The sequence below is a fragment of the Trematomus bernacchii genome, unplaced genomic scaffold (genome assembly GCF_902827165.1).
Source record: "Trematomus bernacchii unplaced genomic scaffold, fTreBer1.1, whole genome shotgun sequence".
NCBI classification, from domain to species: domain Eukaryota; kingdom Metazoa; phylum Chordata; class Actinopteri; order Perciformes; family Nototheniidae; genus Trematomus; species Trematomus bernacchii.
Window position 1 is genome coordinate 90209 of NW_022987592.1, and position 72089 is coordinate 162297.

General features: G+C 42.8%; 3 protein-coding genes across 3 annotated transcripts in view; 2 read left to right on the forward strand and 1 right to left on the reverse strand.

The window, feature by feature from the left end:
- Window positions 1–5500: 5500 nt before the first annotated feature.
- On the reverse strand, window positions 5501–7004 carry LOC117481479. Its single transcript, XM_034129178.1, is given in 2 exon segments — window positions 5501–5801; window positions 5803–7004. Coding segments are annotated over 2 exon segments (1383 nt in total). The 5' UTR covers window positions 6885–7004.
- Window positions 7005–16711: 9707 nt separating this feature from the next.
- Window positions 16712–54020, forward strand: LOC117481485 (solute carrier family 2, facilitated glucose transporter member 1-like). The gene is made up of 10 exons (XM_034129184.1): window positions 16712–16871; window positions 18022–18114; window positions 24903–25063; window positions 25151–25391; window positions 40569–40731; window positions 43992–44179; window positions 52226–52330; window positions 52406–52507; window positions 52583–52786; window positions 53814–54020. Exons 1-10 carry the CDS (start codon window positions 16854–16856, stop codon window positions 54018–54020), a joined length of 1482 nt encoding a protein of 493 aa, XP_033985075.1. The 5' UTR covers window positions 16712–16853.
- Window positions 54021–71187: 17167 nt separating this feature from the next.
- LOC117481490 overlaps window positions 71188–72089 on the forward strand; it is a 1407-nt gene continuing 505 nt past the window's right edge. Inside the window, exons 1-2 of the mRNA XM_034129189.1 lie at window positions 71188–71485; window positions 71770–71922. Coding sequence (XP_033985080.1) covers window positions 71203–71485; window positions 71770–71922 — 436 coding nt within the window. The 5' untranslated portion in view covers window positions 71188–71202. The remainder of the gene's footprint in view (window positions 71486–71769; window positions 71923–72089) is intronic.

Genomic DNA, 72089 nt, shown 5'->3' on the forward strand with positions numbered 1-72089 from the left:
GGATTGGTCAATTTGGACCAATCAGCGGGGGCTTAACGGCTCCGCGGACGTAACGTAACGGCTCCACGGATTGGTCCATTTCGTTCCGGGTACGGCTTGACATCATGCCGTCCCGGAAGAATCAAATGGACAATGACGTATCTCCAACGAGGTGTTTTGGGGAGGTATTTTCTGTGTTAGAGTTTTACTCCCTACAGGGTGTACTTTGAGGGTTTTGACTCTGCACACCGTTTACATGCATAAAAACCTTCATAACACACAAGGGGACGGGTAATAACCGGAAAAGCATGACACCTCTCCTTTAATGTACTTATTGCAGCAGTCTGCATAGATTTGGTACCCCCTTTGGCGTTTTAATATGTACAAAAGTAGTGGGGCACAAAAAACGTAGATGTCTATAAGCTTCTGCAGTGACGTGCAGTGAGGTTCATGGCTGGTGAGGCACTGGCACTGACTCTTCAGGTTTACAAATTTATATTTTGACCTAAATCAAAATATAATATTATTTTCAAAAGCTTTTTTAGTCTGATGCTTCGATTAATTTTAAACAGACAGTTCAACAAAAGGATACCCAAAAAATGTAATTTTATCATTTAAATATTGAATTGTTCTCTCTTAGTAAGATCCCATTTTCAATAAAATTGCGGTCTTACCTTAAGATGAAGTCCATTATCCTATCCTTCTGGACAAAAATCTCTATTACTTTTTTGTAAAAGTCCTCCTTATCTTCTTGTAGTTTCAAATGTCTATCATAAATCTAATCGATAGATTTATGATTCGAAAATTATAAAAGTAGGGTAGACATGTGGATGTTATCCGGCTGAACAAAACGTGCATTTATCTAACAGGTACGTTTCCCACAGATCTTATTTGGAGCTATGTTCAAAAATCCTATGGAGAAATCTCATTGCTTTTTTGTCGAGGGAAGCCATGCGCAGCTTACTTCCGGGTTTTAGGACGTGTCACTGCACCTCTCTCGTCTCCTCTTCACACACCACACTTTTCGCGGCACACGTACTTACAGCCAATCAGCTCTGAATGATGTGAGATGACGTATGGTGGGGATGGCAGCTCAGTGCCCCTATGCTCATTATTTTTTTGCCACACACATTAAATAGGAAAATACTCTGAGCATGCGCAGTGTAGTTTTTACAGTCACCATTCACTTAGACAGTGAGAGGGAGGGGCATGATCGGGTTTTGTCCCACATGGCTCAAAATGGCTCAATAGGCACACACTGTAGACACTAATTAGAAGAACACAGACTAAAACAGCAATATACAGACGAATCCGTTTTTTTTGCAGTTTTTTGTAATCATTATTTGTAATACTTTCTGCTGACACTAGGTGGGGCTGTGCCCCACCTGCCCCTAATGACCAGTCGCCACTGGGTACCCCTGCTGGTCTAAGAGTCAAACTCATTCAGTTATTGTTCAGTTAAAATTCATTCAATTATGTCTGCCACCTTATATATTTATATGTAAGGCTTTACTGATGTGCCACAATAATGTCACCTATGTTATTCAGTTAAAATATCAATATTGTGGCTTTCCAAGTTAACATTGCCATGCCACCCCTGAAATTCTCCTGCCACCCTCTCGCCACCCCATGAATATTTTTCTAGATCCGCCCCTGCTACAATGGGTGATCTGTTTGGTATTTTAAGCAAAAAACATCACAGACATGTTTTGTATAGGTATGGCCCTACAATATATTTTTCCAATATAGCATAATAGGTCCACTTTAAGACTGGTAAATTAACACTGAAAACTCCTGTTTTTTTTGCATTAAGTCATACTGGGATGTTTGCTGAAATTCATTGCATGTGGCACAGCCCTACCTAGAAGAAAATCCACCAGCTGCCACTGGGTTAGATTATTTTTTTTTTGATTGAATTCGCTGTGCGCAGTTCCCTCCCCCTCCTCCCTCCGAGGGAACTCCGCCACACATCATCAAATGCGCGCAGCGGAATCAATCACAGAGTGATCCAAGAGTGACACAGAGTGGAAGGAAAATATATCACCCAGTCATGTCTTCGTCAAAACTTTCAGGGAAAAGAAAAGTCGATGAGTACCACTGACAATTTCAGGAGAAGTGGGAGACTGAATATTTTTTTGTAGAGTACAGGGGAAACGCAACGTACCTTATATGCACAGAGAAAAAAGCCATATACAAGGAGTATAACGTCAAATGTCACTACTCAATGTAGTAGTGCAAAATACCTGGGAGGCGAGAGAGCTAAAAAAAATTCTATGGAAGCGACAAAATCTCTTCAAGAAAGGAAGCAATGAGGCTGATTTAGCAGTCGAAGCTAGCTTTGTGGTGAGTTAGATGATTGCTAAGGCGGGAAAGCCGTTTAAGGAAGGCGAGTTTGTCAAAAAGTGCACGTTGCAGGCTGCAAGTATAGTCTGTCCGGAAAAGAAGGGTCAGTTTAGCAACATCAGCCTGTCAGCTAACACAGTGGCAGAGCGCATTTCTGACTTATTGTTACGTCCCAACTAGGGGAAAAGGGAAAGCAACATACACCAGTTGGAATTGGTAATTATTACGAAAATTATATACGTAATTATATTAAGAAGTTTATTTAATAATAATATAACAAAAATGGAAGGCAAGCAGCCTGGAGCAAACAAAGGGCCAAAAGGGCGCAGGTTTAAATAAACAACCAACAAAGGGAGGACTCCCAGGAGATATTCCAGCAACTGTGTGATGCCATTGCGGATATCGGTCTGCCATGAAAGAGGTTTGTTGGAATAACGACCGACGGAGCGCCATCAATGACAGGGAGGAAAAATGGGCTGGTGGCACTTGTTCAAAGAAAACTGGAGGAGGAGGGTGTGGAGGAGGCTATTGCTCTGCACTGCATTATCCATCAGCAGGCCCTTTGCAGCAAATGCTTGAAGTTTGACAATGTGATGTCTGTCGTTGTGAAATGCATCAACCATATCAGATCCAGGGGCTTAAAGCACCGCCAGTTCCGTGCTTTTTAAGAAGGAAATTGAGTCAGGATGTCCTGAAGAGGTTTTTTGAGTTGAGAACAGAACTGAAAGCCTTCATGCTGGAGAAAGGTGGGATGGCTGTTCCCGAGCTGAGTGATCCCAAATGGCTCATGGACTTAGCTTTTCTTGTTGACATCACACAGGAGCTGAATGCACTGAATAAGAAGTTGCAGGGCCAGGGCCAGCTTGTCAGTGCAGCATATGACAATGTCAAAGCATTCTCTGCGAAACTGGTGTTATGGAAAGCCCAGCTCTCTCAGAAAAACCTCTGCCATTTCCCAGCATGCAAGGCTCTCATGGACAGGGGCACAGCATTCAGTGGTGAGAAGTATGTTGATACCATTGTGAAGCTACAGGAGGAATTTGATTCTGCCGTTTGCAGAATTCAAGACACACAGAGCCACTTTCCACATTTTTGCAGACCCCTTCTCCTTAGATGTGGAAAATGCCCCTGGTGTGCTTCAAATGGAGCTCATTGACCTGCAGTGCAATTCTGAGCTCAAAGCCAATTTCAGGGAAGTGAATGGGAAAGCAGACAAGCTTGGACAGTTCATGAGAGAATTGCCCCCCTCCTTCCCTGAGCTTTCCAGGATGTTCAAGCGGACCATGTGCCTTTTTGGGAGCACATATGTGTGAACAGCTCTTCTCCACCATGAACTTCAATAAGTCAAAGTACAGGTCCAGACTTACTGATGAACATCTTCAAGCCATACTGAGGGTTTCAACTGCTTCCTCCCTCAAACCAAATGTGGCTCAGCTGTGTGAGAGGAAGCGCTGCCAGGTCTCTACCAGCAAGGAGTAGGCAAGAGCAACTGTAAATAGTTATGTTGTGAAGAACCGTTCATGTTAAGAAGATGTTAAAGAACTGTTCACTAGCAAGAACCACGCCACAACAGTGTGATGTTTGTACATTTATTGAAGTAACATGTGAGGGATATGAGGGGGGTGAAGAGATGATCTGGGAGGACGAGCTATGGTCCGTGCGGTGGGAGACTCAGAGTGGGGGTTCCGTCTCCGGCAGGATCTGCGTGGGCTGATTGCGGTCCCCCAGACGATACCTTGAATTTAATGTTAGTATAAGCGGTATACAGATATGCACCATTTAGATGTAAATGGTGCTGGCCGAGGATGTAGGAATGAGGGATGAATGTATCGCTCGGTGTGAGTCGGAAGGGAACTATATGGGTAGAAGGGTAAGGGAGGGTGGGTTGAAAGATGAGACAAGCGGTGGCCGGAAGCTTTTGCCGGATATAAATAGGGGTGGCCGTGGTTTGAGGCGGAGTTTTAGGCGTGGCCATGCTCCTGAACCTATGTTAACATTTTAACCTCATTTCACTAGCAAGAACCACGCCACAACAGTGTGATGTTTGTACATTTATTGAAGTAACATGTGAGGGATATGAGGGGGGTGAAGAGATGATCTGGGAGGACGAGCTATGGTCCGTGCGGTGGGAGACTCAGAGTGGGGGTTCCGTCTCCGGCAGGATCTGCGTGGGCTGATTGCGGTCCCCCAAAAGAGTCAGATTAAATGGAACCGAGTTGAGCGTGTGCCTGTCTGAGATCATTGAGATTGTTACGGATGTAAGTGTGGTAAGCTTGGGATGACCAGCGGCCCAGGACCTGGATGGTTTGGTCGGAGATGCCCAGTCTCGCTGCTGTGGACGCTGCGCCAATGCGGAAGGAATGGCTCGAATAGTGTTCTGAGCATATCCCCGAAATGAGCAAGACATTGTGGAAGTGTTTCTGGAACCAGAAACGTGTGGCCATTTTCCCTGTTTCGGTGAGAAAGAGTGGGTGTTGAGGCGTTGCGTGTGCAGCATACCTCGTGCTGAGGTATTTGGTTAGTGGCTCGTATGGGCTGAGATACGAGTTCAGGCGGAAGAAGTGGATGGGAAAAGAGATTCCCAGCTGATCTGTTTTACTCCTGCGGAGTGTGAATATGAGAGAGTCGTTTGTGTGGAGGGATATGTCGGATAGGCTGGGGTGGTGGTGAGGGTTGTAGGCGGATGAAGTGGGTGCGAATTCGGAGCATCGCAGGAAGCCGAAGAATGCTAGCAGGAACATGCATTCTAGGGTAAGGTCGACCGTTGGTGATAAGTATCCCGAGCGTAGGGAACGGATGCAGAGGCTGAGAAGGTCGGATGTGAGTGGCAGTCGTTTGGCTGTGGCAGAGGGTTCCTGCTTACGTAAGCCTTTGATAAGCATGGTGACATGGCTATGGGATGTGGAAGGACATGGTTGGCCGCTGGCTATTTTAATGAAGAAGTTAATTCCGGCCAAGTATGTCTGAATGGTGGATATCCGGCACTTGCGGATGGAATGAGTGTGAGTGATGAAATTGCAGACGGACATGACGTCCAGAGTGGGGAATGGTAGCTGGTATGTGCCGTGGTATGCCTTAAAGCAATTCCAGCCGGTGAGGTAGGCTGACAAGGTGCTTGGGGCAAGGCTGTTGAGGATGGCTTCCCGTGAAGCATGTGTGAGCAGTTCCAGCTGTGGGTTCAGTTGAATGTGGTGGCTGAAAACGGTGGGACTGGTGTGGGATGGAGATCCGCCTCTGGGGCCGAGTTTCTGAATTTCTGAAATTGGAAACGAGACAAAGAGTCAGCGATGCCGTTCTCATGACCTGGGATGTGTGCTGCTTTGAGGATGAACTGGTGTTTGGCGGAGATTAAAGTGAGTCTGCGGAGGAACTGCATGATGACTAGGGAGCGAGATCGGCCTTTGTTAAGGATCTCGACGACTGCGCTGTTGTCGGTGTGGATGAGTATGGCTTTCCTAGACCATTCGTGCCCCCAAAGCAGCTATGATAATGGGATATAGTTCGTGAAGTGCGGATGAAGGAGAAAGCGTCTGTGAATTGAGCGCTGTGAACTCTGGGGGCCAGGTGGATGCGAACCATCTCCCTGCGTAGTAGCCGCCGAAGCCTATGGAGGGGGCTGCGTCGGTGAAGAGTTGGATATCCTCTGGTTTGGTGATGAAGTTGTCGTAAAAGAAAGAGATGCCGTTCCACGAGGACAAGAAATCCTGCCAAAGGTGCATTTCCATTTTGCATGCGTCGTCGAGGACTAGTCGATCGTGGATGGAGGGGACTGAGGCCGCTCTGTTAAGCAGGTTGGATAAGAATGGTTTTGCTTGGGGTATTATGCGGATGGCGTAATTTAGGTGGCCGAGGAGCGCTAACAGCTGCCGTTTCGTGCATCTGTCTGCCTGTAAGTAGTTTGACAGGAGGAGAGTGATGCGCTGTACTTTCTCTGAGGGTAGAGAAGCCTGGAAAGACATTGAGTCCAGGGTGATACCTAGAAACTCGATGGAGGTATTAGGCCCTGAGGTTTTCTCTTCAGACAGAGGGATGCCGAGGTCTGAAAATGTTTGTATGAGTGTGCTCAGCCCGTGGCGGGGGGGTGAGGATGGTGGAGTGACGATGAGGAAGTCGTCAAGGAGATGGAGCACGTAGGGGAGTCTGTGGTTGTTTATCAAGATCCAGCACAGAGCTTCTGAAAGGGAATCGAAGATTTTGGGACTGCTTCTGCAGCCGAATGTGAGGCGTACTGAGAAGTAATAGGCTCCCTTCCAGTATACTCCGAAGAAACGCCAGAAGTCTGGGTGAATAGGCAAGATCTTGAATGCGCTGGTGATGTCTGCCTTAGAGAGCCATGCTCCGCGGCCTGCTGAGCGGATGAGGGTGATGGCGTGGTCGATGTTTGCGTATTGCATTGAAAAGTCTGGGCTTGGGATGACGCTATTAATGCTCGGGATGGCTGAGCCGTGTGGAGAAGACAGGTCTATTATGAGCCTCTTTTTTCCCGAGTATTTCCGAGTAGCTATGCCTATTGGACTGATGCGGAACACTGGAAAGGGGGGACTGTCGAATGGGCCTATCATGAATCCTTCTTTGACTTCTTTAGCCAGTAAAGTGTCAACGGTGTGAGGTTCTGTTAACGCAGACTGAAGGTTGTGGCAGATGTGAGATGTGTCGGGCAGTATTGCTATGCCTGGGTGGAACCCGTGGGAGAAGCCGTGGGTGAGAAAGTAAACGAACTGTCTATCTGGATGATTAACTAAGGCTGTAGCTAAGTTGCTTACCCTGACGGGTGTGCTGAGGTGCCGTGCTAGTCAGTCTGCTGGTGTAGTAGGGTTGTGAGGGCAGGTGCTCCTGGCGTGAGCGCCGCCACAGAAGGAGCAGATGTGCATGAGGCGGCAGCTAGAAAGAGAGCAGCCTAAGTCGTTGAAGTTGTTACACACCATCCTGCCTCCCTGGTAGAGGACTGGCCTTCCGTGTCTGTCGGCGCCCTTTAGAGCGGGGGCGTTGGCTGGTGAGCGTTTGAATGCGGCCCTAGGGATGATGGGAGGTGGAGGTGCGGCGAATGATAGGCGGTCGGGGACTGAGGCGTTGCCTCTTGATGGAAAGGGGCGTGGGCAGGGTGGCTCGGGTTGTTGGTCGCTGACTGAGCAAGCTGTGGCCGGGTGGGAGGGGGCTTCCCATATTTGGCAAGAGAGGGATGCGCGTGCTGCAAAGATGCGGCAGTAAAGCTCGGAGTCCAGAGCGCCCCAGTATGTTCCCTGATTGAACTGGTTGATGCGGCCGGCGGCTTGGCTAGCGAAGTGGATGTGGTAGGTGTAAAACCCTGAGCCTCCGAAGCGTAAGGCCATGTCGAGCTCTATGCGGAGGTACTCGTCTAACTCGGGTCTGCGTGTGGGGTAGACTGAGCAGATGACGTCGCGGTAGAGGGAAAAAGCTAGGGCGAACTCTGCAGGGGTTAAGTCCTTAGACCTCTGAGGTGATGGATTTCGCAGCTGGACTAAACCGAAGTTGGTCTGTATTTCCCTGGGCTGGCTAGTGTCAATGATTGAAGGATGTAGAAGCTGAGCTAAGTCTACATAGTTACCTAGGAGAATCTGCTGGCGCAAGGCGAGGGACACGGGGGAAGGGCGATAGGCTAATGAGGCTGGCTGGATGGGTGGTGTTGCTGTGGCTAGAGTGTAGCTGGTTGCACAGGGAGGAAAAACATTTGGGTGTTGGGGAAGGGATGGGGTAGGGATGGGGGGAGGGGGAGGGGGAAAAGGTAGAGCAGTTGGAAAGGAAGATACTAGGTAAGAATCGGCTGAAAGGTTAGCATGTGGTGTGGCCCCTGCCCCTTGGTTTACTGGGTGGGACGCTGTTGCTACGGGGTTAGCTGCTAAAGAAGGAAGGTAAGCAGAAGCTGGGTAGCTGTGGACTGCTGAAGGTAGAGAAGAAGAAGGGATGGAGGGATGAAGGGATGTATGTGCATGGGGATTTTGTGAAGCCTGTGGGCACAAGGATGAGAGAAAGGTTGAAATGAGCTGTGACATGTCAGACACAGAGAGAGCAGGCACAGAGGGCAATACCACCTGGCCCCCGCCAGGGGGTGCTGGTGAGTCGGGCTGTGTCCGTGGAGGAGGACGGAGGCCTGTGACGTCACGACCCGTGGTGCGCGCGCGCGCGGTGGTTGATTCTGGGGCGGGAAGAGCTGTGTGTGTTGTTGTTCTTGCCGTTGTGCTGCTGTAGGTTTGGTAGAGGTTGAACAGTCTAGCCTTGTTGTCGTTTTGGTGAAAGTGGATGCCGTTGTCTTTCAGGAAACGTTGGAGTCGAATGACTGTCCACCTCCGTAGTTCGGGCTCTGTTGTGGAGCGTCGAGTGCGTTCGGGCTCTGCTGTGGAGCGTCGAGTGCGTTCGGGCTCTGTTGTGTAGCGTCGAGTGCGTTCGGGCCCCGTTGTGGGGCGTCGAGTGCGTTCGGGCTCTGTTGTGGAGCGTTGAGTGCGTTCTGGCTCTGTTGTGGAGCGTCGAGAGCGCCGCTGCGAGTGGCCGGGAGCTGCGAGTGAGGCAGGCTGCCGGTGGTGGGGAGATTGGAGCTGGCTGTACCTCATGCGGCCCTGGCTGTTTGCCCTCGCTGGCGGAGTAGGCGAAGCCTGGGACCTGTCTGGAGTTGGAGGTATCTCGTTGGGGGAGCTTGAGCAGGAGCGGTAGCGGCTGGTGTGTGGGGCACTGAATGCCGAGCACACGCGGCTCCGTTCGGATGCTTGGCTTGGATCCGTCTGCTGACCCGAGGATGGCGGATAGCCGATGTCGAAGAGATCTTCATCTGACTCCGGCGAGTTGATCAGGATTTCGGGATCCATGGTGAGTAGCAATGTTCTTGTGGTAGCGTTTTAGCTTGTATTGAACTGTGACGACGCGCAGCGTGAATCACAGTCTGCCTGTCGATCTTTGAAAGATGAGACAAGCGGTGGCCGGAAGCTTTTGCCGGATATAAATAGGGGTGGCCGTGGTTTGAGGCGGAGTTTTAGGCGTGGCCATGCTCCTGAACCTATGTTAACATTTTAACCTCATTTAATGTTGTATTTTCGAATACATTTTTTGTGGAATAATTGAAGCGGCCCAGACTTGCCCAGACTCTACCTCCAGCGGCCCCCAGGTAAGTGGAGTCTGAGACCACTGCCCCAGAATCTACAGTGTAACGTAGGCCCCACTTTGTTTTCTTTGCTTGTGTTCTAAATGGTGGTTGTTCATTGTTGAAACATTCATTAGCTAGCAATGTCATTATTACTATTTAAAATAGAATATCTTTAATGTTCTATTAATATAAAGTGAGGGCCAGTTACCAGTTACTCTATAAAACAGTTGGTAGTTATGGGTACTTTTTTTACTTAAAGTGGACTTATCATGCTATATTTTAATAATGTAGTGTAGGACCATACCTATATAAGGCATATTTATTATTTAAAAAAAAAAAAATACCAAACAGATCATGCATTTTAGCCATGCCTCATTTCGCTCAATTTGCACTTTTTTAGCCCTGTTTTTGCAAGGGCTGATTCTGTGAGAACAGCACCACTTACAGGCCTGGCATATGTACTACAGCGTCTCCAGCGCTTTCGAACGGCAATGGCCGTGGCTGTCTCCTCCTGATTGGTGGAGTTGGCCCAATAGCGGTAGCGCCACTGTCCTGACGTCAGGACAGTGTTCAAATCTGGATCAGTTTTTATCAGATCCGTTGCAGCCGCTTTTTTAGAGATTTGGGTATGGAGGAAAATAGAGAGGGTCGTGTTTTCTGACACTTGGTGAGTTCCCTGGAACACCGGGGACACATACTCATGTATAAAAGACGTACAAAAGTGCATTTTGCATGATAGGTCCCCTTTAAGTTGTGACAGTTGCAGATTGATCAAAGTGTTTCTTATAAACTGTAGTGGCAGGGAAAAAGGTTAAGGCATGTGGTTTATGTGGAAATGAAATGAAACTGATACATGTGTATTATCCTCGCAACTACAGTTGTTAAATGTCCACTTTTATGTATGGTTTGGGGGTGTGGGTCATTAAGCCTCATTTACATATTCACCTGTCGCAGCACGCACGGAGCCTTTATAGTGGGTGCGTCACCGGGATGTCAAGGGTTGGTTCTCACGGGAGGAGGAAGCGTGTGTGAGGCGAATGCGGGTATGCAGCGGGATATTTAAGTTTTCCTCAGTATGTATACATATCTTAAACTGCTACGGGGAAGTAAAGGAAAGTAACTGCATTGTGGATATTGCATCGCCCGACCTGGAAGCACGTCTCCTTGGAGAGGACGCGCACAGATCGAGAGAGATTCTCTCCAAAACAGGGTGAGATCGCGCCTTTGGGCCACGCCGATCATCCTATTTTTTCTTTCTGTGGATTATAGCCTCAATAGGCCTACAAACATTTCCAGTTTTTTTCTGCCGACGGGCGCAGGAGTAACAGCCAATGAACTATGGCCTGGGTTAGGCAGTAAAGACAATCTCGGTTTATCACCGAGCGGACTGTTTGTTGAGTTTTGATTGTTTTGTTTGACTCAAAAGCGGTGAATACACGTGAATAACGTATAAAACCTGTCTTTGTTTATTTTGTGAATGTGTGCATATACTGTAGTAAATACATTTCCGTGGGGACTATTTTGTGGAAAGAGCAGATTATCCGTTTTAAATGAATGTACAGTTTTATTTTGAAAAGCTTTATTGAAGGACAACCCCGTCGGTTACATGACGTCACTTCCGGCTTCACGTTAACAATGATTACAGCCGTTAAAATGCATTAAATAAAAAGTCATGAATGAGAATACGAGGAGAAAAGGAGTGTGGAGTTATACAATAAACACACAACGTCTAAATCAGGGCTCTCCAACACGTCGATCGCGAGCTACCGGTAGCTCGCGGGCAGCTTTTCAGTAGCTCGCCGCTCGATTATCGATTATTGCGTAGTAAGGTTGCTTATTGATTTTTCGGCCGCGGCTGCCAATAACTTTTTTTATTTTAGAATTGTTTCTGTCACACGAATATCAAATGGTCGGTGACGCAGAGATCTAGGAACAGACGTGACAGCAGCACAGCGACACCACACACGGAGCAGTCTGCTTTCTCCACCAACACCAGTCCAGAACCAACAGCAGAATGACCCGCTCTGAATCAGGCCCTGTCGCTGCGGCTCAGAGACACACAGGGAGGGATTTGTGTTTTTTGAAAAACACTCGTTATCGTCATGTCAGGTTTTTGGTGGATTTAATCAAGTCTTGGATTGCAGAGTATGAATGTCCTCTTGCTATTTTCAGTTGATAAATACTTGTGTAAAGTTTGTGAAGGCAGGAATAAAGCTTCCGCGATCACCGTCTCCTCTCCGTTCCTCCAAACCCCGCCCCCTCCCTGAAAATAATGAGTGACAGGCTGATAGTGACCCGATAGAAACTTTATTATTCACTTAATCACTGAACGAGATATGATGAAGTTAACCTAATCTCATACATTCATGGGATTTATGTAACAGTAAGACAGAGAATGTAAGTGTGCACCCACATGCACTATTTTTGTTTTTATAATGCTGTTGTAAATACTCCTGTTGTCTGCTGTGTTCAGACTTAAGTCATGTGTGTGATGCCACATTCAGGACATTCAGTGTCTTTTTTTTAACAGAAGACCGTAGCTAGAAGCTGCAGCTAGACTGCAGAAGCATTAGTCTTTTGTTTTTGAGGATGGAACCATTTTCACACACAGATATAGGGAGGCTAGACCTATACAATTGATTTATTATGGTTTATAATTTAATGTCAAGACGAAGAAGAAGAAGAAAAAGATGGCTGAACAACTGTTCAGTGTCAATCCTGTGGAGATCTCCAAAATAATGTTCAGCTTAAGTCTCAGCAAAACTCACAACATTTCTGGAGCCTTGTAGACCCCGAAAACTATAGAACATTCACCAAGCAGCACTGAAAATGTCTGCTTTATTTGGTTCTGTTCTACATACCTTTGTGAAGCAGCTTTTTCTGACATGAATGAAATCTAAATACAGAACAAGACTGACTGAAGAACATTTAAATGACTCTATTAGAGTGAACCTAATGGGTACACTCCAGCATACACCTGTATGGTGGACTGCCAGTGCCATTCATCTCACTAACAAAAGAGTGAAATGCTTGTAAGGTGGTGATTAAGGACACTTATGTGAATGTTAAGTGATGTACGTATACGTGGGCCATAATAATATGTGAGAAATCTTCGTTTTCTTGGACCTTGATGTGAAGTTAAGATTTTTGATAAGCTTTAGGTATTGCAATTTCACACGTGTACAAAAGTATAGCTTAATTCAACTGATGAGGGCTATGTGAATAAATGTAAGCGATGTGATGCAAGTAGCTCTTGGCCACTTTCATTTTTTGAAAGTAGCTCTCAGATGAAGAAAGGTTGGAGACCCCTGGTCTAAATCCTCTTATTTACGCGATATCAGACACAGAAGAACGAGTGGAGGAAGACCTCCCCCATCGTCGAAGTAGCCAATGAGAGGAGGAGCCAGGAATCCGATATTTGGGGTGTTTCTCAATGTCGAGTAAAGCTGCTCCAGAGCCACTATTTCAAGCATACTACGTAATCGAGTGCCGCCGAAGGACTGTTCCAATGTCCAGAATACTTGGAATTCTACCGAGCCCGGCGTACTTCGTAGCGAGATATTTCGAGGCTGCACATTTGTAGACTCCGCGGTCTTAAAATCCCCACAATGCTTTGCGCAAGGACCAATTTCCCCAAATCTGTGGCGGAAAATGTAAGGCGGGGCCTCTCATATGACACACACCTGCACACTTGCTAGCCTGTTCCACTCTTTGTTTTCCGAATGCCAGGAAGTATTCTTGCCTCGCTTCTGAAGCAAGTGACTCGGAAGACATGTGCTACCAAGCAAGCGTACTCAAGATTGAGAAACACCCACAGACTCTGCACGGAGAATCGGTCTCTCTCCTTCCACACTGCGCTGTGTTTTGTTTTGCTCTGTCTGTTCCAAAACCACGTTACTTCATTAAAGTACCCATTTGAACTTTTCCGGGACTACATTGTCTCTTTTTAACTTCCTCCTGGACTCGAGAACAACGAACAGATCTACAATACGGATGAACTGGTGTCTGTTGGTGAGGTAGATTTTGAGTGCAGTGTCGGTGATGTTGACTGATGATTCCAGGCCGGAGTCTGAGGAGAGGAGCAGGTCGTTCATGATTCTGAGGAGGAATGTTTCAGTGCTGTGTTTTGTGCAGAATCCAGATTGATATGGTTTGAAGAGGTTATTGGAGCTGAGCTGGGATTTGAGTTGGGTGGCTACAACACGTTCAAGGAGTGTTGATAAGAAGGGGAGATTTGAGATGGGCTGGATTTCAGGTGTGAGTCCAGGTCTTTTGAGAATTGGTGTGTGAGTGAGGGGGGAACTGATCCAGAGCTGAGGGAGGAGTTGATGATTGAGGTTATGAGTTGGGAGATTGCAGGGAGACATTTGGATGGTATGGGGGTCCAGAGTGCAGGTGGAGTTCATTCCAGCCATTAGGGTGGACAGTTGCATTGGGGAGAACTGACAAAGGCTGTGAAGTGTAGGGGGGGCCAGGGTGGGAACGCTGCTGAGGAGGTCATGTTGTTGTAAATATTGTCGATTTTGGATTGGAAGATTGAGAGAAAGGAGTTGCAGTGTGCGGTTGTAAAGGATGAGGTGGCGTTGTCACAGGGTTTAAGGAGTGTGCTGATGGTGGAGAACAGAGCCTTGGGGTCGCTGGATCAAGAGTGTATCAGTTGTGAGTAGAAGTTGGACCGGGCTGCTTTGAGTGCATTACTGACCATTACCGACCCCCCCACTTTCAAAACACTGACCAAAACACACCTCTTCAGACTGGCTTTTAATTTGTGAATTATGTTGTGTTGCTGTTATAATATTTTTTTTATTCTATTTTATCTTGTTTTATCACCACTGTAAAGCGTCTTTGAGCACCTGAAAAAGCGCTTTGAAATTAAATGTATTATTATTATTATTATTATTACTGTAAGTAGTCGGTTTAGGCATGGAGATGAACTGATTTCATTTGGCGAAGTTCGGGGGTGTACCAGGGACCTGAGTGTTTGAAGTAGACCTTTTTGTTTTTTGTGGGAGATGTGGAGATAGAGACTTGATAGATGGTGGATGGTGAGACCAGTGGAGCAGACAAGGTCCAGGATGTGACCACGGCTGTGTGTGGGGAAGTTGCTGAGAAAAGTTGAAGCAGTGTAGAATTATCAGGAATTCAGTGGCATGTTTACAGGTTGGATTGTCAATGTGGATATTAAAATCACCTAAGAGGAGTACAGATGGAGATATGGAACAAAGCTGAGTCAGAATGTCAGAAAGGTCGGAGAGAAAGGCGGGGTTTGGTTTTGGAGGGCGGTAGATGATGGCTGTGACCAGGGGAGTGGGACCAGAGAGTTTGAATACAAGGTGTTTGAATGAAGGAACATCAGGGATGGAGATGGTGGTGGTTTTAATGTCCTTTTTAAAAACAGCAGCAATACCATCATCTCCCCCTTGTGGACAATGGCAGAGGAGATTTGTCACATTTTTCATGGGTGCAAACCCCATACTCTGCTCGGCTGCTCATCCCACAAATGCATGTTCCTCACAAATGTGGCACCATTTGAAAGGTAAATAAACAGGCTTTCCAACGGTATAAGATGTATTGTCAAGAAGTATTGTTATAAGAAAGAAATAATCTACCAAACACAAATGTCCTTACTTTTTGTGTTAAGTTTATATTTACCACTTTACCATGTGCTTCTCTCCATCACAGCCAAAGAGAATATGGCTGCTTCCTGAATGTATGGTTACATGACAACAAATGTGCACAGTTGCCTAGTTAAGGAATTGGGTCAATTTACCAACTGGCTCATCTTACCCCACTCTCCCCTACCTTTGTTCTTAAGAATAAGGGTAAGGACTTAGCAACATAATTAGGGAAGAACTGGCCCCCGCCTCCAACACTGCATCCAGTTTTTTATACATACTTTATACATGTCAGTGTCGAGTCTAAGGGTTATAGGCGTGTGGTGCAGTGGGTTGTGAGTTGGTGTTCGGATCAGGGGGTCACAGGTTCAAACCCCACTGCAGTCAGCATGTCGTTGTGTCCCTGGGCAACTTGCCCAGTGGGTAAGACACTTCTCCCCAAATTGCTCATGTGGGGATTGCCCACAGTATTGAGTATGTAAGTCACTTTGGATAAAAGGGTCTAACAAGTGACATGACATGTAATGTAATAGGTTCCTCACAAGCATTATGCGCCCTCTAGTGATCTGTTTGAATATTGCACTAACACAGTAATAATAAAATGAACTGTACCATAGTTCCAAAATGCTTCATGGGATGCTGACATTAGCATGTATCTTACTTTTTTTTGTATTAGTACAACTGTTCATGTTTTATGGTTCAGTGATATAACTCTTGAGTGAAGGTTTAAATATCTACAGAGGATTAGAGATACCAACAGTCTCTCTCTCTCTCTCTCTCTCTCTCTCTCTCTCTCTCTCTCTCTCTCTCTCTCTCTATCTCTCTCTCTCTCTATCTCTATCTCTCTCTCTCTCTCTCTCTCTCTCTATCTCTCTCTCTCTCTCTCTCTCTCTCTCTCTCTCTCTCTCTCTCTCTCTCTCTCTCTCTCTCTCTCTCTCTCTCTCTCTCTCTCTCGTACACTGCTGTACAAAGTTTGTATAGAGATGTTGGATGAACTTGGCTCAGAAGGGTCCCGCAGTACAGAGTGGATAAATAATAGCAATAATAAAATGTCAAGGTTGTTTACATGGTCTCACAATGTATTGACACAGAAATAAATATATAGTACATTCTACAGAAACAATTCAAACTGAGGTCCTACAACAACAACAAACGTATTCAGACCTTAGACATTTATTAATTATGATCTATTTAAACTCAACGCTTAAAGTAGATAAACATTTCTTAAATGTAAAAAAAAACATTGTTTGGGTTCTTTCCATTGTCCTAAACACTAACCCATTTTTTTCTCACTTTTGTTGAAAATATATTTTTAGATTGTAAGCTACATCACATCGATCAACATTATAATTTAACTAAGAAATGTTACTAATGAACATCATTCTCAGTACTTAAGTAAGCGTTATAGTTGTTGCAAAATCTCATCTGTGTAAAAATGTCCACATTTAAAATGTTGTTGTTCACTTATGATGTGCTCACTAATTCATAGGAAATAATAATTTAATGTTTGATCGTTATCTGAGACTGAAGTCTGGTTCCCTCCTGTATGAGCACTGGGACACTACGCAGCTTTGCGTGCTGTGTGTGAGCGTAGTGACTCCGCTCCTCACGGCAGCCCATTAAGATCCACTTAGTGCGGCTGACGTCATAAGCTGCTTAGTGCAGCAGGTGAATGGAAGTTGTTTACATCAATGTCGGACTAAATGATATTGCACACATGTTTTTGTAGAAAGCAGAATTTACTGACCTGCCTGAGTAACAGCGCTCCGGAGTTTTACAGTGTGGAAGTGAAGTCTGGAGTTTGAGTGACCCGAGCAGCTGGGATGGAGTGCAGCGGCCAGGTAACTGCTGCGTCACCAGGGGGTACAGAGGGAGATCTGTATCAGTACAGTATGTGTGTGAACTGATCCACTGATGTCAATGTGAAATCTGTGAATGTTAAACTACTTCTGAAAATGCAAAAGAGATTTGTGAACTAAAAAACAATCATTTGCAAATATAAAACGACTCTTTAAATATACAAACATATTTCACAAATAAATACACTTGATTTATTTACAAGCAAATTAAATGCTATCTGTTTATATCTTTCTAACCTTTTCAACTCCTTATCAGACGTTTATGAATCCAGTTTGTTATTTTTGGATCTTGATTCTACTCTTGTAGATTTGCATTTTAAACACGGTAATGGCCTCCTAATTACATGGTTTCAGCATGTCAAAGTAAGAACACACAGTCTGGTGACTGCTGTTTCTTTGTTTTTGTACAACAAGCAGCAAGTGACATGCATTCATTATTATTTTATGTAAATGTGAAACAGTGTGTACTAGTGATTCTATATTTGTTATATAATTTACAGGAACTGATATGTAGTGAAGTAAAAGTATAAAGAATCACAAGATTTTGAAAATGACGTAATGAAGTACCTCAAATTGTACTTAAGTAAATTAGTTTAATCTCAATGGTTGTGTCTGTCCAGTGTAAATGTAATGTGTTCATTCATCTCACACCACTAACTGTGAGCTCAGGATACAGCTAGTATGTTATATGTACAAATCATTTATATTTGTTTTTTTGTGGCATCAGTGCTATGGCACCAGTAGTCACACATACACTGAAATAAAAGCTGTGTTAATCCAGTTAAAATAAGGACACAGTTGTCACATTTATAATGTTTCCGGTCCCACCCACCCCCTTCAAAAAGCAAACTGAAGTTCAGGTTTACACTCAAGGGCTTAAATGGACAAACAATCTCAGTTTTACGCCGAAATTCAAACTGAGGTGATTTGTCCTTGTCCCAGTGGCCACCTGGGTTTGAACCGAAAAACCAGCCCCCTTACCTACTGTTTTCACCAATGGAATACATCGAAATATTTTGAACAACTTTAGGACGAAGGACAGCCAGATCAGTGACCAAGAACAGTGTGACTTTAGACATTCCACTGTAGGAAAGTAAACTTGCTGATCTGTGTTTCTCCATCATAACAACAGGTGACACCCCGACTGCTGATGGCTGTGGGGACAGCTGTGATTGGCTCTCTCCAGTTTGGCTACAACACTGGTGTCATCAATGCTCCTCAGAATGTGAGTATTCTGTTGTGTGAACTGGAGTGTGGCCTGTGCTAGAAGCATGTTTTGGGGTTATCGTGGTAACTTCAGGGTTTTTATCTTTTATCTTAATTGTATCTTAAATTGTATTACTGTCCTGATTTTCGCTCTCTCTCTGTTGCTGCTTAAACTCCTGAATTTCCCCACAGGGATTAATAAAGGTCCATCTTATCTTATCTTAACTCTGGGTCTTCAGTCCTACAACGCTGGGTCACTTCTTACTGGGGCAGATTGCCATGGTTACTTATACTGAACACCTACTTGCCTGATATAAGAAATCCACTCGGGGAAAAGCACCACCTGCTGACCAATCAGAACTCTGTGTGTGGAGTTTAGGGCTATGAAGTCATATTACAGGATAAAGGAACAGTTAAACTGCCATATTCAGGAAAGACGGCTGTGCAAAAGTGTGCATTAAAAAAACTGTCCCCAGAACAATATGACTACACATTTGCGGTAAGCAAATACTTAACTATCGTAAAAGGATCTTACTTAAATAGCTAATAATGATCCACAGCATAAGAAACCTGAGAAGTAATTCAGAGCAATGGGTACATTCTGCAAGTTTACAACGCGGACATGTCACACTTATCATTATTATCACAACACATAATTTCACATCATATTTGTACTTCTCTGTGTCAGCTTGTTGAGCTGCATGTTGCTGTGCAACACTTCAGTCACACACTCAGTAGCGCACACTGTATTCATTCAAGTGTTATTTTGCTACAGGTTACATACTTTGATCAATGCAGTGAATGATTTTAAGATATGAAAACGTATACAGAAGGGTACTTGAACATGTAAAAGACAGAAAAATAAAACAACATTAAGTAGACAAATGTAATTATACTCAGATATACTCATGTCGTAAATAAGGCAGTGATAATGTAAATCTGTTCATTTATGTTTGTGATTGGTCAAATTTTGCTAACTGGTTTGACTTACAGAGTTGATAACCAGCGCCGTAGATCTCGTTTGTTAGGGTTGGTTCAGCCAGATAACAAAGATATCCAGGGTCTGTTGGACGGGCTTCGTCTACAGGCCTCTGGTGACAACAAAATCAACAACAACAACTAAACCAACTCACTAAAACACAAGCATATACAAGTAATAACAGATTATTACTTTAATGTATAGTAGGTACTATAATCTAGCAAATAGTACATTATGATTAAATTGCATTCCACAATAATGTTTGTATACAAAAAAACACTGTCTTTTATTGTCTCATGTTCAAGTAATTTTCAGATCTAGTGTGATTGAAGAAAAATTATCTGTAAATAAAAACATCTTATCTCCAGTATTCTAAATAATATATACTGTATATTATTCTGCAGCCACATAGACTCCATTAAATGAAACTTTAGTTATGTATGCAGGATGAAGATGTCAGATGCCGCTGTTTGAGTCGAGCCAGGATTTGAGTATTTTACATGTTAACCTACACCTCTAAGGCTGCTGACAAGCTTCTGTTTCTGACAGATATCTGAAATGACAGAGACCAGAGGCCTGTACTACGAAGCCGGATTTTCCTAACCTGGATATGTTTGAGTTAGCCGGTTGGCCCAATCCAAAACATACGCGCTCTTGCTAAGCTGTACTACGACGCTGGTTATCAAGTGGATCGCTCAAGCCAGCCGTGTCCTATCTAGTTAGGTGCGCGTTCACATGAAAGGGGTGGTATTTGGAGCATTCGACCAATCTCAAACATGGACAAGCGTACTGACAGCGCAGCGTCATACTTCCTGAATGAAAAGTGAACTTTAATATTCGTCAAATATGAAGAAGTTAAACTTTAAACATCCATGACTTAAACACTTTATCCAGGATAAAAGCCACATAGCTGCACATGCAAGGTGAATACAGCTGGTAAAAGAAAAAGTATTTGAATGCGTACATTAACAGGTTTATGATATCACTGCCCCGTCCAAGACACGATCTGACTTTAATTAGGAGAATTTGACTCGAGTGTTTCGTCAACTTAATGTGTTGCTTAAAATAATACTTCTGCATACAGTATATGACACTGTGAGTGTTGCACGGCCAGATACGGCTCAAGAAGCTGACTCAAATAAGGAAATATATGATACATTATGATGTGATATGATATGAATGATAATGGGACACATCGACGTCTGCACTCACAGTGCCACGGACTGTACTTAATGTTACTCTGATCCGGTTACTTATGTTGTGGCAGATATTTAAGTAAGCTTTCTTAACGCTAATGTTATAATAGTCCGATTGCTCTGAAGATGGGAGGGGATATTCTATTAATTTTCACGTTCACACAGTCAGTTGATTTTTGCCGGCAGTTTTTCTGTATTTCCTCTATCCTGTAATATGACTTGATAGCTTTAAACTCCGCACACTGAGCTCTGATTGGTCAGCAGGCGGTGCTTTCACTGAGTTGATCTCTTAGCCTGCAACCTAACCTCCTCCCGAGGAGGTTAGCCGCTCAGCATAAGTTACCATGGAGATCTAGCCCGCTAAAAAGAGAACCAGCGTCGTAGGACTGGAAAGCCCGAGTTTTCCCTGAAGTCAGCCGGCTAAGAGAAAATCCGGCTTCGTAGTATAGGCCCCAGGTTAATGAGGTTAGGATTAAGGAGCTCAAATTTACCAGATTACCAGGCAAATTAGGGTTGTTGTGCTTCAGGACTACTGCCCAAACTCATGTGACCCCTTTAGTTAATTCAAACAATAATAAGTGATGACCCAATGTGAAAATCCCAAACATAGGGGTGGGTGGGTGGACCAGCATAATTAACAGTGGATTGGCATTCCTCCAACACATTTTCTTTTTCTTACCGGTACATTTATTTTGAAAAATAATCATATGCTGGTACGGCTATTATGACTTCTTATCAAAGCTACCATGATTTACTGTGGTTGCAACAGCTATGGATGCATCTAAAGCAGGGGTGTCAAACTCAATTTCATCGCTGGCCACATTAGAATTATGGTTGCACTCAAAGGGACGGTTGTAACTTTAAGACTATATCAATATACATATATAAATATATAATATATATTTAATGTATTATATTATATGATTGGCTCTTCATTGGATTATTATCAGTTCTGGTAATAACATCATAAATAACTACTTCTGAAAGCAGACGTCTAGGGCAAATAATTGAAAGCAAATATTCAGCAATTACACCAATTGTATTGTATATTATATTCTTTGCAAGCTCTTGTGGGCCACATAAAATGAGGTCGCGGGCTGGTTTTGGCCCACAGGCCTTGAGTTTGACACCCCTGATCTAAAGTAAGACCTCCTTGTTCTTGCAAATCGAACTATTAAAGGTGGGACATGTATTTGTCAGCAGACATAGATATAATGTTGTATTATGATAGTATTAGCAAATCAGTACTATGTTAGTACTAACTGGAATCTATTTCTTGACCAAATTATTGGAAAGTTAAACAGTAGGTGGTGCTGGAGGAAAAGTAAAAGCATCATCAAAGTGTGTATGATTCATTCTCTGACATGGCACGACAATCTTTCAAAAGCTGTTGAGATATTTCATTCTGAAAAATAAAATAGCTACCTGATGATGGTGCTACAGGGAAAGTCACTAATATCGATTTCAGCTGGGAGTGTAGTGGAAATCTGTCTATTTACACATTAGGCGCGTTCACACCAAGTACTTTTCCCACAATAGTTCATGAGAACTTTAGTTCATGAGAGCTCTTTTAGTTCTGATGAACTAAAGCAGATCGCGTTCACACCAAAATGAGTTCCTGGGGGTGGATTAGGCAAATGAACCGCTGACGTCACTTCTTCTTCTTCTGCTTTGGGTTTACTGGCAGGCCGCAAACAACTTCACGGCGAGTACAGTAGGTGGCGGTATGCACCTTAAAGTTGCAATCCGCCAAAAAACCAAGAGAAAAAGAAGAAGAAAAACCTCCCGCGCCCACTTGCTGTAAATGAGGCGTCTGTTTACCTTCCGACCTCACACATGAGCTTCGTCTGAGTTATTTAAGCAAACACAAATACAGATCGTCGACCCGTCAAATGCAATAGCAATGCTGATTCGGAAGCGAAGGCGGTTAAGAAGGATTGACAAAAGGATTGGACGACGACATGCACGCGCTACGCTACGTGTGAAATGAATAAACTGTGCCAGGTGTGTCGTATGCACACTAAATAGGCTAAGCAGCTAACACACCTTTATTATATATCCTCCTGAGAGCAACTGCATCCGTCTGCCATGAACCCTACAGAAACCTACGTGTTAGTTTTGGCCCATAGTGGCCTCCATTTGTGTCGTGTAAAATGGGGGAAATCAAAAGTTAGCAAATCCCCATGTTCATGAAAACATTTCGTTTTAGGTCAAATAATTATTACACTGCTCTGAAACTCACTACACTAACTCCTAAGATGTTCCCTTACTATAATTAATTAAAAATATTGAACTCACAACACTGGTAATAACAAACTTAACCATTTCTCTTTCTATAAATAAATAGTGCTTGTGTTGGACGCCATTTTGAAATACAATGAAATTATCTTTTTGAAAGCCACAATAAATAAAGCTTCGCCAGTTTATAACCGATGAAACATGATGGTATCAGAATAATAAGCAAGCTTAGTTACATGAAATGTAATGAAAAATGTAAGATACAGGCTCTGTTTAATCGCCATGTAGGTTCTCTTTTATTGCACACTCAAGACAATATCAATAACAGCATCACGCTGTCCCAGGTGTGTCGTATGCATGTAAATAGAAGTTAACATTTTCAATATCAAATAAAGTGTCAGTAGTATCAAAACATATATATATATATATATATATATATATATAATAACAATAGATAGGCTCAGCAGCAGACACACCTTAGTGCAAAGTGAAGTGTCAGTATTAATAACAGTGGCATATATATATAATCACAATAATACAACATTAACTGTCCCAGGTGTAGGCAATTTGGGGTGAAGTGTCTTGCCCAGGGACACAACGACATGCTGACTGCAGTGGGGATTGAACCTGTTCTCCCCTGATCCGAACACCAACGCACCAGACCACTGCACCACACGCCTCCCAACAAGTCATTGTACAGTTTATCAACGACGACAAGTTTTTCTTAATTTTTTTATTGAAGGCCTGTTGGATTTAATCAGCTCGCTTTGCACTGCCAGAAGCCCAGCCTGAAAGGTATTTTGTTGCTCCACCTGGCGTGCCGACACCTCCACCTGGCGCGCCACCGAGTCAGCATGGCGCTGCATCACCATGAGCAGCTGGTCGTCCGATTCCTGGGCCTTGTGTGAATGCAGCAGCCGTTCGTCGTGCATCTCCTTGGCACGCAGGTCCTCATTCTCCTTGCTGACCATGGCACGGCAGTCCATCGCCATGATGGTGTCAAGGAAGCTGTCATTGCGTGCCCGCTTTCCTAAGGTGAAATAAGCAAGATACAAGATCAGTTTAATCGCAACAACGAGACAACATTGTTCAACATTGGACATGGTGCAGGCAGGGACAGTGTATAAAATGCAGGTGTAAAGTAGAAGATAAGATAGGATCAAATAATATCAAATAAAAAATAAATATCAAAGTGCCCTTATTTATTGTTTTGTGCTTAATGTATGCTTGAACTTTGTTTTATAGGGATTAGTGGACATCAGTTAGATGTGTAACCTTCTTTCAAGGCCAGAGTAGTTACAGTGTAATTGGATTGACATCTAACATAACATGGCTGAGTACAATTATAACAATCAATAAAAAAAAGGAAAAATAAATAGAATTTCAATTACATTTCTACTTAAATGTGCAAAAATATTAGAACATCAGTCTTTGTGGCATGCAGGTAATCAACTGTTTAAGCTTCTACCATTAACATGTAGAATGAATGTTGGAAATGACTTGAAATTATAGCAACTACAATGTATTGTTAGAGGTAGCATTATGTCCAGCTAGCATGCTAATTGCTAACGTTATATTATCGTTTTATCCCGGAGGGGAAAACTAGTTTCTAATCCAGAGAGAAACACCTCGCCTGAAACACACGATTAGTGCCATGAGTTATTGAAGCAAATTACAGAACATTGCACACTTATTCACAAGTCAAAACGTGTTCATAGCGGGCACGGCTGAGAATAGCTAGCTAGCTAGATGTTGTTAGCCAGCTTGGACCTATGATAGCAAGTTCTAGCATGGCTAGCTCGATCTACTGAGCAAATAAAAGTACATCTAAGACCAGTATTGTGCAGATTAAAACAGTGCAGTGCATGTATTTTATTTTACCTTCGTAGTCGTCCCGACATGACTTTGCCAGGGCTGCTAACTTTGCTGAGCCACGGAAACTGCATTCAGTAGAAGCTTCTGAATGCGGCGCTTCGCGTCCTCCGAGTAAATCGCCAGAAGCGCCGACACATCCTCATCACTCCACCGCTCCGATGATTTATTTAGTGTTGCTATAATAACTGCTTTCACAAAAGTAATCTCTTCGGGTGCGCTGGCCGAAGCGAGCAAATACAATGGCCGCTTACAAAAAAAAATTCAGAGTCAAACGGGCGTGGTTTGCATTCCGCACAGCCAATCACACGTATGAACTATTTTCTCCCACGACAGTCCCTGCTCTCTAGCAGGGACTGAAAAGCGGGTCAGATGAACTAATTTGAACTACTTTAGTTCCTGGGGCTTTTTGGTGTGAACGCAAATATATCGTAGTTCTGATTAACTATTGTGGGAAAAGTACTCCAAAGTACTCCGGTGTGAACGCGCCTATTGAGACCTGTTTGTGGTTCTGTGCTTCAGATCATTCAGGGCTTCTACAATGAAACATGGAGCAGCAGGTTTTCAGAGCCCATCCCTCAGAGCACTCTCACCGCTCTGTGGTCGCTCTCTGTGGCCATCTTCTCTGTGGGAGGAATGTTCGGCTCCTTCTCAGTCAGCCTTTTTGTCAATCGCTTTGGCAGGTAAGACTCCTTCCTATGACCAAAAACATTATTAATCACACTTTACCTTTAAAAAGACAAATAATATATACTCTTATATCTCTAAAGGAAGAACTCCATGCTCATGGCCAATGTGCTAGCCTTTATTGCCGCTGCATTTATGGGCTTCTCCAAGCTGGCTGCCTCCTATGAGATGCTCATCATTGGGCGCTTCATAGTGGGTCTCTACTCTGGCCTATCAACTGGCTTTGTGCCCATATATGTGGAGGAAATCTCACCCACATCTATCCGCGGAGCATTAGGAACTCTGCATCAACTGGGTGTAGTCATCGGCATACTGATGGCACAGGTGAGATCCCTAACTCCATTTCCCATCTTCAGTAGCTTCAGAATGAGACAAAGAGACTCCATGTAGTGTGAAGGTATCATTATTAACCCTCAAATTATTTCTCGATTTTTAGATGTTTCCTTAAATCACCTTTTAAATGTACTTGTTATAATGTGGCACCCCAAGTGTTACATATCAAAATGTTCAGGACAGTCTCTGGTCTTGCTAGAAATGCAAGTCACTCATCTTAGAGCACTATATGATGAGATAATTAGCTCTAAAGCTGAGAATTTGACATCCGATTTTAGAAATCTTCAAAACACAAATGTACTCGTCATCCAATTTTTTGGGTGTTTTAGATTTGGTTTACCAAAGTCTTTGGTTCACAAAAGTAGTGAAATATATGAATTACACTGTATATACATGTGTCCTTCATGTCTAAAATGAAAATGTGTAAATTCGAATTTTTTGTAAAATAGTTGTCTATCACTCTACTTTTACCACAGCAGGGACTGAGATACATCAGAACTGATTCATGACTTCATATTCCATACAAAGGTTAATGTGATGCAAAACATATTTATAAACCAACAATTTATTATAAATATGTTTTTTTCAACCAACTATTTATATAAATCGAAGAAACTGGAAATGGGCTGCTGGGCTGCTGGTGGCTGTGTTGGAGGTACGTGTGCTGTACGAGACCTCCTTGCTGGCTGGGTTGATGGTAATGGCTGTGGCAGAACCTTTGTGCAGAGGTGTATCTTGACCTGGTGGCAGGCACAGATGGAGGTGGAGGCAGCTGTAGTGATGCTGGTCCTCTGGTCCTTGGTGGTGATGGCAGTGTTGAAGGCCCTTGATCCACGGTAGAGCTTGACCTGGGGGCAGGCACAGATGGAGGTTCTGGCTCCTGGATAAACGCCTCCTGTGGGCCACTAGACCCAGGCAGCTGTGAAACCTCTCTGTAAAACAAATGAAAAAGTAGGACAATAATTACTACTAAGTTCATTGAAATAAAGTTCAAGTGAAATGTTGCCCAAGCACAAATAACAATGCACACCTAAAAAGAAAGTTGGGGAGGTGGGACAGGAGTCTCTCTCTCTCTCTCTCTCACACAGGTATTTCCAGTTACTTTACATTCAGTATAACATCACAGACACACATATAAATAGATATGACAAATCTGTATCTCATATCTCATCTGTACAGAACAGTGTGATAAAATACATGTCTATAGCCACTATAAATGTCTGGGACGAATAAAGGATTATTTTATTAATCTACACATGTAACCTCACTTTTACACATGAAAAAACGTTTACACAGAGTAAACGTTTACGAATGGAGAGTCTATTTTGTCCCAAGAAAAAGTTCATGACTATCGATAAAAAAAAAGATCGATAAACCTATTGTTTATTTTCGCGGTATTCCCCACACAGTACAAGTACACTATTACTGTAATATTTACACTTAAACTAGAATTAAATGTTCTGCGTGTGTGTGCTCGCTGCTTGTTCCGACACACATTAAGAATTCTTACCGTAGCTTCTGCTGTTTACACTGCTGACGGGCGGACCGCTGTGTCTGTGCGGTGCGGTGTGACTCAGGATCTTTCTCTGTGTAACATTTAATTTATGTTTCAAATGTTCATTATTACAGTTTTATTTTATATTTTACGTAAAGCACAACGTACCATGCTGTTATAATAACGTTCTTTATCAGCCTTTGAAACTAAAACCATTTTGGGAGAAGAAATATATATAAATAAAAAAAGGATTTTCGTTAATTCAGGCAATTAGTCGACAACCGTATTTTCCGGACTATAAGTCGCTCTTATCAAAAAATGTGTCGTTAAGTGAAAAAATACATATATAAGTCGCTTCGGTGTATAAGTCGCATATATCCACTGAAGTCTTCATCCTCTGTGTCGCTGTTAAAGGTCCCATGTCATGGCCATTTCTACTGATCATAATTCCATTGTTGAGGTCTACTAGAATAGATTTATATTGGGCAATTTTCCAAACTCACATTGGTTTCTCATACAGCATCTCTGTAAAGTATGTGTATTCACTCTCTTTCCTAAACGGCTTGTTGGAGCTCCTGCCCCCCCCCCCCAATGTGCTCTGATTAGTCAGCTCGCTCACTCTGTTCTGATGAGTCTACCACTATGGTCTACCACCGTTACAGCGGAACATCAGTGATTATGTATTACAATGGCGTTAGCAACCAGAAAATGACACCAGTAAGGACAAACAGATGAGAATGCTGCGTGGGGTCTGGGTGCCGTGTTGGCTGGACGTTGCGCGGATCGCGGCTTGCTGCGAGGAGCGGACAGTTTTTTTTTTTTTTTTTTTTTTTTAACCTTTATTTAACCAGATAAAAAACATTGAGATAAAATCTAATTTTCAATGCTGACCTGGCCAAGAAGGCAGCAACGTTACACATAACACATAACACAAACATATAAAATACAGAGAACATAAAGAAAACAAAAGACGAAAAAGCAGTCACTACATTGTGCACATTAGGACAATAAAAAAAGTACACTACTTGTTACTGCAAGAGCAGCTGGTGGTGAGGACTTCAGACAACTTCAATTTAAAACATGAAATAGAGACAAGTGCCCTCAGTTTAAGGCGTGATTGAAGGTCATTCCAAGACCAAGGACCATAATAAGAAAGACTCCTTTTTCCAGCCTCAGTCCGTACAGTAGGAACCTGGAACCGTATCCAGGCACTGGATCTGAGTTTGTAAGAGTCACAAACTGGAGCAAATCTGACACATATGTAGAGTGGAAGCTTACCTAAAATGGCTTTATACATTAATAAAAACCAGTGCTGCATCCTACGCATAGTAAGTGAGGACCATCCAGTTAGGCTATACAATGTGCAATGATGAGTCCTATAGGGTGCATTTGATATATAACGCAGTGCAGCATGGTAAAGTGGGTCAAGTTTGGCCAAAACAGTGGGACAGGCAAATCTATAAATGGTATCACCGTAGTCCAGCTGGGACAGGAATAAGCCAGAGACCAACCTTTTACGGGATTTTTTTTTTACAACCTCACAGTGTGAGCTGGGTTCATTTCCTGCTTGCTGTGTGGGGTCTGCGAGACAGCGAGACATCGCGAATGGACGCGGGAAGGGCGGGATGCTGAGGGAGCACCCACAAACCCCCCCCCCCAAACACGGCGCACCTACAGTGTACGCGCGCCACAGTTTCTCCGCTGCGAGACTCCACTAGCAGCGCGTCACAGTTTCGCCGCTGAGAGAGTGTGTGTGTGTGAGGAGCTCCACGGATTGGTCCATTTGGACCAATGGGTCCATTTGGGTATGGGCACGTCACTGTACCCAGGAAGAAAACAATGGAAAAAGAGAAATCTCCAACGAGGCGTTCTGGGGCAGCATAGACAGGTCTTTTCTGTGTTAGAGTTTTACTCGTTACAGGGTGTACTTTGAGGGTTTGTGACTTTGCAGACCGTTTACATGCATAAAAAGCTACATAACACACAAGGGGACGGGTAATAACCGGAAAAGCATGACATGGGAACTTTAAACAATTCCGCCAACTCCGGTGGAAGATGAAGCAGCATACTGCTACAGGCTGTCGTCAGACTCACCATCGGAATCAGCTCGGATTAGACCTTTCTGAATCCCGACAGGATGATGTCGGTCGTCATTGAAGCCCATGCTGTGTCGAGTCATCCCACAACGGCCGTGTCTCAATTCAGGGGTTGCATCCTTCGAAGGGTGCATTCGTAGACCGCATACGTCACTTCCGCCGAAAGAAGGCTGTCCCAATTTTAAAAAAAGACGAAAATCCTCCGAATGCAGCCCACGAATGCGGCCTACTTTTCCCCAATTTGAAGCATACATCTGATGTACACTCCGCGGCCTACCATATCCCAGGGTGCAATGCGCGCAGGGAAGAGTGAGTTTTTTTCAAATGAAATGGCTTCCGGTCTCCCCAGCAGAATGGATTTAAAAGCAGCAGCAAGCGGAGGAATCACTAATAAATGTGAGTATTGGGTTTGTTTGTAGCCTTTATTTAACCAGGTGAAAGCCCCTTGAGATCAAAAGATCTCTTTTTCAAGGGTGACCTGCAGGTTTTAACTTACTTTAAATTAACTAACGTCACACACGTCAAACCCAAGGGGCATTAAAACGTACACTTTCGTTAAATAATACGGATAAATATGTGACGTTAGTGACGCTAACTAGCTAGCTGGACCTACTGCACTGTTGTTTACACTTATTTTTAATTCAATTCCGAAGTTTACTAAAGTCATACAGAGATCTTGGCTCTGTTATAGATACGTTATACTTTATATTACATAAATAGACCAAAGTGAAAACATTTAGACCGGTATAGCCTACAGTACGGTGGGATTTATAAAATGGTACCCTGACGTGTAGCTGCTGTTAGCTTTATTTATTTCTCTGACATTTTGCAATGTTTTACTGTTAATTAAACTTGGGGACAACATTACAACCTTTTCATTCAGCTCATGCTGCTTTGAGGTAGGGCTAAAAGAAAAGCCTATTTTAAATATTTCCACCAGATTTGATCATCTTTTATTTAGGTTAAAGTGTATTTAATTGATCCTAATCCCATAATAATAAGACAATCAAAAATAGACAGCAGCCTTTTGCTTGGTGTTAGTTTGTGCCGTGCTGTCAAAGGGATGCACGTGTGACTGTCTTCATCTCTTTAGTTTTTTAAAAACCAGAACAGTAAATCATTTTGAATGATCCTTTAGGGATTGTTTGTCTGAAATGCTTAGAGTTAAATTTTGCAATAATACTTTTGCAACCCTGCTGTGTTTAATATGATTAATTCACTTTTTTTTTTTTCTCTTGTTTTTCTCTGTAATTAGGACAATTCTGGAGAAATGGATCTGCTGGAGAAGGACCCCTAATCTGAAAAGTGCACAGCGGATCATCAGGACAGAGCTGCCATCCACCTGGACCCCCCGTGGTGCTGGAGAAGGACCCCTAACCCCAGCGGATCATCAGGACAGAGCTGCCATCCACCTGGACACCCCGAGGTGCTGGAGAAAGCCAAACGGCGATCAGGAACATCCTCCACCCAGACCTCTGCTTACTGCACTCCTACAGACTTGTGTCTTAGTTTCAGAATTAGATTTTGTATGTGTCCTTTCTTTTAACCTCTTAAGCCCTGAGCCTGTTTTTCAGGTCTCAGGCTCGAAAATGACATTCCCAGAACAAATGACCATATCTTCCCTTCTAAAAGGGTTAAATTAATAATCTTTTTTCTCAAAGTAATGATAAACCTGTGAGTTGGATTTAGAAAAGTCAGAATCAATATAGATGTTTTTTATTTTAAAGAAAATTCAGATTTTACATAGTAAAAAACTGTAAATTATAGTGTCCGTCCAAAAATTATTTTTTACAGATAGTGAAAACTACCCTTGGATGATGGGTTAGTAGACTAAAAGCTTTAGGAATCCAAAGTACAACATATAATAAGTACCCTGTATCAAGATTGATGCAAAACAAGTGAAATTTGACCTTTTTAGAGAGATTTAGCCAAAAAACCCCACTTCTGTGGTCATTTGGGTGGATTTGACCTATCTCTGGCCCCCCTTGCTCGATTTTGATGAATGAAATCTCTTTATAACCGCTAGAGCCAATGGAATCGAGGGAAAGTTATATACACACCAACACGTTAACAAATAAGGAGTGAGAGTGACGCGTTACCAAAACCGGAAGCTGCATACACTCTGGTGGCTACCATTAGCAGCTAACTTTTCCGCTCCGATTTTTACATAAAAAATTGAATTATGGATTATAAATGATGTTGTGATGTCTGTGTTTGCTTCCCCTGTCGCAATTTAGGATCGCTCAGTGATGATACTATACCTAAATAATCAGTGGAGTCTCAGCTTTAATCGGCTATATTGTATGTGCAGCTACGATAAGTAATAAGGGTATTTTTATCTTGAATTGTGTGCCGCAGTGCGTTAGAAATGTTTCGCTCAGGGGTCATTTAGACGCTTCTTATGAGACTTGTGTTTTGTTTTGGTAAAAATGGTTCATATCTTCAGTTAGCTGAGATTATTCCCGTTAATCTGGTGCTACACATTAATAGTTTCATAAATGTTAAGAAGCCCTGAGACATTATCTCGAAAACAAAACGGTGGGAGGGGTCCAATGGGGGGACCGCTGTGCTTAAGAGGTTAATAGATATTTAACGATTATAGCTTGAGTCTGTCTGATTCCCCAAACAACTGCTTCTATATACTTGCTGCACATATAATACAAATAAACAACTCGATAAACACACTTTTGCTGATATTTCTTTTACTGCTGGTGATGTTAAATAACATGATTGATTTCCTCTGTCTCAATGATGAAAGTTATAATAATAGAAGACATGAAGCTGCAGAGAGAGGATGGATATATTCTTACCTCTACTTTGTGATAAGATGAAAATACAATTTTAAATTGTAATTGTTAAACACATTGTTTATTTCATTTACTGAGGTTTTAACCATTATTTCCAACATGTGTACATAAGCAGTGGAATAATAGGATATCTCTAGGTCATTAAACTGTCTTCAGTTTAATTTTATTAATACAAAAAATAGGTCATAGAAAATGTTTAATTGTGTATTTCAGCAGAGCGGGGGGTCACGGTGCTGCTGGACCTGGAGGTGCTGACCTGGAGTCAGTGGGACATCATCTGGGCTGGTTTAGGGGAAGAAGGAGAATATAAACTGTTATGATCACAGCTATTAAGATTAGAACACTAATATTGTTAAGAATCAATCTATACAATGCTTTTGTTCATTTAAAAAACATATTGTTTTATTAGTAAAAATTAAGACTTATTTTAAATATGAAATAATATGAATAAATTACATCAGCTATATATAATTTATATAATATTTAATTTATAATTTCTCTTTATTTAATCGCCGACGGTGATCTCCAAAAAATGTAAAAGTAAAAGTAAAGTTTCTGGATCCTTTTCAGCTGAGTTAGCTTGTAAACTAATTTGCTAGCAGGCTGCTGGAGCAGCGCAACCGAACAGCACGTATCACGTGACGTAAATACGAAGCGCTCCGTAGGTTAGACCGTCTCATTTCGTAGGCCGCTCGGTCCAGCCTACCCGGTCTACGTGGGCTGGGTAGGCTGCGTACTCCGAAGGGTGCAGCCCCTGAATTGAGACACGGCCAACATCTTCGAAAGTTACGTGACGCATCCTCCCGGTTGCCGTGACTTTTTTCTTCTTAGGTGGTACAGTAGTTTTCAGTTGTCAAGATTGTATACAGTGCCATCTATTGGCCATAGTTTGAACGCAATCAGACAAAATACAATATATAAGTCGCTTCAGAGTATAAGTCGCAGGACCAGCCAGACAGCTAAAAAAAACGCGATTTATAGTCCAGAAAATACGGTAATCGCCTGAATTGATGACTATTAGTCAGAGGTGGGAGTAAGTCCTACATGTGCAAGTCATGAGCAAGTCTCAAGTCTTGACCTACAAGTATCAAGCAAGTCCCAAGTCACTGTGGTGAGAGTCAAGCAAGTCAAGTCAAGTCATTGCTCAGGTCAAGCAAGTCAAGTCAAGTCATACGAAATTCTGATGAATAAGCCCAGTTTCCGCATTTAAATCAGTTAAAAGACAATGGTTATGAAAATGGATTCAACCCACACTATGATCTTCATTACATACACAGTTAATAATTTGAAATCTAATTTAGACCGATGACAATCATATTAGATTAATATTAACCCCAGAACTGCAGACAATATAGCTAGGACTCAATCAAAAAGTCTGTTCAAAAAGGCAGAATTCCAGGTAAGAAAATCATATATGGCATTTGCCATTACACATATTTAATTTAAATGTCTGTTAACACTAGAACCGCCAACAGCATCAGCACCTACATAGATATCATTTTCAAATCATTTAATTTGTTCCTCTTCATCATTTCCTTATAAACTAAGTAGGACGATTTAAAACTCACTTAATTGGTTTAATTTAGAAATTGCTTCAGTTTATCATCATAACAGATCAAAAAGTTGAGATTCATTTTTACAATAAATCAAGGAATGATGCACTTCTACAAACAAAAACAACATAATTAAAACATTTAAACAAACTACTAAAAGTAGATGAACTACATTATTCAAAAGTTTACAGTAACTTCTGATAACACAGGGGAAATAAACGAGGCATCTCTTTTCCTCTCTCTCTCTCTCCCCTCTCCTGACAGCCTGTCAGTATCGGGGTTAGTACAAATGAATCCCTTGGAGGTTCTAGTGTTCATTTACCGTTTTGTCTTCTCTTTGCAATGCTTAATCGATTTGAAACCAAGTCTAATGCTGCGTTCACACCGGACGCGATGCGAATATTCGCTTCGCTCTAATCGCTCCTATCGCATCGCTCTAAACGCTCGAGTTTCACCACGGCTGCCAGCTGTGTTTACTCGCATCATTCAAACAAGACGCGCTGGCTCGGGAGCTACAACTACAACAAAATGAACATATTTAACCGTGATTAAATTGTAATACACGTTTCTAAATGATGCCGAAGTAACAACATACTGATACCGGTTAGTAAAAACCATGAATTAATGCTTGACAAGTCTGCAGACAAGACGGCAGGCGAAAAATCTTTTAAAATGCTTGTTTTCTGAATGAAGATCGGGTCGACCAGGCTAAGCTAATGTTGTATATGCTCATTCCACACTCATAACAACGGCCTACAGACATAAATAAACCAGCGACTGTATTCGCCATGACACAGACAGTCTGTGGTTTGTACTTGTTTAACTTTTGTCCAGTTTCTGAACAGATATGAGGAGCTGTGAGCTCTGTGTGCTAACTGCTAACAGCTAACGGCTGATGTTGTGTGGTTGAATGTCAGTGACGGCAGGCTGAGATCCTCACCGCTGATTGGCTTCCGCGAGAACGCGTCACGTGAATTTGACGCTCGAGTTGAAAAAATGGAACTCTCGCGTTTAACGCGGCACCGTTCAATCGCGTGATTCGCGCTGCGTCCACCGCTTCATGCTCACTGTCGGAGCGAATTCGCGTCTGTCCGCGTCTCTGCATTGACTTTACATGTAATCGTGCCGCCCCCAAACATCGCATCGCGTCCGGTGTGAACGCAGCATAACGTAGCTTAAATTTAACGTTAGCTTTCTAGCTAACACAACGCATTCACGCACCTTTCTCTGTGGGTTTTTTTGTAGTGACGAATGAAGTTGGATGTTGTGGTGGTCCTGTCACCAATCTTTATGCTGCAGACCCTGCATACCGCTGTTCTCTTCTTATTAGCGTCATTGACAACATAATCCTTGAATCCAAACTTGACTATTTGTGGAGTAACGCTAGCCGCTGCCATGTTAACTGACACTCTAGTGGGTTGCCAGGTTTGCGCGCATGGCGCTATAATCACCCAATCACGTTTCGAAAAAACGAAACGTACTGTAATATCTCAATACAAAAACAAACGCAAATATTTAATTTTAAAAAGTCAAGTCCTTTCAAGTCATCTGTCTCAAGCTTAAGTCAAGTCTCAAGTCATGAATACCAAGTCAAAGTCAAGTCAAGTCTTTTATCAATGTTAGTCAAGCAAGTCTCAAGTCCAAAAATATGCGACTCGAGTCTTTCTCGAGTCAAGTCATGTGACTCGAGTCCCCACCTCTGCTATTAGTCGATTAGATATTTAGTAGACGGCAGCCCTAGATAGCATAGAAGTTGGAACCTGATACTGAAAAGTATGGTTACCTCGCTTTTTCACACAAGGTAGAGTGGTTAACAATAAGAATAGTTATTCTCGAAGATTCCCCATAGTTGAAGTAATGCGCCTCTGTTATAAGGCCATTTATCTGAGGATTTACTCTAAAGTGCCTCGCAGCTAGGATCCTGTAAGTACATGAGCTTTTTAAAAGCCAAACCATTATAAGGGCTACTGCATTGGCATTATATTTGCCAAACCTTTCTAAGTGCTACATACAGGAGGGAGAAGGGTTTTTCTTCTTGCTATTGGCCAAGGTGCAGTTGAAACAGGATGGTTTTGAAAATGCACTGGAATATCTGTAGACTTATGCTGTCTCATAATTATCAGAGCCTGTTGCATTCACAGCATGGTAGGCCAGTACCAATGTCTTGAAGAAGATTCAGGCAGCTACTGGCAAGCAGTGAAGGGAGCGGAGGGGCGGTGTAGTAGTGTAGTGTTTGAGAACTAAGGGAGGTTGAAAACCAGTCATTATTAAAGTTTCTCTGGTATTAGATGGGTGATGTTAGCACCAACGCTAATCTTAACAGTTTGTTGTTACCATATTGTGGCATTAGCCGTTTTCTACCGACATATTTTTATTTATGATCTTACTTGTGATAGTCTGACATCCTGTGTAGTCCATGTATGGATTCCACCGGAAGCAATTACATCAGTCAATAAATAATTTCTATTAATATTGGAAGTTGTTAGTTTGTTTAGTATGTGGCCGTGTAAAAAGCGAGATAATGTGCAGCGAGGCGGTCCTTATTGAAAAAAGAACACCCATCAGGGTGGAGGGATCTGGTCACCCTGTCGGGGGTTCCTTTATCAATAATGACTACCTTGCTGCACATTATCCCTTACTCATTCTCTACACTGTATCCGAACTGTTCTGATTTGCCCCCAGCCACCGACGTAAGCCTCCAACATATTACATTCTTGGTCCCTGACCAGCAGTTTTTTGGTTCCACATACAAATCGGCAGTTGCGGTTGAAACGGGAAGAACTGGTTCGCAATCGTGCAATAGCTCCAAGCTGGCCCCGGAACCGATTTGGTGGTAAAGTGGTATATTAGCACTATGGACCTTGGTCTCCTCTTCTGGCAGTGAGAGTTATTATAAAGTGTCCACATGAGCTTTAGTCTGCAGTCCGACCGGCTCATATGTTTTGGTTCTTTTCGTAGCTCCTCATAGCAGAGCATCACACTACATAGTTAGTTAGTTAGTTAGTGTGAGAATAATCAAAATATCAACTGTTAATGTGTTTTATTGGGTATTTTGTCTGGCCATATAATATGTTATGACATTTTTTTATTTGGCTACTCCACTAGAGTGCGACCGAAGATCTGAATGGAGCAGCAAGCGCTAAGACGCGTGGAGACGCCTATGTGCCAACACAGGGGCCAATCAGGGCCGCCGCTCCCTACTCCGCAGTTAACCCGCAGCGAGGCTCCGACAAACTAACAGTTCACGAGGTTGCAGCGCTCGCGACACATGAGGGACTTGTGGGGGCCTCATGAAACACCTTTGCCTGGGGCCACAAGATGGCCAGGGGCAGCCCTGGGGCCAATATAACCTGACCCCTCCCCGCCAACTAATGGGAGAAGACTTTATTCAATCTACAGAGATAGTAAAATGTGTTGTGATGAAGAGATCAGGACTTCTTCCTGTGATTCTGAGAGACAGAGAACTACATTTTATGTGGACTGTGTATCAGTGAAATAGGAGGGGATCTCGGCCGAGTACTTTTGTAGACTTATTGTATCATCTTATTAAAATACTTGACGAGAAGCTTCATGGATTCTTTTCAGCTACTCCAACCTCAAATTATAGAAACGCAACATTAGTAAAGTGTCAATGATCTCAAATTAAACTCACTGTTTACATTGCTGCTAGTGCTAAACCGGAAGAACAAGGACATAAGCGTTTAAACCGGAAGTGGGGAAAGGGGCGGGGCTACATACGTTCAATTAGAAGACATAGGTATGTCATGTTACGAGGGGGATAGGATAAAGGAAAAAGTGATCAGACATATAAAGTTGGGTTACAGAGAGGTTAGACTTAGAGCAGATTAGACATAGAGATTTTTACTAATTGTATGAGTAGGTGGGGATGGAGACCATGAGAGTACATTAGAAGTAATGGTCAAATGATTCTCCTGTCTGAATATTAACTGTTAAGCCCGAGAGCCCCCTCAGTTGGGGGCTGCAGGGTGTTTTTTCACGAAACTGTGTCTCAGGGCATCTTAATATTTAAAAACCTATTAATGTGTTATACCAGATTAACGGGAAGAATCTCAGCTAACTGACGATACAAACCATTTTTACCAAAACAAAACAGAAGTCTCATAAGAAGCATCTAAATGACCCCTGAGCGAAAAAAACGCATTTGGCACAGAACTCAAGATAAAGATACCCTTATTACTTATCGTAACTGCACATAAAAGATATCCGATTAAAGCTGAGACTCCACAGATTATATAGGTATAGTATCATCACTGAGCGATCAGAACTCGCGACAAGGGAAGCAAACACAGACATCAAAACACGTAGCATTACGGAGCAAAAACGGGACATCGTCTCACCTTAGCTGTTATTCTGATCAAAAGTTGTGTTCAATGGCATTGAAACGAAAAAAAAGCTGCTGAGGGTTAATCCATAGGTTATACCAATGTGTCTGTCACTTTGAAAAAATTATTTATAATCCATAATTCCATTTTTATGTAAAAATCGGAGAATAAAAGTTAGCTGCTAATGGTAGCCACCAGAGTTATCGCAGCTTCCGGTTTTGGCTACGCGTCACTTTCACTCCTTATTTGGTAACGTGTGTGTGTATGTGGGAGTTCCCCTCGATTCCATTGGCTCTAGCGGTTAAAAAGAGATGTCAATCACCAATCGACCAAGGGGGGCCAGAGATATGGAAAATCCACCCAAATGACCCCAGAAGTGTTTTTTTTGTGCTAAATCTCTCTAAAAAGGTCACATTTCACTTGTTTTGCATCAATCTTGATACAGGGTACTTATTATATGTTGTAGTTTGGATTCCTAAAGCTTTTAGTCTACCATCCCATCATTCAAGGGTGGTTTTCACTATAAGTAATCTTTTTTTTTTGGACGGACACTATCATTTACATTTTTTTACTGTGTTCAATCTGAATTTACTTTAAAAATAATCCATAACATCTATATTGATTCTGACACTTCTACATCCAACTCACAGATGTAACCTTGCTTTGAGATTTTTTTTTATTAATTTAACCCTTTTAGAAGGGAAGATATGGTCATTTGTTCTGGGAATGTCATTTTCGAGCCTGAGACCTGAAAAACAGGCTCAGGGCTTAACAGGTTAAAGTCACTGAGAAGTACAACTCCAGTGCTAGTTTCAGCTATGTTAACTACAAGGGCGTCCAATAATTCCCCCAGAGGACTGGAAGAGGCTGCAGCAAATGCCTTACGGGCCGTCTCCACGGCAGCGTTAAAAAATCTTGAAACGCTTCTGCCCATTCACTTTGAATGGGGTGACGTCACTTTTTTTCGCTTTCGCCGAAATGCATTGTGGGCAGGCGAGCGGAGATTCTCAGGATTTTCAAGATCCAAAGTTGAACAATGTTCAACTTTTGAAGCTGAGGAGGAAGCGTCAGCCAATCAAATCCCGTGTACGCAAATCTGACCGTTCAAGCTCTAGCCAATCAAACGGCGTGTATGCTGGGAGAGAAATACCGCAGGTCATTTCCTCATATTCCAAAAAATGGAGGAGAAATTAGCGGTAGCGAATCAATCACCCGGTGCTTTATGACCAGACCTACCGGGATATAAACCGGAGGAGCCAGGCATGGAGGGAGGTGGCAGAGACAGTGGTAGGTTTTCGCCTGTTTTGGGGAGTTTATATCCAGTTTACTTCGGGCTTTTTTGCTTCGTATGTCGCGGGCGGGAGATTCATGTGATTGGTTGCTCGCAAAAAATCCTCAAGCTTCAGATACGCCCACCTCCAAGATTTTTTTAACGCTGCCGTGGAGACGGCCCGTTAGAGATAAGAGTCTGTGTCCACACAGAATATTGGGCACACTACAGGAGAAAGTGAGGCTGCTCTGAAATACATAGAAGAGAAAATGGGTAAAATGTTCTATAGTTCTATATGTTCTATTTATATTATCATGCAGTTTACCATTGCCTCATTGGCAAGCCCTCCTCCCTCAATAATTACCGCCCCATCTCCAACCTCCCTTTCATATAAAAAACACTTGAACACATCATCGCCAAACAACTCCACAGCACAGAAACTGCACTCATCAAAGTCCTCAATGACCTCCTCACCTCTGCTGACACCGGTTCCCTCAATATCCTCATCCTCCTTGACCTGAGTGCAGCTTTCGATACCGTGAGCCACAACATCCTGCTAACCTGACTCAAGGACATCAGTATTGAAGGTACTGAACTCAGGTGGCTCCAGTCCTACCTCTCCAACCGATCACTCTTCATCTCCCTCCCCAACCACTCCTCTGCCACAGGCCCAGTCACCCAAGGCGTTCCCCAAGGATCAGTACTCGGCCCCCTCCTCTTCATCATCTACATCCTCCCCTTTGGTCAGATACTCCGCCACTTCAACCTGGACTTCCACTGCTATGCCGATGACACCCAGATCTACCTCAGCTATGGCATCAGCTCACCCTCCCTCAAAAGTCTCCAACTGGTTCAAAATGCAGCCGCCCGACTCCTCACACACACCAGATCATGGCACCACGTCACCCAAGTCCTCAAAGAACTTCACTGGCTTCCCGTTTCCCAGCGCATCAACTACAAAATACTGGTCCTCACTTACAAAGCCCTCAACCATCTCAATTAAGAGATTGTCTTTGAATACTTCATATGCTTTTCTGAGCAGAAAAGGTTTCAAACATTACAGTCACATGTTCATGGCAAGAGTCTGAAAGTCGTTGAAACACCTGCGTCCTTGAGACTGCAAACCCTGCCGTCTGGTAATACAGAGAAACACAGTTAGTTATAAATTAAAACAAATCATTGTGTTATGTGAGAAAGAAGGACTCAGTACTTTCCCACTCATGTGAAAGACACCTCAATAAGCACAACTAAATGGACATCAAATTACAGTAAAAATATAATATTAAAATGTCCAATACAGTATTCAAACCCACACCCTATGTTGTTTTTGCTGCTCTACTACTTCAAATGAAAATATCCAAGTTATCACTGCTGGTATTACAAATCTGAAATATTTATCTGCATCTGTGCATCAGAAATACATTTATGAATTATTTTTAAAAGGGGGCGTTTTTTATTCATATACAAGGATAAACAACTGTTTTTGAGTGCATATACACATTTTTGTGGAAAGATATGAATTCAAACGTATAAAACATTTGTACCTTGGCAATACTCAGTGTGTTGTGCAAAGTTGTGAGTCGTGTGTTGTGCTTGTTGTGCAGATCTTTGGGATGGATTCGTTGATGGGGAACGCTGCTCTGTGGCCCCTCCTGCTGGCCTTCACTGTGCTCCCCGCCCTGCTGCAGTGTGTCCTGCTGCCCCTCTGCCCAGAGAGCCCCCGCTACCTCCTCATCAACTGCAAGGAAGAGAGCAAAGCCCGCAGCAGTAAGACACACACACACATTTTACAAAACACAGGGTTATAAACAACATCACTTTGAAATGTAGAGAAACTGAAGGTCAGCTTATGCATTGTTACATTTTGCCAGAAATATTAGTGTTTATCACATATATTATCACAAAGCTTTATATCGAAGCTTGCTCAGCAAAACTATCAAACACAACATTAAGGATCCCAATACCCAATAGAAGGAAAGTTAGTGTTACCCAAAACAAATATGAAACAGAAAACAGTCATATACAGAGCCATGGTCGGCTGGAATTCATTGGTGTTCCATATTATTCAGGAGAATTCCAAAGTACATTTCAAAAGTCTGCAAAAAAATCTTCTCCGTATCGTAAAGTATAATTGAACTGTGTATGTGGGTATGTACAATTATTTGTATTATTTTTGGTTTGGCTTAATTCGGGTCAAAATAGGTTGATTTGTCATTTTTCACTTTATATTGAATTGTGAATTGCATGAAATGATGAACAGTTTATTTGTATTTTATGTATGTTTGGCTGTGTGAATGAGGATCTCAGGGAGAACAGCCAATACTCTCGCTAGTGCTAATGCAGATCTTAATAGAGAATAAGAATACAAAAATAAGTACACATAAAGTTAAATAAAGCTATTAGTTCCTGTAGTGACAGTTCCTGTAGGTAAGTTTAGTATGAAGGTAGATATGGTGCAAAATGCGAGAGCGTGTAAAACCTGATGTGAGCACTTGCAGAAAATAAATCTGAGCTTGTGTGCATACAGTTACACTTGTATAAAATATCCATGTATCTGTGAACAACATTTGAAGTCACAGAAGAAAAAAAAAAGTTGTGTAGCTTGTAGAAAAAAAATGAACTTCGTGATAAAATGTTCACTTGCAGAAAAATATATATATTTTTAATATATTTTCCATTACAACTGCAACTTGGTTATTACAACCTCTCAAATCAGTCATTACAACTTCACGAATCTGCTCTGTGGCAGTATAAATCGACGAATCTGCGGCCTTGACTTTTGCTACACTTCTTGCGATGAATGTGTCGCTAAAGTAATTTTCACCTGTAGATGTGGGGAGGGAGGGGGGTTGGAACGAAGGGGCGGAGCTATTAGAACGACGAGGCGCAAGCTCGGGTCAGTCACACAACCATGTCAGGTCGAACCGGATGACTGCGGGGCCCCGCATGTTGCCCCTTTCACATCAACGCGGTTCCAGGGCCGGTTCGGAGCTTGTGCCTGATAAGCACAGGTTTTTCCTGTTCACGCCGCAGCGGAGCCAGCTCTTTTCCCCGAAAACCAGTTCTTACCAAGCTCGAAAAAAGTGTTGGTCTAGAGGCAAGAACCGCATACGTCACGCTTACGTCGGAGGGGGGCGAGATTAACCTGAACTAACAGTTTATGGAGAGTACGGCAAATAAAAGTTGAAACAAGCAGTAGCGCTGAGCAAAGTGACTAGAACTCAACCACACACTTGTAAAAAAAACACACTTTATAAAATCAGGCAACACTAACCAGTAACCAGGCTTCGTGTGATTCTGTTTATTTGTACCTTACTTTGACCATCCGTTCGTTGTTATTGATCATTGTGGAGAGCAGGCAGACGTTTTGTTTTGTATTATAGCAGCTATCAGATGGAATCAATACCTGGGCTGCACAGGTTGTGATGTCCGACTATCACAAGTAGAATCATAATTTAAAATATGCCGGTAAAATGTGCCTGTAGAAAACGGCTTATGCCACAATAGGATAGCAACAAGTAGCCTAGTCAATATAGTCAGTTTAGCTTTGGTTGCTATGCTAACATCACCCATTGTATACCAGAGAAACTTTCATAACAGCGTTGTAATGCCAAACAGCGTCAATTCATACTGAAACACATTCACCTATGGGGAATTTGGGGATATGTATCAGCTGCTTGTGTGACAGTCAGACAGTGAATACTTTGCAGCGGCCGCTGCTGTGAGTTAACGGGAGAATAAACTCCAGTGGACAGCAAGCAGCACTGCAGCGGTCGGTAAATGCCGCTGTAACACATTAATAAACAATGAACCACGGCACTCTGGAGAAAAGTATAAGGTTGGAGAAGTAGTTATTTAATTTAATCTGGCTTCATATGATAACACGATCATCGACCCGACGCAGTCCCCCATTATTGTTGTTGTGAGCGAAGCACGGAGCTAGAACGGGAGCTGCGTTGGTGTGAAAGGGGCAACAGTAGTCACTTGTGTGTGACTAGGCGCTTTCACACCAGAGTACTTTTACCCGTACTTTTCCCATTTAGTTCCGTTAGTGCCTGGAATTTTGCGTTCATACCAAAAAGAGAACTTAGTTCAGAGAACTTTTACCCCCATTTGTAGTGCCTGCTAGAGAGGTGGGACTATCCTGGGGAGAAAAAAGTACCAATTTCTGATTGGCTGGGTGAATGGCAAACCACGCCCCGTAAAACTCTGAAAAGTTTTTTGAAGCCGCCATTGTATTGGCTGGCATTAGCATTATTAGCATTAGCATTAGCCCCGCGCACCAACAGAGAGAGAATAACTTATGGCAACACAAAAAAAAACATGGGAGCGTGGAGTGATGAGGAGGTGTCGGCGTTCTGGCGATTTACTCGGAAGGCTTCAGTGAACGCGATCGGCTCTTAGTTCCATGGGGTACTAAGTGCTGGGAACTAAGTACGGCAAAGTACTTGGTGTGAAAGCGGCTACTGACCCGAGCTTGCGCCTCGTTGTTCTGATAGCTCCGCCCCCTCCCTCCCCCACATCTACAGGTGAAAATTACTTTAGCGACACATTCATCGCAAGAAGTGTAGTCAAGGCCGCAGATTCGTCGATTTATACTGCCACAGAGCAGATTCATGAAGTTGTAATGACTGATTTGAGAGGTTGTAATAACCAAGTTGTAATGGAAAATATATTTTAAAAATATATGTTTTTCTGCAAGTGAACATTTCATCACTAAGTTCATTTTTTTTCTACAAGCTACAAAACTTATTTTTTTCTTCTGTGACTTCAAATTTTGTTCACAGATACGTGGATATTTTATACAAGTGTAAATGTATGCACACAAGCTCAGATTTCTTTTATGCAAGTGCTCACATCAGGTTTTACACGCTCTCACATTTTGCACCATATCTACCTTCATAGTTTAGTATTATCTTTTAAAGCACACACATCTTGCCAAGCACATCGGGCCCCCTCCCTCCCGGGCAGACGGACAGTTTTCTTGAGCTACGGACAGTTTTCTTGAACTACGTCCTGTTTTCCAGTCTTGGTGATGCTGCGGGGAACGGACGAGGTGAGCGAGGACATGCAGGAGATGAAGGAGGAGAGCCAGCAGATGATGAGGGAGAAGAAGGTGACCATCCCCGAGCTGTTCCGTTCCCCCCTGTATCGACAGCCCATCTTTGTTGCCATCATGCTGCAGCTCTCACAGCAGCTGTCTGGAATCAACGCTGTAAGTCTGTCCCTGCGTCTCACTGTCAGCCGCTGGGCGCTGCCAACGGCAATTCTCTAATCATGTCAAACCAGGAGGTATATTATATATTTCAGAGGTCCTGTGGAACATTTATCTTCCTCTCAAGGCAGATTAAGGCTTAATAATACATGTGCCTTAATCAATCAATAATAGGCTTTAACTTGAACTTTTACAGCTTCACTGCCCTATCACCAAACATTCAACGTTTGCGTTCACACCGGATGCGATGCGTTTTTTTGGTGCGACACTCATTAGCTTTTAACCACATCTCAGTGAATGGATTGTGACTGAAATGTGTTTGAAAGCTGTAAAAAAACAACAAGTAGAACTTAAAAAACCTCTCCCAAACAAATATTAAATTGCAATGCAAAGACGTGAATTCGCTCCGGCGGCGCAAATGGCGCGAAAGCCACGGCGTGATTAAGGCGACGTAAGGGGGCCGTGTCAAATTTGCGTGACGAGTGACGCATTCGCACGTTAGCCAATCAGCGGTGAGGATCTCAGCCTGCCGTCGCTGACGTTGAATCAGAAAACCAAAACATCAGCCGTTAGCAAACCACAGGCTGTATATGGCTGTCTGTCTGCCTGCCTGCCTGCCTACCTGTCAGTCTGCCTGCCTGCCTGCCTGTCTGTCTGTCTGTCTGTCTGCCTGCCTGCCTGCCTGCCTGCCTGCCTGCCTGCCTGCCTGCCTGCCTGCCTGCCTGCCTGCCTGTCTGTCTGTCTGTCCGTCCGTCCGTCCGTCCGTCCGTCCGTCCGTCCGTCCGTCCGTCCGTCCGTCTGTCTGTCTGCCTGCCTGTCTGTCTGATGTGAAGTCTCCAAGCCGCAGCGGACTGATTCAGAGCGGTTCACTCTGCCTGTTGGTTCTGGACTGATTCAGAGCGGGTCACTCTGCCTGTTGGTTCTGGACTGATTCAGAGCGGGTCATTCTGCCTGTTGGTTCTGGACTGATTCAGAGCGGGTCATTCTGCCTGTTGGTTCTGGGACTGATTCAGAGCGGGTCTTTCTGCCTGTTAGTTCTGGGACGGATTCAGAGCGGGTCATTCTGCCTGTTAGTTCTGGGACGGATTCAGAGCGGGTCATTCTGCCTGTTGTTTCTGGATTGATTCAGAGCGGGTCATTCTGCCTGTTGGTTCTGGACTGATTCAGAGCGGGTCATTCTGCCTGTTGGTTCTGGGACTGATTCAGAGCGGGTCATTTTGCTGTTGGTTCTGGGACTGATTCAGAGCGGGTCACTCTGCCTGTTGGTTCTGGGACTGATTCAGAGCGGGTCATTCTGCTGTTGGTTCTGGACTGATTCAGAGCGGGTCATTTTGCTGTTGGTTCTAGGACTGATTCAGAGTGGGTCATTCTGCCTGTTGGTTCTGGGACTGATTCAGAGCGGGTCACTCTACCTGTTGGTTCTGGACTGATTCAGAGCGGGTCATTCTGCCTGTTGGTTCTGGGACTGATTCAGAGCGGGTCTTTCTGCCTGTTAGTTCTGGGACGGATTCAGAGCGGGTCATTCTGCCTGTTGTTTCTGGACTGATTCAGAGCGGGTCATTCTGCCTGTTGGTTCTGGACTGATTCAGAGCGGGTCATTCTGCCTGTTGGTTCTGGGACTGATTCAGAGCGGGTCAATATGCCTGTTGATTCTGGAATGATTCAGAGCGGGTCACTCTGCCTGTTGGTTCTGGGACTGATTCAGAGCGGGTCATTCTGCCTGTTGGTTCTGGGACTGATTCAGAACGAGTCATTCTGCCTGTTGTTTCTGGACTGATTCAGAGCGGGTCATCCTGCCTGTTGGTTCTGGACTGATTCAGAGCGGGTCATTCTGCCTGTTGGTTCTGGGACTGATTCAGAGCGGGTCATTTTGCTGTTGGTTCTGGGACTGATTCAGAGCAGGTCACTCTGCCTGTTGGTTCTGGGACTGATTCAGAGCGGGTCATTCTGCTGTTGGTTCTGGACTGATTCAGAGCGGGTCATTTTGCTGTTGGTTCTGGGACTGATTCAGAGTGGGTCATTATGCCTGTTGGTTCTGGGACTGATTCAGAGCGGGTCACTCTACCTGTTGGTTCTGGACTGATTCAGAGCGGGTCATTCTGCCTGTTGGTTCTGGGACTGATTCAGAGCGGGTCACTCTACCTGTTGGTTCTGGACTGATTCAGAGCGGGTCATTCTGCTGTTGGTTCTGGACATACTGTATGATGCGCCGGTGAAGATGGCCGCATTGTCTTTTGGCTCCTCTCCAACATTGCCCTTTTTTGTATTTTGTGCGTATTTATTTTACTTTTGCCGTTTTACTTTTAAAGGTAGGGTAGGTAAGTTTGAGAAACCGGCTCGAGATCGCTAGAATTTGAAAATACACAACCGGAGAAAATCTGCCACTTCCTTATAGAGCCCCTCCTCCAACACACACGAACGTGCACATGACCAATGAGGGCACGAGATAAGTTTGTGCACAGATGGAAGGCTGACAGGCAGGTAGGCCATCCAGTTATTTTAGCCGGGCCGGCTAAAATGATTGGTCGTGCTTTTTACAGTACTACGGCTTCCACAGATGAAATTTTTTTATGGATTTTTTGTCAAAGCACTTAAAGGGGACCTATCATGCAAAATGCACTTTTGTACGTCTTTTATACATGAATATGTGTCCCCGGTGTTCCAGGGAACTCACCAAGTGTCAGAAAACACAACCCTCTCTATTTTCCTCCATACCCAAATCTCTAAAAAAGGGGCTGCAACGGATCTGATACAGACTGATCCAGATTTGAACACTTCTATGACGTCACAGAAGTGGCGCTACGGCTATTGGGCCAACTCCACCAATCAGGAGGAGACAGCCACGGCCATTGCCGTTCGAAAGCGCTGGAGATGCTGTAGTACATATGCCAGGCCTGTAGGTGGTGCTGTTCTCACAGAATCAGCCCTTGCAAAAACAGAGCTACATTTTTTCAAATTGAGCGAAATGAGGCATGGCTAAAATGCATGATCTGCTTGGTATTTTGAAAAAAAAAAAGTATAAATATGCCTTATATAGGTATGGTCCTACACTATATTATTCAAATATAGCATGATAGGTCCACTTTAAGATATTCATTGCTATCGGGATGTTAAGAGCATTCCATGGAATATAACAAAAAGTGTATCTCGAACCGGTTTCTCAAACTTACCTACCCTACCTTTAACATGGTTCGCAACATGCGAGCCATGTTAAAGGTAGGGTACCGCACCAACTCTGCTATACAATATAGCAGAGAGGAACTTCTTCACACCCGAAACTTCGTGGACAATAATAACCCTCCGACAGACAATGGAGATTCACCATGGCTACCTGTTGCTGTCCTACCTGAGAGACCTGTGAGACGCAAGAAGAAGACAAAGTGAGGGTGCCGGGCCGGGCTGCTGGTCAGACTGAGGAAACGAGAGAACCGACCCCCTCTTCCGAGTATTCTTCTGGCTAATGTTCAATCCATTGAAAATAAGCTAGATGAACTCAGAAGTCGGATTGCTTTTCAACGGGACATTAAGAACTGTAACGTGTTAATTCTCACTGAGACTTGGCTCAACCCCGCTATCCCGGATTCCGCCATTGTTCCTGACGGATTCACTATTTTTCGTCAGGACCGGACTGCTAACTCGGGGAAAAGTAAGGGAGGCGGTGTGTGTGTAATGACTAATAACAACTGGTGCACAGATGTGAAGATTATTTCTTCGGACTGTTCCGCTCATCTAGAGCACCTCATGATCTCATGCCGGGCTTTTCATCTGCCGAGGGAATTTACATCTGTTGTGATAACAGCAGTGTATATCCCGCCGCAGTCGCTCGCCGACAACAACACGGCACTCGATCAGCTGTTTGGGATTATTGATAAGACCGAGACTTCACGGCCAGATGCGGCGTTCGTTGTGGCCGGAGATTTCAACACCGCCAACATGAAGAAGGTCTTGCCAAAATATTATCAACACATCAGCTGCCCGACGCGCGGGGGAAACATACTGGACCATGTTTATTCCCCTTTTCGACATGGATATAAGGCTCTCCCTCGCCCTCCCTTCGGCAAATCAGACCACATCTCACTGCTGCTGCTGCCTGCTTACAAGCAGAAACTTAAAAGGGACAGACCAATAACAAGGACAGTACAGCGATGGAGCGAGGAGTCAGATGCAGCACTGTAGGATTGCTTTGCATCTACGGATTGGAGTGTGTTTGAGGATAACAACATCAACACACACACGGACAAGGATATAATGCGAGGATAATAAAATGGCGGCTCTACAAAACATTTCAGAGTTTTACGGGGCGTGGTTTGCAATTCGCCCAGCCAATCAGAACTGGGGCACTTTTTTCCCCCAGGAAAGTACCATCTCTCAGCAGGCACTAAAAATGGGGGTAAAAGTTCCCGGCTTGAAGTACTGTTTTTGGTGTGAACGCGACATAAGGGGTACTAACGGAACTAAACGCAAAAAGTAAGGGGAAAAGTACTCCGGTGTGAACGCGGCTATTGAAGTGCTTTGAGCGGTTAGTCAAATCATTCATCACCTCCTCCCTCCCTGACTATCTGGACCCCTTGCTGCAGTTTGCCTACAGAGCAAACAGGTCCACAGATATAGCCCTCACCATCCACACTGCCCTCTCACACCTGGACCAGAGGAACACTTATGTGAGAATGCTGTTCATTGATTACAGTTCAGCTTTCAACACCATTGTGCCCTCTAAGCTGGTCATCAAGCTCAGAGACCTCGGGCTCAACAGCGCCCTCTGTGACTGGATCCTGAACTTCCTGACGGGCAGACCCCAGGCATTGCGGGTGGGAAACATCACATCCTGCTTTACAGGACACATTTACATAGTTATAGACATTTACAAGTACCCATAGTATCAACGAGCATTTCATTTAGCCTAGCTTTAAAAACATGCAGAGGAATGAGATTGCTCAGTTTCAATTCTTGCTGAAGATTGTTCCAAGCAAGTGGAGCTGCGCACATAAAAGCTGTCTTACCTAAGACAGTCCTTGCTCTTGGCACATCTAACAATACTACATCATGCGATCTCAGACATTATTACATGGCTTAGTTGAATACTCGATTCTGATTGGTCAATTTAGAACACGTGACACGTTGTTAATCCAGAACAGACAGACCGCTGTCAAGGACTTATTGACCGTTGTTAAGGACTCTCACATCTGCACAAACAAGTCCGGTCGATTGAACTGTATACAGTTTGGCCGAAAAGCAAACTGCATGCAGATCTAGATCCCTCCGCTTCGCGTCGGGCTCCTGATCAGCCTGTCGGTGTTCTTTTCCCCATAATGACCGCGTCGCTGCACATTATCCCTTACATAGCTGCTTGCAACTCTCTGTGTTATAAGAGAGCAGATATAATACGGGAGTTTACCCAACAAAGCTTTATAAATAAACGTGTACTAATGACTGAGCCTCCGTACAGTAAGTGATGGCAAACCTGCCTTGGCATACAGGGTACAGTGATGTGTAAGTGCTTTACAATTTGTGACAAATCTCAGTGCGCTGTGATAGGCGGCATCTAACTTGTTCAGGCAATGGGCAGGTGCATTCCTATACAACAAATCACCATTGTCCAGCACAGGTAAAAAGGTCACAGTGACTAGCCTTTTCCTGGCTTCAAAAGAGAAACAGGACTTGTTTCTGAAAAAGAAACCTAGCCTAACCCTCAGCTTTTTAAGCAGATTAATGACCTGAAGTTTAAAAGTAAGACAATCATCAAGCCAGATACCTAGGTATTTATAACAGGCAACCACTTCTAGTACTTGTCCTTGCATAGTAACAATTATCTAAAACAGGCTCTGGTGTCTTTTTAGCTTTTGAAAAAGGCATTACCTTGGTTTTATCAACATTTAAAAGAAGCTTAAGTTCAGAGAGCTGAGTCTGAATAATGTTAAAAACAGCCTGTAATTTAACAACCGCCTCCTTAATCGAGGGACCTGCACAGTACATCACGGTATCATCCGCATAAAAATGTAAAGTAGCTTCATCCACATTTTCACCTAAACTGTTGATATATATGGAGAATAAAAGTGGACCTAAAACAGAACCTTGAGGAACACCATTAGCAATGTTCAACCACTCAGAAGACAGCCCATCAAAGTGAACACATTGGGACCTCTCAGAGAGGTAGTTCACAAACCACCCCACTGCATGGCTGGATAAGCCAATATTGAGTAGCCTCTGCTTTAAGATGCGATGATCGACGGTGTCAAACGCTTTGGAAAGGTCAATAAACAGAGCTGCACAACTCTGCTTTTTATCTAAAATACTTGTAATGTCATTCACCACTTTCATTGTCGCAGTGATGGTGCTATGTTTGAAGCCTGACTGATGTTTAGACAGGATATTATTTTTACATAAAAACACCTTTACTTGTTCACTCACTAGGCGTTCAAGAACCTTAGCCATAACTGACAATTTCGAGATTGGCCTATAGTTATTTAAAATCGTTGCTTCCCCTCCTTTTAGCAAAGGCAAGACATAAGCTGACTTCCATACTTTTGGAATTGCATTTGTGCTGAGGGAGAGGTTAAAAAGAGAAGTAAGAGGTGGAGCAATAAAATCTGCAGCTATCTTTAAAAAGAAAGGTTCTACGTTGTCCGGGCCAGCCGGTTTCTTAGAATCTAACTTAGATAAAGCTTCATGAACAACATTTACAGTAAAAGGAGTAAAACTGAAAGGGTTTTCCAGACCACATTGTTCAGAGTCACAGACTGTGGTGTTCACAGAAGCAGAGTTAGTCACAGAATCAAACATAGAACCGCAGGACACAAAATGCTCATTAAAACAATTTAACATAGTAGCCCTGTCCGATATAGAGCCAGATGCTGTGGTAATGCACGGAGGTAGCTCATTTCGGATCTCACCGGTGGATATCGATTTTATGGCTTTCCAAAATTTCCTAGGATTATTTAGGTTTTCTGTAGTAACTGACAAATAGTACTTCGACTTAGCACTTTTGACATGTGAAGTGAAGCTATTTCTTAGCTGCCTAAAACGCAGCCATTCTACCTCTGAGCCTGATTTCCTAGCCTTTGCCCAGGCCTTGTTTCTCTCATGCAGGAGACTAGACAGTTCAGCAGAAAACCAAGGATTGTCTCGTCCCTTTACTCTAAATTTACGTAGGGGTGCATGTCTATCAATGATCTCCATAAAACCAAGATAAAAATAAGACCATGCAGTTTCAACATCAGCACACAGATCGATTTTTCCCCAATCAAACCCAAACAGATCATGAACAAAACCCTGCTCCACAAAATGTTTTATGTCTCTCTTAATAATAATACGAGGTTTAACCTTTTGGACCTTAGTGTCCCTAATTGTGGCTACAACACAGTGGTCACTCACATAATTCGCAAATACTCCCACAGATGAGTATTTATAGGGAACATTAGTTAGAATGAGATCAATTAGGGAGGATTTATTTGGGGACTTAATGTTAGGGCGAGTAGGACTGTCAACAATCTGAGTAACATTCAGAGAGATACAAAGGTTTTTAAAATCCTCTGATACTGCAGTTAACCAGTCCCAGTTAAAATCTCCAAGTAGCACTATTTCCTTATAGTCAAGTTGCAATAAAAGATTTGCTAGTGAAGACAAGGAGTCCTTGACAGCTGAGGGGGGTCTGTAACACCCCACCACCATGACCTGTTGCCCCTTTGCCACTTCTATATTTAAGGCTAAAAATTCGAATTGCTTACTGATAGATTTGGAAACTAATGTGGTTACACTGAACTTATTCTTAACATAAATGGCAACGCCACCACCTTTATTAGGCCGGTCGGAGCGATACACATTATAACCATTTAAGGCAATGTCAGAGGCCAAAATAGATTTATTTAGCCATGTTTCTGATAAAACAATGATGTAATAATTTCCAACAATTGGGTGGGCCCAGAGCAGGAGGTGTTACAAAGATTAATATCCTCAGGCCTGAATGTATACACACACTAATACACACAAAAAAAATGTTAAATGTTAAAATGTAAAAAACTGATTCCTGTGTTATGTCATGGTGTTCAGGTGTTTTACTACTCCACTGGGATATTCGAGCGAGCGGGTGTGCCCCTGCCGGTCTATGCAACTATTGGTGCAGGAGTGGTGAACACCGTCTTCACCCTGGTGTCTGTAAGTCTCAGCCAAGCACATACACAGCAAGCCTCAGACGTTTCATTCTGATAAGATACGTTCTCTTCTCATCAGCTGTTTGTGGTGGAGCGTGTGGGCAGGAGACCGCTTCACCTCGCAGGTTTGATGGGAATGGCAGTTTCAGCTGTTTTTCTGACGGTTGCCATGGCGTTGTTGGTAAGTGTTTCAGATCATCTTTACTGAATCCATAGAGATTTTTAAAGAAGGTGACGGAATGTCCTGTGTTTTCAGGACCAGCTCAAATGGATGTCCTATGTCAGCATTGGGGCCATCTTCAGTTTTGTAGCCTTCTTTGAAATTGGCCCCGGCCCCATCCCCTGGTTCATCGTGGCTGAGCTCTTCAGCCAGGGGCCCCGGCCAGCTGCTATTGCAGTCGCTGGTTTCTCTAATTGGTCTGCCAACTTCTTGGTGGGGATGAGCTTCCCGTATGTTGAGGTAAGAAAAGCTTTGATTCAAGTGTATATTGAACATTCCAGAAAGTCCATTCACTGCTGCGCTGCATATACTGTACATACTATATGTGACCTGCTCTATCGAAATCAGTCGCATTGACCCGAAGACACATTTTGAGTTGTATACACTGTTGGAAAGAGGAGATTCCTAGCTTTCTAATGATATCAGGATTTTTGTTGTACTCCAAATATTAAGCAAAATATGTCACATTATATAATGACTGTCACCGAGTCATCATTTTGAGAAAAAGGCCTTCAAAGTTTCCTCTTCTCTGGAATCCATCGATCTGATTGATTATTAGCGGAGCAAATGATCAAAATAGTCCGGAGGGAAAATATTTCCGTTTGGATTACTGGTCTGGGGGAAGCTCGCGAGTGTGTGAGTGTATGTGTGTGTGTGTGTTTGTGTATTTTTGCGTTTGTGTATATTGTGTTTGTTTCCCGGGGAAAACACTCACGAGAAACACCGGCTGTTGTTATGCCTGCTGTGACGTTAAGTTACTCCGTTCTCCGCTTGTAAATATGCCGTTACAAGCTTCATAGTTGTATTTATCATCTGAATTTGCCGAAACAAGTTTAATATTCTGAAAGCCAAGACTTTGTTTAATTGAAATCAGATGAAAACAAACTGTAACGGACCCTGCCGTGTTATCTACTATTACTATCTATTACTATATGCCTTACATTCATAATTTCAGCCGGAGGGAGGGGGAGCTGCGCTACGGAACAGCAGATTGCGATTGAGAGGTGCCTGTCATCTTCCCTTTACAAGCTTCACAAATGTATTTATCGTGTGATTTTGGAAATAAAAGTTTCATATTCTGAAAGCCAAGACTTTGTTTATTTAAAATCAAACAAAACACCCGAACCCCGAAAAAATAGTTTTTTCCGCAAATCCACGTTTATTTTGAAATGAGCCGTTGCGACATCCGACTGATTTCGATAGAGCGGGTCACATATGTGGGGCCCATAATTCAAATGAAATGATGTTTGCCTTGGCTGTCCCGCAGCAACTCTGTGGCCCCTACGTCTTTATCATCTTCACCATCCTGCTGCTCGGCTTCTTCACCTTCACCTACTTTAAGGTTCCAGAGACTAAGGGCCGCAGCTTCGATGAGATCACAGCAGGCTTCCGGAAGTCTGCAGGTCCGGGTGCTGGCAAGTACTCGGCCCCTGAAGAGTTCAACACCCTCAGGGGAGACGACCCTGACCTTTAAACACTGCTGTTCATGCACACACTCACCTGCAGCCACGTTTTTACTTTTAGGACAGTATTATCGTGTTTCTCGTATCCCATAAACTAATGTTAGGGTCAGTATTACTCTACAGACTGTGATAAAGTTGGATGGCTTGATATCACTGTTAGTAACTGTGGGCTCCGTCTGTAGGTAGTCTAACGTAAGTAAAAATGGCATCTAATAGTGGGTTAAAGGGAGAGTGAGAGGCTAGAATGTACTGCAGCATAATTAATAATACTAATACGAAGAAAAAGAAGAAGAAGAAGTAAATACTTGGAATATAAATTCATTTTCATATTTTAAAAAGTAAATGTAACTTCAATACATAATTTTGACCTCTGTTAAAAGTTATATGACCTTGCTCTGCTGACCGCATGCTACAATAATCAAAATAACAGTCACTTCAATATATTTGGGAATGTACATTAGTGCAAGATTCAACTCTAACTATACATGTTTTTTCATCCAAATGTTTTTATGTGCATGTTCAATCTGTGTTCAGAGGTTTTTGAGTGCATGTTTGGTTCTTGTATGTTTTATCTAGGATGCAAAGAGGGATCATATCTGTCCCTTAAATATAAATGGTACATTAGCTTAGAAAAACGACTGGAAACAGTAACATGGAGCCTGGCTCTGACAAAACATTGCAAAATTGGCCGACCAACACTTCCCAAGGTCAGATCAGTGTGTTCTCTGTTTGTGTTATCTGGACAAAAGCCAAAGAGTAAAAAGGCCAATTTGGCATGTTGTGCAGTCACCAATTTGTTTTGTTTGAGCTTAACAGACAGAACAAAACAAAAACTTGAACACTAGGACACATTGCTCGTGTTTTCAAAATGATTTACCGTACCATGTTGATTTTTATTTTTAATGATTAGTTTTAGAAGCAGTCATTGTGTTTTTGAGGAATAAATTGTCTTCATAGTTGGAAAGTCATAAACTGTATACTGTAAGGCAAGGCAAAGAAAAATCTATATTGAACAATTCACTTTTGTTTATATTTTATTTTCTGAGCTGTATTTAAATGTTTGCTCCGGCAATATATTTTGCAAAAGGACCATTTATGAATTTATACAATATTAAAGTTGCTAATTTCCAGTCAACATTTGTCTGAGAGGCATTACTGACGGACAGGAGGACTTTGTTTTTTTAACAGAATGAATGAACTGTGTTGTGATTGTACATTATTAAACTGTTGTATTCTATAAAAGTCTTTCTTTTGACACCATAGTCAAACTGAAGTTCAGCAACTACTTTGATGTCTTTCAATGAGTTGTCAAGTCAAAGTCAAAAAGTCAAAGATCGAAATATTGTTTCCCACAGTCCGGAGGTATAAAATGAAATAAAGGATATACAATATATATAAAATATGTATATACATATACCCCAACTTATTTACATAACTATATATACATACACATTAAAATACAAGAACACTCAATAATTACAAAAAAATACAAAATAACCGTTTACTTCAAAAGTAAGCAGGGTATATATAAAAAAAGATGATGTGCAAATGAGAGTGCAAAATATTTTCCATAGCAGCGTAAAAAGTGACTGGTTCTGGATTTTTGTTGTGTGTGTGGGGGGGCGTTAAAGTCCCGGTCCAGTGGGGGCAGGGTGGATAGGTGAAATAGAGGGGAGAGGTGGGACGGGGAGGAGAGAGTTCAGCCTCCTGACAGCCTGGTGGACGAAGCTGTTTTTCAGTCTGGTTGTGTGGCTCAGTGGATAGAGTGCTGGACTTCGAATCAGGGGGGTAGCAAGTTCGAGTCCCACTGCAGTCAGCATGTCGTTGTGTCCCTGGGCAAGACACTTCACAACGTCACTTGCTCCTGTGGAGATTGTCCACAGTACTGAATGTATGTAAGTCGCTTTGGATAAAAGCGTCTAACAAATGACATGTAATGTAATGTAATGTTGTGCTCGACCTCAGGCTGCGGAACCTTCTCCCTGAAGGCAGGAGGGTGAAGAGGCAGTTGGAGGGATGGAAGGGGTCACCCACAATGCTGAGTGCTTTGCGGGGGAGGCGGGTGTTATAAATGTCCAGGAGTGATGGGAGTGAGGCACCGATGATCCTCTCAGCAGTGTTCACGATGCGCTGCAGTGTCTTGCGGTTCGATGCTGTGCAGCTTCCGAACCACAAGGTGATGCAGCTGCTGAGGGTGCTCTCGATGGCGCCTCGGTAGAAGGTGTGCATGATGGGTGTGGGAGCTCCTGCTTTCTTCAGTTTGTGGACGAAGTAGAGGCGCTGCTGGGCTTTCTTGGCGAGTGACGTGGTGTTGTTGCTCCAGGAGAGGTCCTCGGTGATGTGCACCCCCAGGAATTTGGTGCTGCTCACCTGCTCCACTGCGGCACCATTGATTGTCAGGGGGTGGGGGTGTTGGGTTGAGGTTCTCCTGAAGTCGACAACACATGCACCACATGGCCGGTGGTTGAAGAGGACCACAGCAACCATGAGGACATCCACCTTTTTATATGGGTTAACAAGCAAATAAGCTAATGTACAATGTATTACACATGGCACCACTTTGATGTGAGCAGTGAACTTCTATCCTTCTGTTCATGCCCAGAGTATGAACTCAACATTCTCTATGACTTAGTGAAGTCCTGTGTGCAATTGGAAACAGGACTCAGAGAGACACGAGGAGAGCTGGAGCTTTGATGGCAAACACTGACGGTTTATTTGGAGCTTCGGCCGGAGAATTCACAAGACATGTCATGAGCCACGAGTGGACACAGGTTGAGATGCCAAATCAATTCTGAAGAACTCTTCTGTAGTTCGAGGTTTTAACTAGTTCGGAGTGTAATAATCAACATTCTTCATCAGCGAGACTTAAAGCTCCCATGTCATGCTTTTCCGGTTATTACCCGTCCCCTTGTGTGTTATGAAGGTTTTTATGCATGTAAACGGTGTGCAGAGTCAAAACCCTCAAAGTACACCCTGTAGCGAGTAAAACTCTAACACAGAAAATACCTCCCCAAAACGCCTCGTTGGAGATACGTCACTGCCCATTTGAGTCTTCCATTTAGTTCCGGGTACCGCCTGATGTCATGCGGTACCCGGAACGAAATGGACCAATCCCGAAGAGCTATGGCCACACCAGCAGCGGCGTGTTCCTCCTCCAGAGGTTCGAAGAACCGGCATTTCACAGACGAAAGCTTCCAAAACATTGCCCAGTTTGAGGCCGGATATGCACAGCTTGTTTGGACCGTTTGGAGCAGGGGAAGATCTGGGTATACAACCTGTAAGTTTGCATTGTTATTTGTGTATTTATCAAACAAGACTGTTTAAATGTGTAAACTGTGTTGGACTGCTAAGCCATTGACACAGTGCTAACTGTGCTAACTAAGTTGCTAGAGTTTCCATATATCAACTCTAATATCAGCAGATGGCCTTGCATACATGTATCTCATAGCAGGAGAATGTCTGCATTCACACACACGGAATACTCATACAGTATACTGTACTGTGATTTACCGTACATTGTGACCGTACCAACACAGTCTCACGGCATTTCGTGTTATAGTCACGAAATTAATCTATTGATTCGTGTTCACCAACACGATTTCGCCATTTTTTTCGTGTCACACAGAACGATTTTAAAAGCAATGTAAATAATAACAAATTAGAAGGAAAAACAGATAAAAAAAAATACAGATTTCAGTATTCTGACACAGAACGATTTTAGAAGCAATGTATGTCTATTGGTAGTATGTTTCGTGCCTGCACCAAATAATAACAAATTAGAAGGAAAAAAAGATGACAAAAAATACAGATTTCAGTATTCTGAGGCTCTGAGCCCCATTTCTTTTCCTTGCGGACGGCAAAACAAGTCAGACATTATACAATTTAAAATAAAAGGGATAGGGTTAGGCTTAGGGTAAGATATTGAGTAAGAAAATGTTTTTATGAACCACACAGCTTCCGGTCTTCCAAGACCCGACCGGACAAAAAGACGTGTTGCAGGCACGAAACATACTACCAATAGAAATACATTGCTTTTAAAATCGTTCTGTGACACGAAAGAAATGCGAAAATCGTGTTGGTGAACACGAATCAATAGATTACATTAATTTCGTGACTATAGCACGAAATGCCGTGAGACTGGGTTGGACCGTACATATACTGCATGTAGCTAACGAGGCTAGCTGTATGCTAGCGCAAAACAATGTATTCATGCAAGTTACATTGTATGGTAGCAGAATACCCGTATACGATTGCAATTATAAACACGTTATTGCTAGCCTAATATGAACCACTAGCTTTTGTTCATAGTAGTTTTATTACACTGCATTATAGTTGCCTTTCCTCCAAGCTAACGTTCATATCGTGTTAGCTACCAAGGTAAACAAAGCTAGGTTAGCATATTAGCAGGCAAGCTGTTCATTACACAACTACTACTAACGAATCTAAAACAACTAAGTTTCTCTAATATTTTGTGATTTGCATTTGATTTCGTCCAGCCAGATCCTGGCGGACAATCCATGACGTGCTAAAAGGCACTTCTACTACTACTGAGGCGTCGTGCTAAAAGGCACCGCACCGACTGTGCGCAGGCAAGATGCAAGGAGGAGGAATGGATGATATACCGTGTATATATGTATATTTATGTTCATTTTGTACATTTCTAAAAATAAAGTTTAATGGAAATACTTAGTAGGCCTATCCTTTCTTCCCTGAATTCATATATAGCAAACCATGATTTGATTTCTCATCAAACAGTAGTAGTTTATAACGGGTAAAAATAACTTACTCTTTGTTATGAGCGGCTCGTAGGCCACAAAGACAAGGAGACATACACGAGTTTACAAAACCACGGCACATTTATTGTGGTAAATGGAGAGATAGGTGGTTGAGAGGATCGCAGAGTTAGTCTTCCTGCAGCCGCTTTGGAGAGAGACTGGGGCCGTAGTGTCCGGAGGTCTCCGTGATCGTGCTGATTAGCCTCTTCAGCTCCACCCCATCGTAAGACAAAGGCCCTGGGGCCGTCACACTCTTCTATAACAACAGTTAAAAATATATATGTATATAAAATATACGGCTGTGCCGACGCCATGATAAGACTGATGTTACGCTGAGAGCAGCCGGGAAAAGCACTGTTAGACATGGGCGCAGCCTCTCTGGTGGTTGACTAATCAGAACGAGTGGCCGAGCTGACCAATCGGAGCACACTAGGCTCACAGGGAGGGGGGGGCAAGAGCTCCAACGAGTCGTTTAATGGAGAAAGTGAATACTGCTGAATACACATGCTTGACAGAGATGCTGTATGCGAAACCAATGTGAGTTTGGAAAATTGCACAGTATAAATCTATTTTAGTATACCTCAACAATGTAATTATGATCAGTGGTTGGTTTCTCAAACAGCATCTCTGTAAACTACGTGTATTCACTGAATTTCACTCTCTGCCTTTAACGGCTCGTTGTAGCTCCAATAGCTCCAGCCCCCACCCTCCCTGTGAGCACAGTGTGCTCTGATTGGTCGGGACGTTGTGAATCGCGCTGAGCTCCGTGGAGGTGTTGTTTCCTTGTTTAGGATACACAGCAAAACACAGCCAAACTCATCCTGAGCACACACAAACTCACAGCCGAAGTAAAAACAATAAGTGTGGCTTGATATTGAGTAAGAAAAAGGTTGATAAACGCTGTGAGAATGGGTCTGCAGAGAGAATTTCGCCGCAATCCCAACTGTCTGTTATCAGCCTGCAGCCAGGGAGGACAAATCAGCAGAGCTGCCTGCTCCCTGCACACAGATGTGTGTGTGAGGAAGTCCGTGAATTGGTCAATTTGGACCAATCAGCGGGGGCTTAACGTAACGGCTCCACGGATTGGTCCATTTCGTTCCGGGTACGGCATGACATCATGCCGTACCCGGAAATCTATATTGAACATCATTTTAATAGTTGGTTAATTTTAAGAGTGAGAGTAAGAATCTCAAAAAGAAAATCCAGAAATTAAGAATGTATTTGCATTTAACTGTGTGAAATAAGTATTTGATCCCTTTGCAAAACATGTCTTAGTACTTGGCGGAGAAACCCTTGTTGGACGCACAGAGGTCAGACGCTTCTTGTAGTTGGTCACCAGGTTTGTGCACATCTCAGGAAGGATTTTGGTCCACTCCTCTCTGAAGATCCTCTCAAAATCCTTCTGGTTTTAAGGCTGAAGCTTGGCATCTGGAAGCTTCAGTTCCCTCCACATATTTTCTATGGGATTAAGGTCCGGAGACTGGCTAGGCCACTCCATCACCTGAATGTGCTTCTTCTTTAGCCACTCCTGTGTTGCCTTTGCCGTATGTTCAAGTCAAAGTCAAAGTAAACTTTATTGTCAATCTTTCAGTTTGTGTGTACAGACAGAGAGATCGAAATACCGTTTCCCACAATCCCGAATACAAATATATCTATATATATATATCACTTCCTCCTCCAGCAAAGCAGGTACCTACGCCAGGATCCTGTTTGTGGTTTGTCATTAAGCAAATGATGTGCTTCCAAGGAGAGGGGAGGCCTGGGCCTGCCAGACACAAGGTTATACAGTTTATCTTTTGAAATGGCTAAATTATCCAACTATTGGAAACTATCAGAAACCAAAGCCGACTGGATGGATATTGAAACCCAGATGTGCTTACCATTCAGTCAGAGTGAAAGATTGTCCCAGAAAAACTTCACAGCAAATCCAACGTTTGTGCACTCTAAAGAAGTGTGGGCAAAATTACACAAATTGTATAAGTTACCTCACTATGTAAGGTTCAAGGTTCTTTATTTGTCATACAAACATAGCTACAGTAGTTATGTCGAAGAAAATCTTAGGTCACAGGCTTCTCCAACAATGCAACACAATAATACAGATAAACAGAAAAATATAGTGCAAGTAAATATTAAAAAGTAAATACAAAAAGAAAAATAGTTTTAAAAAAGTGAAATAGTGAAATAAGAGTCTATATGCAAGGTATTGGAATGATATATTAGATAAATAGATAAATAATTACTAAGTAGCAGATGAATGTTATGGATGTTGTTTCAACAGTTCAGGTGTTTAACAGTCTTATTGCCTGTGGGATGAAACCGTCTCTTAATCTGGTGGTTTTTGTCCGGATGCTGCGGTAACGCATGCCAGACGGCAGCAGACTGAACAGTTTGTGGCTGGGGTGATGGGGGTCTTTTATAATCCGGAGGGATTTCTTCCTGAGCCGCTGGGAGTAAAGGTCCTCCATGGAAGGCAGCTCCGTCCTGGTGATGTTCTGTGCAGTTTTCACCACCCTCTGTAAAGCCTTACGATTGAGGGCGGTGCAGCTGCCGTACCAGGCCGTGATGCAGCCAGTCAGGATACTCTCTATGGTGCACCTGTAGAAGTTGCAGAGTATCCTGGAGTCCATGTTGAACCTCCTCAGCCTGCGGAGGAAGAAGAGCCGCTGTCAAGCTTTTTTGGTGATGGTGGTAGTGTGAAGAGTCCATGTCAGGTCGTCAGTGATGTGGACACCGAGGAACCTGAAGCTGCTGATTCTCTCCACCGTAGTCCCATTGATGGCGATGGGGGCGTGTCCCTCTCCCTGCTGCTTCCTGTAATCCAAAATCAGCTCCTTGGTTTTGCTGACGTTGAGATGGAGGTTGTTATCCTGGCAAGATGTCAAGTTTTCGACCTCCTCTCTGTACGCCGTCTCGTCGCCGTCTGTGATCTGGCCGATGACGGTCGTGTCGTCAGCAAACTTCACGATGGTGTTGGAGCTGTGTGTGGCCACACAGCCGTGAGTGAACAGGGAGTAGAGGAGAGGGCTGAGCACGCAGCCTTGAGGGGCTCCGGTATTGAGGATCAGGGTGGAGGATGTGATGTTTCCCACCCGCACTGCCTGGGGTCTGCCCGTCAGGAAGTTCAGAGAGTCCTTGACCTCACCAGAGTCCCTCAGTCTGACAGGAGAGGACTTTCCCTTCACCTTGTTGTGGAAACAGCTCCTTATATCCATTAGAGTAGCTAGCTAGCACCAGATGCTAACAACAACGATCTCCGGTACCGGTGTGCTCTCTCTCTCTCTCGCACGCACAAAATGGCTCCTGACACACACACACACACACACACACACACACACACACACACACACACACACACACACACACACACACACACACACACACACACACACACACACACACACACACACACACACACACACACACACACACACACACACACACACGCTTGAATGAAACACATAGACCCAGAAGTAGGCTACTTGTACTGTAGCATATTATTTTCGAATCAATACGTTTTCAAATTATGAATTTCACACAAAAAATATATACATTTATTGGGGGTGCTATGGCTATCCTAGGGGGAGCTGCAGCACCCCCTAGCGCCCCCCTGGCGCCGCCTATGGGTGTCTGCCGCCCGAACACAAACTGGAAGCTGATTCCACAAAAGAGGAGCTTGATAACAAAAGGCTCTGGCTCCCATTGTACCTTTAGAGACTCTAGGAACAACCAACAACCCTGCATTCTTGGAACGCAATGCCCTAGTAGGACAGTAGGGTATAATGAGTTCTTTAAGGTAAGATGGCGCCTGCCCATTAAGGGCTTTGATGGCGAGAAGAAGAATTTTCAATTCTATCCTGTGTTCTATAGGGAGCCAGTGTAAGGCAGCCAGAACAGGAGTAATGTGGTCCCTTTTTCCTGGTTCTTGTCAATACGAGCGCTGCAGCATTTTGAATCAGCTGAAGCAAATATATATATTAATATATATGTATATATATATATATATATATATATATATATGAACTTGGACGACCCTTTTCGTGAAGGACCCTCTCTATGGTGCACCTGTAGAAGGTCAGGATCCTCTCTATGGTGCACCTGTAGAAGGTCAGGATCCTCTCTATGGTGCACCTGAAGAAGGTCAGGATCCTCTCTATGGTGCACCTGTAGAAGGTCAGGATCCTCTCTATGGTTCCTCTCTAGGTCAGGATCCTCTCTATGGTGCACCTGTAGAAGGTCAGGATCCTCTCTATGGTGCACCTGTAGAAGGTCAGGATCCTCTCTATGGTGCACCTGTAGAAGGTCAGGATCCTCTCTATGTTTCCTCTCTAGGTCAGGATCCTCTCTATGGTGCACCTGTAGAAGGTCAGGATCCTCTCTATGGTGCACCAGTAGAAGGTCAGGATCCTCTCTATGGTGCACCTGTAGAAGGTCAGGATGCTCTCTATGGTGCACCTGTAGAAGGTCAGGATCCTCTCTATGGTGCACCTGTATAAGGTCAGGATCCTCTCTATGGTGCACCTGTAGAAGGTCAGGATACTCTCTATGGTGCACCTGTAGAAGGTCAGGATCCTCTCTATGGTGCACCTGTAGAAGGTCAGGATGCTCTCTATGGTGCACCTGTAGAAGGTCAGGATCCTCTCTATGGTGCACCTGTAGAAGGTCAGGATGCTCTCTATGGTGCACCTGTAGAAGGTCAGGATACTCTCTATGGTGCACCTGTAGAAGGTCAGGATGCTCTCTATGGCGCACCTGTAGAAGGTCAGGATCCTTTCTATGGTTCCTCTCTAGGTCAGGATACTCTCTATGGTGCACCTGTAGAAGGTCAGGATCCTTTCTATGGTTCCTCTCTAGGTCAGGATCCTCTCTATGGTGCACCTGTAGAAGGTCAGGATCCTCTCTATGGTGCACCTGTAGAAGGTCAGGATCCTCTCTATGGTGCACCTGTAGAAGGTTAGGATGCTCTCTATGGTGCACCTGTAGAAGGTCAGGATCCTCTCTATGGTGCACCTGTAGAAGGTCAGGATACTCTCTATGGTGCACCTGTAGAAGGTCAGGATGCTCTCTATGGCGCACCTGTAGAAGGTCAGGATCCTTTCTATGGTTCCTCTCTAGGTCAGGATACTCTCTATTGCCCCTTTCACACCGGCGCTTTTCCAGCTCCTGCTGGGAGCTAGAGCCTGAAAAGCGCCGGTTTTTCCTGTTCACACCGCAGCGGCGGCGCGTCATAGCTCCGGAATGCGGTTCACTTCCAGCTCCAAAAAGTTGTCGGTCCAGAGGCAAGAGCTTTGGAGCTATGACGCGGCGTCGCTTACGTCTCTCTTACGTCTCTCTTACGTCCGTCGAGGCGGAGGCGGGGGCAGCCTCCTGAACAACCCCTTACGCAAAGAAAATATATTTCCCCATATATTAACTGTCAATATATTGCATTATTTTGTTTTCTGATTTACTGGTTAATTGAAAAGATTTAATAAAGGAAATCTTGCTGTTGGCTACACCAAGTGATACTGATTAATAATCAACATGAAAAACATATTTATTCATATCTACAAAATATATTGAAAATATATTGAAGATATATAGAATAATATATTGTGTTAATATATTACAATATATATATATTGAATAATATATTGTGATAATATATTGTAATATATGTGATAATACATCAGTAATTGCCGCTTTCCATATATTGAGTAATATATGTAAATATATATAATATATTGGTTGTGTATATATGTGAACATACATTTACTATATATTAACATTTATATGGGGACATGTACTATATATATTCACAAATATATGGGGACATGTATGTACTATATATTCCGATTTATATGGGGACATGTATGTAGAATATATTCACAATTATATGGGGACATGTACTATATATATTCACAAATATATGGGGACATGTATGCGCTATATATTCAGATTTATATGGGGACATGTATGTAGAATATATTCACAATTATATGGGGACATGTACTATATATATTCACAATTATATGGGGACATGTATGCGCTATATATTCACAATTATATGGGGACATGTATGCACTATATATATTCAGATTTATAAAAGACCATGTACGTACCATATATTCTGAACATGAGTGCAATATATGTTCACAATGAGGAGAAATGCATGTTCTGATAAAAAAAATCTTTCATTTCATTTCAAACCTTTATTTATGCAGGTGAATCCCATTGAGATCATTGATCTCTTTTTCAAGGGTGACCTGCTACAAGTAGGTTCCACATGAATACATATAAACATAACAGAAAAACAAAAAAGGACATCATACAGCATATTTACAGTGACTACAGTTTACATAGCTAGTAACATTTACAGGTTCCAACAGTTTCCGATTGGATAGCATCTATCCTTGCTTTAAAAACATTTAGTGGAACCAAATTGCTCAGCTTCCATTCCTTTTGCAGACTGTTCCAAGTTAGCGGAGCTGCGCATCTAAAAGCTATTTTCCCTAAGACAGTCCAAGCAGTTGGCACATTTAATAAAACCACAGCATTCGATCTCAGGCAGTAGCCACTTACAATTCGCCGTGAGATCAGGGAGCAGATGTAGGATGGAAGTTTCCCTAACATGGCTTTTGTATATAAAAATGTACCAGTGACTGAGCTTCCGTACAGTTAGTGAAGGCAAACCTGCCCTTGCATACAGGGTACAGTGATGGGTTAATGCTTTACAGTTTGTCACAAATCTCAGTGCACTGTGATAGGCGGCATCTAACTTGATCAGGTAATGGGCAGGTGCATTCATATAGATCAGATCACCATAGTCCAGTACAGGTAAAAAGGTCACAGTGACTAGCCTTTTTCTGGCCTCAAGTGAGAAACAGGACTTGTTCCTGTAGAAGAAACCTAGCCTAACCCTCAGTTTTTTAAGCAGGTTATTGACATGAAGTTTAAAAGTGAGACAATCATCAAGCCAGATACCAAGGTATTTGTAACAGGTAACCACTTCAAGTTTTATCCCTTGCGTAGTTACAATATCTAAAACAGGCTCTGGTGTCTTTTTAGTTTTTGAAAAGAGCATTACCTTGGTTTTATCAACATTTAAAAGAAGCTTAAGCGCTGAGAGCTGAGTCTGAATAATGAGAAGCTTAATCTGTTTTTTTCTATCAATGTGTAACAGTTATCAAAATACTCATTAAAAGAAGGACAAGGAAAGAATAAAAGAAAAGGCCTATAAACAACACATTATGTAATGACTCAAGAACATTTTCATGTAATTATGTAATAAAACCCACATTTTGTAATAATCTGCTGCATTCTGTAACAGCCTGAACGCAATATAAAATAAATTTCCCTGCATTTTGTAATAAATTATTACATTTTGCAATGGTTATTACAAAATGCGTGAGTTGCCCTTTTAAAAAACTGTAATATTCATTATGTAACCATAACCAAACTGTAAATATATCCCAAAATTGATGTTGATATACATGTTGGCTAATGAATATGGTAACACTTGAGCTAGTTTTGGCCAATGAAAGATATTCTACTGAAATATTTTTAAATTATGATTAAGGATGATTCATGGTTGAATAAATAAATAAACAGTTGTAATGTTATTGTTTGCAACTCATTTTGTAATAACCACAGCAATATGTAATAATATATTCCAAAATGTGGCGACATGTATTACATATTTGCATTGAACTTGTTTACTACATAATGGGCAAATTATTACAAAAGGAGGTGTTATTACATAATGAAGGGAAAATGTATTACATTTTGTATAGGTATAGTTAATAAATGATGCATTGTTATTTCATACAGGGCCAAAAAGAGCAGTCTGTTATCCTATTTAACAATCTTGTTTTTTGTTTCACCTGGTGACAACTTTAAACATGAGCTGATCACTCATTAAAACAAGGTCCGGAACAGGGCCAAACAGTCTTGTACCCTATTTGATCGTCAATCTTGTTTTTTTCGTGCCTTTACTCACAAATTCTTGTGTTAATGGATGTTCTTATATCTGATGTCTTGGTCCCTGGATGGTGGTTTACTACAGCATCTGTGGAACAGAACAATTACAAATAATTAGAAGTTCACAAAAGACAGCAGGAATTATAACAATATCCATAATATCTATATTAAAGCATGGGCTGGCTTGGTGAATAATGTGGGAATACAAATGGTGGAAGAATAGGCTTTGTACATTTTCGTCTGAGTGTGGCGCTACTGGTTGGTATATTTTATGGAATTTGGACCAAGCATCTGCATCTGTGACAGTTCTGTTTAAAATTGCATTCATCTTTAAAGGTGGGGTAGGTAAGTTTGAGAAACCGGCTCGAGATACACTTTTTGTTATATTCCATGGAATGCTCTTAACATCCCGATAGCAATGAATATCTTAAGTGCTTTGACAAAATATCCATAAAAAAATATCATCTGTGGAAGCCGTGGTACTGTAAAAAGCACAACCAATCATTTTAGCCGGCCCGGCTGAAATGACTGGATGGCCTACCTGCCTGTCAGCCTTCCATCTGTGCACAAACTTATCTTGTGCCCTCATTGGTCATGTGCGCGTTCGTGTGTGTTGGAGGAGGGGCTCTGTAAGGAAGTGGCACATTTTTTCCGGCTGTGTATTTTCAAATTCTAGCGATCTCGAGCTGGTTTCTCCAAAATGACCTACCCCACCTTTAAAAGACTACTTTTATTGAATGAGAGTTTTACCTAGCACAATGAGCCTGGGGTGGTGGGAAGGGAGAACTGGGCCTCGGCATCGGCAGGAGTGGTAGTCGCCTATGAGTATTAGAATTTAGATGAACAAAGGCATAGAAAAACCCTGAAATATGTACTGACACAAAGCTACAACCCTCGATTTTGTAAGTAGTAGTAGTAAATACATACGTATATACAATATACAACAATACGCATAATGCAATTAGCAGTACCAGTAATAAAATAACTGAATAAATAGTAGTAGAACCTTTATTTAGCCAGGAAAATCAATTAAGAACAAATTCTTATTACAATGATGACCTGACAGGAGGCAAAAGGCGTCCTGAGGGGATGGGGTTTGGGAGGAAAAAAATAAAAAGACAGACTCCGGGCACCACAGAACCCAGGAGACAACACAATGACACAGAGCAGAGATGACAGGCATAGCAGTTAAACATATAAAATCTCTAAAACAATATTGCTGTGGTTCAATCTGTCATTAAAATAATATAGAACATTCATCCATTCAATCCTTCATGGCAAGGATAACTAAGCTGAATAGTGAATAAAGTGATATGTGAAAAGTAAAATGACAGTGAAATTAAATGACAGTGCGTTCCTTACCACTGCGATCTGGCTCCTCTGTCCTCGTATCTTTTGGGTCTGATTCCTCACTACTGATGTCTGCCTCTGCATGGGCCCTCTCTCCTTATTTATTCTGTCTCAGTCACCACTGCTATCTGGCTCCTCTGTCCTCTTGACTTGTGGTTCTGCAGGCTTAGTTCGACCTATGAATTTCAACAATGCTCCTGTAAAATATATAGATATATAGTATTATGGGTCAACATTAAAATAACATACACTGGAGAGCAAAATGTGAAATGCCATTGACTGTAGGCTACATATTATCCACACAATTGTCAGCAGGGGCAATAACAACTAAAATGTGAACTAACTTGAATGCATTAGTCCACAACACATAGCCTAAGTAGAGTAGAGAATGAATGAATGGTTTCTGCAAAATACACAGAAATAGAAATAAGGTTCAAATTACAATAACTAACCAGACGATGGTTATTAATAATAAGCAACAGCAATACTAATTGTTGCTAAAACACATTAGACACGTTGCAAACACACGGCTAATAAAAGCTAAGTTAGCATCTCATCCACACACTATCATAGCTTAACTTAGCTAACTAGCTAGCATTAGCTCAATTCCTGAACAACATAGAAACTAAAAACGGGACATCAAGACTCATTAACACACTGACTGAGCAGGACACTATGCATACAATCTTATAACATTACCAACACTAAAGATCTGCATATATGCTCACATTCTTCACGAACGCATTCTCTCTGTGACGATGGTAATTATGCATGTGACGATGCGCAATAATGTCCTGAACGCACATGTGTAACCAGCTCGAAGACCCGTAGCTGAACTACTTTAGCTGTCCCTAAATGTGCCTGACTAAAACACGAACGATATAATGCAGATCAAGGAGAACAAGGGGAATTTACAAGACATAGACTAACTGTGGTTACATTACTTAACTAGCTCATCATCGTCACCAGTCAGAAAATGTCCGTTAGCCGTGGGGCTAGTTTTCGCTATGTTAAACTCCATTGACTTATGCTAAAATGTTAGCGATCTAAAGGTCCGCTATTTTTGGCTGTTTTGGGTCGACTTCAGTTGACTGTAACATCGAAAATCTTCGAAATTGAATGTTCACAAAGCTGCGGACCGGTTATACACTCATACACGAGGGAACTAACATAGCTAATTTAACTAACGTTAGCTAATGTAGCTGGTGTAGTGCCGAGAGACGGGACATACAGATTAAGCAACTAGACTACTTATAGTGTACATGCAGAATTATTTCAATTTAAAATAGTTTTTAATGCTCACACACATACCTGACTCTGGTGCTGTATTTTCCTCTCGTTTCTTTTTAATTTTCCGTTTCGAAGCACCTGATGAATGCTTTCTCTTTGACACTCAGCGACAGAATCAACAGACTAGTGATGTGTCGGTCGCGAACGAGCCGATTCTTTTGAACGGCTCTTTGGTACGAACGAGGGGAACCGAGTCGTACTTGGTGAGAGCCGTTCTTCTTATCGTTCAATCAAAGTTGGTCCGCACTCACTGCCTGCCAAAATTCACTCGCCTTTTAAAAAGCTTGATTTTGTTCCCCAAACGTATTCTGTGAAGACCCGCCCCTACTCTGATTGGTAGGTTTCAGCACGAGGAGTTAGGTGGGGTGGGTCTTAACGGAATACGCGAGAGAGATAAGTCATAACAAGTGGTACTGGACAGATAGACGACGTGTTTTTCGGATGGAAAATGAGCCAAACGCGAAAACGCAGCAGCATTTGGATGCACTTCAACCAAAACCCAGGCAGTGATAAAGCGCACCATTTGTAAAGGCAAAATATCCTTTAAAGCAGGGTCAACAAATAATCTCCATCGCCACTTAAAAACACACTACTAATATTAAGAGTTGCGTGAATTTCATTCAAGGCAAGGCAACTTTATTTACTTAACACATGCAGAGGGTAAATTCAAAGTACATTCACTGACATGAATGACATGGATATGGCGCCACCTTGTGTCATGTTTACAATGCAGATTATTGACATTAGGTCTGGCAATGCAGTCAATCATTATCCTGGTGATTATTTCGCAGATAAACCTAGTAACCCCGCCCCCTTTTTTAAAAAACGGCTCTTTTGAACGGCTCTTTTGAACGGCTCTTTGAAAGGAACGGAGCCATAAGATCCGGCTCCCTTCAAAGAGCCATAATTCCCATCACTACAACAGACAGAGGCAGCAACGCAGATTTGAATCTGCCAATCAGATCAATCTATTGCTGGAGAGGGGGGGGGGGCTCCCCGAAATCAGCCGGAAGTGGCGCATTCGAATACTGTTTGGCCTGTCTGCCGTGGGTGCGTTCCACTCCAAATAGCCGGTCGGCCGTAATATATGCATAGATATATATGCGTGCATATATTCATATATATATGCGTGCATATATGCATATATATATATTTATATATATATATATATATATATGAATATATATATGCGTGCATATATGCACGCATATATGAATATATATATGCGTGCATATATGCATATATATATGCATGCATATATGTGTGTGTCTATATATATTTATAAACTGTATATTATTTTCCATCATTCAATGGACAATTTGTACTTTTTTTATATGTAGGCTACCATCAAACATATGTTCATATATAAAGTGGGTAACTATACAAAACGAAGTGAGATAACTGTTTATGAATATCTGTTCAATTTTATGTAAACTCATGAAAGATAAATGAGTGTTTCAATAAAACTATTACATATAAATGTATAGTGCAGTTTTTGTTTTCATTGCAATATATTTTTTTTATATGTATCAATATATAGCCATACATGGTCCATGCATATATTGCAATATATTTAAAAATATAAGGACTACTTTCCCATATATGGAAATGTATGATCCAATATATTGTATTATATTTACCAATATATTACAATATATTTTTGTTTCATAAGGGACAACAAAATGCCTGCGTTTTATCCAGTTTGTACACAACGATGGAAGACCTCAAAACACTGAATAAGCAGCAGTGGTCCACTGAAGAGACCAGCTACCTAGTGGCAATCTGGTCTTCCGAAGAGGTACAAAGGAAGCTGGAGGGGAGCATGCGGGCCAAAGCCATTCTGCAGCAATTGAAGCGAGAGATGGCGTCCGCTGGTTATGACCGTAGCATGTTACAAATTAGCAACAAATTAAAAAAACTGAAGAAGGATTATCGGGACCAAAAGAAAGAGCTCGGACGGAGTGGCAGCGGTCGTACGAAAACAAGTCCACATTTTGACTTGCTAAACTCGGTCCTCGGAGACAGACCGACGAGTGGTGTGGGATGCACCGTGAATTCGCTTTCTCTCTCGTCAATTGGGTTGGAGGACGAGTCATTTAATGCTGGTGAGTTATGCATTACTGATTTGTGTTATTTGTGCCTTTTTGTTTTACAACATAAACTAAACCATGTAGCTATAGACAGACCTGGCAATAATAGCTAAAGTTTACCTACTACAGCTACCGGGTGGGCACCCATGCGCTAGCATGCTAATGCTAACAATAATAAACAAAGGTATCCCCATGGCAAAGACAGCGAACGCCTCCAATGTATCTTCTTTCTTCTCACTAACGATGTATGATTTGTTGAAGGGCTACTTTTGTTCATTGTGTTTATATTGTGTTTACAGGCATATCTCGTTTGGAGTGCAGTGAGTCGGAACCACCACCACCGTCGGCGTGTAGCTCGCCTGTGCACATGCTTGGGTCTCTTGCCACAACAAGCAGCTCTTCCCAGGAATCTCTGGTGACCCTAACCCAGCCAGTGGGCCGTAACAAACAGGGTAAGGTTTACAGTGTTCATAATGGTAATACTGTTCCCTGTTGCCATTTATCATGGCATTGTCATTGTAGTAGTTGTTGAAGTTATGCAACTGCAGCCATAATAACAATAAAACATTTCATTACACAGTATATAATTTACACCTCATAGAATGCCATGAACACGGTG

Bases quoted from the DNA above. Each gene is read 5' to 3' on its own strand.
- LOC117481485 (XM_034129184.1), top strand. The intron at 44,180-52,225 runs GTAAGTCTGTCC...CATGGTGTTCAG, and splicing joins AGCTGTCTGGAATCAACGCT to GTGTTTTACTACTCCACTGG. The intron at 52,508-52,582 runs GTAAGTGTTTCA...CTGTGTTTTCAG, and splicing joins CGGTTGCCATGGCGTTGTTG to GACCAGCTCAAATGGATGTC.